The sequence below is a fragment of the Anolis sagrei genome, chromosome Y (genome assembly GCF_037176765.1).
Source record: "Anolis sagrei isolate rAnoSag1 chromosome Y, rAnoSag1.mat, whole genome shotgun sequence".
In the NCBI taxonomy this organism is placed as follows: Eukaryota; Metazoa; Chordata; class Lepidosauria; order Squamata; family Dactyloidae; genus Anolis; species Anolis sagrei.
Window position 1 is genome coordinate 21,240,021 of NC_090035.1, and position 72,089 is coordinate 21,312,109.

A 72,089-nucleotide genomic window follows, 5' to 3' on the forward strand; every position below is an offset into this window, starting at 1 on the left:
TTTTTGGGATATATGCGTTTCCTGTATAGCAATCACGTCATAATTTCCACACTTCATTTGTGTGAAAAACAGTTTTCTTTTATTAGGAACATAAACGTTCCCCTTGTATTATTCCTTTGATTGTCCATTACTTTTATCTTTCTTAATAAATTTTTCATAGTATTCTGGAGAGTCTTTTCTCAGTCTCTTTTCCCCTTTTTTTCTTAACAGTCCAGCTGCTGATGCATCTTGGGCATCTTCTCCTTCTAATTCTGAAGAGGCCTCTAGTGCTTTCTCTGGCTCTACCTGATCTTTCGCTTGGTCTTTCACTGGGGTCGATTCTTCCATGAGCTTTTTATAGAAATTCTTAGCCTTATCTATGGACGTAATCCAGAACTTCTCTTCTTTATATGTTATCATTATTCCTTCAATTCATAGCCATTTGAATTTTATCTCATTTTTCTTTAACATATCCGTCAAAAAATAGTATGATCTTATTTTGTTCATCACTGCTGTCGGTATTTCTTTAAGTATCGCAACTTTTTTCCCTTTATAAATTGTAGGTTTTTCAAAATTGTATTTCAGTATGTCGTCCCTGATCCTCCTTCTGTTGAAGTGGACCACTATATCTCTGGGTGTCTTGTGCTTCCTTGCGTAATAGGTCTGCACACGATAGCATCTGTCAATGTTCAAATCCATGTCCTCTAGAGAGATATTCAAGATTCCTGCTGTTATTTCAGTTATAATGCTTTTTAGGTCAACTTGTTCTTTCTCTTCTATGTTTCTGAACCTTAGCTGGAGTTCGGTTTCCCTTGCTATTGCCAGGTCTTGTTGTTTGGTTAGTTTCTCTATGGAGGCCTCTAGTTGTTCCACCTTCTTCCTTGTCTTGTCCTGTGATTTCGTAATTCCTTCTTTTTCAAGTTTTAATTCTTTAATATCAGATTGCATTGAGTTCATCTCCCCTCTCATTGCTGTGAGTTTTTCTGTCATTTTGCTCACTTCCTCTTTGATAGTTTTTTCTAAGCTTTCATGCCTTTTCTCTTGGGCTTCTTGGATTTTAAGAAATTTGGCCATCAGTTCTTTTAAGGATGGGTCCCCTGGAAGAGACTGCTTTCTGGGTTGTTGAGTTTGTTGAGATTTTGTTTGTTTCGGCATTTGATTTTTATCAATGTTTTTATCCATGTTCCGTGAAGTCAGCTTGGTTAATTTAAGTTATCTGTTTCTATTACTTTAGTTTTATTTTCTATTCTCTTGTTTTATTTTTATTTTACAGTTTAAAATTTTCCCTGGCTTTCTTGAGTTATGTTGATGTATAGTTATGTAATTGTCAATAATTCAGCTATGACTCTGCTTAGGTATTGCCAAGTTATTTCTTCTTAAAGCACAATTCTATTTTAAGCCACCGGTTTGGGCTCCCTTACTAGGAGTTATGGTTTGGAATATCTACAGCCCCTCCACATATATCACTTAAGGAGTTACATTACATTAAAATACTACAATTGCTATATTCACAGTTGCTGCCTCCTTGTACCATTAACTGGCTTGTATGTTGCTGCTATCAGCTTATAATATCTGTCCCAGTGAGTAGAGGAAGAAGCTAACATGACTTAAATCTTAAATCTCTAATTTTAAATACATTAAATACACTAATTACATTAAATATCCTAAATACCTTAAATACTCTACATGCAAAAAATTCAAACCCAACTGCTAACAGCCTTTCATCAATTACCAGCTGTATTAATCACATTAAATATACTATTTACATTAAATACCTTAAATACATTAAATACTCAACACGCAAAATTTTAAAATTTAAACCCAACTGCTAACAGCCTTTGATCAATTATCAGTTGCGTTTAATCACCACTACACTGAAGCTTTTAATCTCCACTTTGTTAGGTTTGATCAGTTAAGGAAATTAAGTCAGATAGATCAATTAGGTCAGTTAGGCTGAAACAATCTAAGGCTGTATTATATTATATTATTTGCTATATTTTCAGTGCCCATCATATTTATGACCAGATATTTAATTAATATGAATTGTTGTAATTTAATAAATGTTGTAGTACTTTAATTGTAACAACCACAAAGTTACTCAAAATTACATACTTAAAGTGAACTTAATTAGCTTCTTTTTGCTCACCCTTTTTGATGGGGAAGTTTAACTCTTATTCATTCCTTTGCCCACATTCGGAGCTACTTCTCTTCACTCTTTCTGTCTTTTACTGTAATTCCCTTTAATTGTCCTTAATTGTCCTGTTCTTCTTAGATGTTAATATGGATATTCATCACTGCTTTCCTTCTGCCGTGTTGATTATATTGTTGACGATGGCTTTTGCCCCTTTTGTTGAGGTTCTATTGAGGTTCGTTCCCTCTGTACTTTCTTAAGTCTGTCTTTTTCTCTCTCGTCTTTTTACACCTATTTGCATCTCTTTACGGTTTCCATCTGCTTTACGGCAAGGTGCAAAGATCTATTCTTTTGTTTGGCGTTCCTGCCGCTTTCACTGGCCCTCGCCTCTCCAGCTGGATAAAGGTTGGTTAGCATTGATTTATTGCTTAGTTGCTTACTTAATGTTCCATTAGTTTATTTCCCTTCTGGGTTCCTTTCTTCTCCCTGCTTCACTTATTTTCTTATCTTCTTAAATTCTTCTGTGGTCTGTGTAGTCTTGAGTAGAAAATAATGAAGGCGGTCGGCTCTCTGCGCGGCGTTTCGTTGCGCTCCTTTCGGTTTAGGTTGCTGCCTCCTCGAGGGTCTCTCGCGCTGGCGAGTGGGCTCCCCTCCGAAAAGCCCCGCCAGGAGTTGCCCTCCTGAGATTCGCTGCCAAACCGAACTCAATCCTGTCGGTTTGGGGAGATTTGGCTTTCTCCAAACCTTAAACCCAAAGATCCTGGTCTTTGTGCTTGCAGAGCTTCAAAGACCCGGTGTTGCCGCCATCTTGCCTTCACCCAGAAGTCATAAATTTAATTTACTTTTGTAATGCACTGAAGCAAAAGACTCTTCATTTCATTGTTTCTGTTTCTGCAGTGAGGCAGTTTGGGAGAACATGGCCCGCATGTGTGTGAAGACCCAAAGGCTGGATGTGGGCCGATTCTGTCTGGGGAACATGGGCCATGCCCAAGGAGCCAAGGCATTGCGAGAGGCTGAACAAGAGCCAGAGCAAGAAGCCAGGGTTGCCATGTTGGCGATCCATCTGGGCATGCTGGTCAGTAGAGTGCTTCTCTTCAGATCAAACTTCTCTAGTTTCTTTTAAGTTGTTTGGGCATCTGCAAACAAAGGCTACTCCCTAGCAGTACTGAACAGCAAAAGCATTTGCAAGTATGAAGCTTTGTGGTTATCCTTAACCTGCGCCTTGGAGGCAGGCAGGTGAAAAGGGAGAGTCGCATCTTCGTTGAATTGGCTTTATTGCTGTACTTTGCATTTTTTCCATATTTCACAAATAACCCATTCATGTATTGTCAAAGGCTTTCATGACCGGAATCACTGGAGTGTTGTGTGGTTTCTGGGCTGAATGACCATGTTCTAGCAGCATTTTCTCCTGACGTTTTGCCTGCATCTGTGGTTGGCATCTTCAGACGATGGTAGTCAAGCAAATGGAATATCCAAGGTGGGAGAAAATAATAATTGTCTATTAAACAGGTGTAAATGGTGCAGTTAGCAAGTTCGATTTGTATATTTTGAGTGGTATCTATTCATTAGCATGTGAGTAATCATGAAGATAGCATAGCCAATGATGTGAGGGGATCTGCCTAGAAGTAGCCTGGGCTCTATTCCCTTTGAACAGCTTGCTGCCTGGAGACATTCTTTGCCTGGATGGTGTTCACTAGCCCTTTATTCTTACTATCTGGTCACATCCTGTGTTTGGGTGGTGTTCATTAGTCACTGTCTTGATTCTAGTGTTTTTCAATACTGGTAGCCAATTTTTGTTCATTTCCATGGACAATTTCAACAGAAAGGAAGAAAACCACAAAAATGAACAGATTTTGGCTACAAGTATTGAAAAACACCAGAATCAAGATATTGACTGTGCCACCCAGGCACAGGAGGTCTCCAGGCAATTATTCTTTTCTTCCACTCTAGACAATCCATGGGTATATATACTCAACTTGCTTGACAATAATCAGAACCTCTGATGATGCCAGCCACAGATGCAAGTAAAACAACTGTTAGAACACGGCCATACAGCCTGGAAACCACACAGCATCCCAATCCATTCATTACTCATATGGCACCTTACTATGGTAGGCAGCACAGTGATATCAACTTCACTTGTGCAATTAAACAGGCTGGATATACAAGACTGGGCAGTTGATTTAGGATTCTTTGGTTAGAAGACCCATGTCAGGTTTGGGAGGTTCTTCACAATGATGATGATGATAATGAAAATGATACTAATAATAAATTTATTACCTACCTCTCCCTGTGGCTCAAGGTCGTTGTTCATCCGTTCAGTCGTCTCCGACTCTTCGTGACCTCATGGACCAGCCCACGCCAGAGCTCCCTGTCGGCCGTCACCACCCCCAGCTCCTTCAAGGTCAGTCCAGTCACTTCAAGGATGCCATCCATCCATCTTGCCCTTGGTCGGCCCCTCTTCCTTTTACCTTCCACTTTCCCCAGCATAATTGTCTTCTCTAAGCTTTGCTGTCTCCTCATGATGTGGCCAAAGTACTTCAACTTTGTCTCTAGTATCCTTTCCTCCAATGAGCAGCCGGGCTTTATTTCCTGGAGGCTGGACTGGTTGGATCTTCTCGCAGTCCAAGGCACTCTCAGAACTTTCCTCCAACTCCACAGTTCAAAAGCATCTATCTTCCTTCGCTCAGCCTTCCCTAAGGTCCAGCTCTCACATCCGTAAGTTACTAAAGGGAATACCATTGCTTTGACTATGCGGATCTTTGTTGCCAGTGTGATGTCTCTACTCTTTACTATTTTATCGAGGTTGGACATTGCTCTCCTCCCAAGAAGTAGGCGTCTTTTGATTTCCTGGCCACAGTCTGCATCTGCAGTAATCTTTGCACCTAGAAATTCAAAGTCTGTCATGGCCTCCACATTTTCTTCCTCTATTTCCCAGTTGTCAGTCATTCTTGTTGCCATAATCTTGTTTTTTTTTATGTTTAGCTGCAGCCTAGCTTTTGCACTTTCTTCTTTCATCTTGATTAGAAGGCTCCTCAGCTCCTCCTCGCTTTCGGCTCGAGGTAGGGTACAACAAAATCATTAAAACGAGATAAAACACTGAGGTGTTTTGTGGCTGTATGGACATGTTCTAGCAGGATCCTCTGAAGATGTACCAGCCACAGATGCACAACCATAGAGGCGAAATGTCAGGATAAAATGCTGCTAGAACACATAGACCATAAACATAGGCCACAACACCACAAAGTGATTGCAGTCATCAAAGCCTTTGACAATACAGATAAAACACTATTAAAACACTTACAACAAGATACACAAAGTTAAAATACAAGATAAAATCTACTTAAGATCTACTGATGAAATACAGATTATATTCCTTACTTTAAATTTACTGGATAGGAATTCATTCAGCAAAGAATTAATGGTCAAAGGCTCAGGAGAATATATATATAGAGAGAGAGAGGGAGGGAGAGAGAGAGAGTTAGGATTGGTATAAGTCTTCCTTAAGGCCCTGGGTGAAGATACTAACTTGCTTTTGAAGAAGAAGCTGGTATGGATGGGTGAATAAAAAAATGGGAGACCCCCATGAGGGTCACCTGGGAACATTGGATGATACTCTGTACGGAAACTAAATGGAAGTCTTATGTTTTTAATATGTATAAGTATGTGTGTTGATGTGTGCTTTATATTCTTTCCCTCTGTAAGTAGGGGACACATTTTATGTGCTCTTATATGTATGCTTGTAATTACATATATGTAATGTACCCCCCCTCCTCACTTCTCCCCCATTTACCCTCCCCATCCCTTCCCCCCTGACTCCTCTCCCCCCTAGTCCCCGCCTATCCCTCCCCCTCGTTGTAATTTATAATAAATCTAATAAAGATCATTTTTTAAAAAAAGAAGAAGCTGTAACTGACATATCAATGTGGACCCTGCAACTCCCTCTCAACACTTGGTGTGTCCTTTCTCTTGCTTTATTTTGGGCCGGTAGTTTAAATACTTTTGATCCGACATCCATATCTACATAGCTTTCAAGCTGTGTTAAAAGTTCAAAGCCTGTGATAGAGGGACAGCTTTTCCCAAGCTTCATTCGCCTTTGGGAAAGAGATGTTTCCAAGATAGAAGTGGCCCTTTCCAGCTTGTGGAGTGGAGCCGGTTCCTAGAACAGCCCCCTGCCCTGCGGGAGGATGCCGCCTCCCCCATGAAATGACCTGGAGGTCAGGTTGCCTTAGTACTTTCCTTATTTTTATTTAAACATCCGGTCTCACTTATAATGCTTCTATTCTGGGCTGCGTCAACCCCAGTGATTTTTCAAATTTCTTGTTGTTTGGCGATCTCAAAATGCGCAGTTCCTGCTCTTGAAATGAAAGACAAAATAACCATTTCTTTATTTTGTCATTGTGTACTACCCCGGTTCATATTACTAAATGGCGTTTATATCTAATCATGACACTAATTTGCAGAATTAATTGCCAGAAGTTTGAAACACAAAATACATTTGTTTTATTTATTTATTTATTTATTTCGGGTACTTCTACCCTGCCCTTCTCAACCCCCTAAGGGAGAGTCAGGGCGGCTTCCAACCGGCATACATTGATGCCTACAATTCACACAATAAGATACATAGTAACAATAATTATAACAATAAAAACATTACATGAATACAATAAAAATACAATAAACAGCCAGCCTGGTGGCCATCGTTTTGCCAAGTCCGTAATTAATTAATTCATTCTGCTTATCATAGTCTGTTTCCAAAGCTTACAGTATTTATATTCTGCCCCCCTCACCCCAAAGGGGATTCAGGGCGGATCACAGAACATATATATACAGCAAACATTCAAGGCTATTTTATACACAAACAAGACAATTGTACATAGTTAGATCTATCTATCTATCTATCTATCATCTATCAGTTTTTCCCACCTTTGGCAGCTTGGAAGCTTTGTGCTCGATTTTGGCCATGGGGTGATGGTGCTGTCACTCTATCTCCCTGCCGAAGAGCTTTGTTTGTAAACTTCCTCCTTTTGATGAAATCGCTGACTTTCCTTATGGGTGCCTCAGAATACCTCCCCGCTTTTAAGCAGTACCTATTTATTTACTCACATTTGCTTCTGCTAGGTATGCGGAAGCTGGGCCAAAGGCCAGGAACTCACCCTGATCCAGGCTTCGAACTGGCAGACTTTCGACTAACAAGATTTATTGCAGCTGGTGCTTTAACCTGCTGTGCTAAAGCCCAGCCCAAGTAATATTATTAGTCCCTTTCAAGTGACACCATTAGCTTAGTATTTGTCACTTCTTAGGGTAGCAGTACAAAATATCCTAATGCAAAGCAATTTGGTAACATCGCTACAACTGGACCACAGGGATTTCTTTCCTTATATGTGACAGGCTTTTAGGATGGAATGAGAAGAAAGAGGTTTGTTTACAACTCTGGCAAGTTATCTCTTAGAAACAATATTTGCATGTGTCTACAAGTAAAATAAACCTCTATTAAATTAATAGCTGCTGATATGCTATAGAGGAGGCATGGGCAAACTTTGGCCCTCCAGGTGTTTTGGACTTCAAGTCCCACAATTCCTAACAGCCTCAGCCCCCTTCCTTTTCCTCCTCAGCCGCTTAAGCAGATGAGGGGGAAAGGAAGGGGGCTGAGGCTGTTAGAAATTGTGGGAGATAAAGTCCAAAAAACCTGGAGGGTGATTCTTAGAGGCATAAAAATAGGGGATCACTTTCTTAATTTCCTTCTGATATAGTTTAGAGTGATATTTGAAGGCTGCATATTTGGATAATGCACTTGAGCATTCTGACTATGCTGACTTCTTCTTCTTGTAGCATATTTGTCCTTTGTAATCCTGTCTTCTGTGATGCCTATGTATGCTGTAGAGCAGGGGTCCTCAAACTACGGCCTGCAGGCCACTTCCGGTCCACCAAGGGCACTTATCCGGCCCGCGGAGGAGGAGCGCCCCCCCCCCCCAAACACACAGTGCCCCTCCCTAAGCTGGCTCATGCTATCCATCAGGCCCGATGGGCAGTGTGAGCCAGCCAAGGACAGCTGCTCTGTGTGGCCTACTCGTGCGTAAAGCACCTCGCGAGGTGCTTTATGCGTGAGTAGGCTGCGCTGGGCTGCTCCTCCCTTGGCAGGCTCACGCTGCCCATTAGGACCAATGGGCAGCGTGAGCCAGCCAAGGGAGCTGCCCCAGCGCTCCATGCAGTCATGCCAGCCAGATGACCTTGGAGGTGTCTATGGACAATGCTGGCTCTTCGACTTAGAAATGCAGATGAGCACCACACCCCAGAGTTAGACATGACTGGACTTCATGTTAGAGGAAAACCTTTTTCCTGTCGTAGTCCCTGTGAATCGTACATTTGGTATTCCAGAGCATGCGCAGTGCAACTTCCGGAACCTTCTAGAAAGTAAAAGAACATCTTAGCCCCAGCTAGACCCGCCCCCTCCTCCCAAGTATATATAGCCCATGGGCGGGGCTAGCCAGCAGTTCTCTTTATCCGCTCGCGTGTGCACAGCTTAGAGAACCTTCTCTTTGATTCTTCAATCTCTTTGACTGACTGATTTAGGATTTGACTTTGGACTAGTTTTTTCTGATGATTCTTCTGCTTAGCCTCTATTGATTCGACACTTCTTTGGATTGATTCACGATATTTTGACCCCAGGACCGGCTTAGACCATCCCTTTCTGTCGCTGCCGATTATGGCCACCACTTTTTTCAAGAAGTGCACCAAGAGTCTGAATATTCTACTGGACACTGATGGGCACTCCCTTTGCCTCACTTGCTTGGGGGAGGCCCATTTGATCCAGGCCTGCGCTATCTGCTCCTCGTTCACACCTCAAATGAAGAAGAACAGGGTCTCAAGACTTAGAGCGGCCCTTTATGAAAGGGCCCGCTGCCGCCCGCCACCCTGGTACAGGCCATGGAGCGTCCAAACTTACCCCTTCTGACCGCGGCTGCGGCAAAGAAGAAGGCCAAGAAGCCTAAGAATAAGGCCACGCAAGATGGCCGCCAAGCCCCTCTTCAGGGGAAGAGCCCAGTGGAAAGGGCGGGAAGGCCTCTGGGCACCGGCCGCGAGGCCGCGCTGCCCGCGACTCCTGGCAGCCAATCAGAAGGGAGGCAACCTTCGCAGCAGGCCCCGCTCTCCTTTACGGCAGTCTTGACGTCGACTCCCCGGGCCACGCATGCGCCAGCCTCGGAGCTGGTCTCCCAAACGCCGCCCTCCTCGGGGTTGCCGCTCCTCTCGCCCCTGCTCTTGACTTGGGCTCAGGAGCCTCTGCCGCAGCCGATCACGGCTGAGATCAGGCCGATGCCAGTGGCCCTGCCGATGCCGGCCTGACTGCAGCCAGAAGCCCCGGACGGCCCGGTCCTTTTGGGTATCGAAGATGCGGCTAACGGCGCCACGGACTCCGCTCCGGAGGGCCTCTGTGGGGGAGAGAAAACTGCTTCCGATGCTGCACCGATACAGGCGCTTCCTACTTCTGCGCTGAGGCCCTGGCCGCAACGCCAGCCGCATCGCCGAAGTCGGAGACCAAGGCAATCCAGATCTCCTTCTCGGAGGAGTGAGAGATCACGCCGCCGCCGCCGGCGGTCGACATCGAGGCGCACTCGCTCCTCCTCGACCTTCTCATCTTCCTCCTTGTCGTCTTCTTCCTCCGGGTGGTCGAGGCGGAGCAGATGATCCAGATCTTCCAGGATCTCACATTGGGGATGCCCAGGCATGGCTCCCCTGCCATGCCCTGGTTTTTGGCAGATGGGCCCATCAGGCCAGATGGTCTTCATCCAAGGTCCCTTGCCTGCTGTACCAGTACCAACTGCTCCAGCCCCACCATCCACAGGGACTATAAGCATCCCGATGGCCCAGCCCTCGACATCGACGGAGGCACCCTCTACCTCCCAAGCTGCCCAGGATAGGGCTCCTCTGTATGGACCTTCGGTGCCTTTGAACACTAATGACATGAACCCATGCAATATTACTGCTGTGTTAGCCTCATCCCTACCCCGCCCCTCCCCAGACAGGTTTGATTGGGACTGATTCTATGGTCCTGAGCATGCCTTTGCATCATTCACAAGGTTACTCTACTCCTTTGGTTCCAACGGGGATTGCCCCATCTGGTGAACTTGGGCAAGGGGCGGTTGGTGTGGATAGTTCTGATTCAGAACAAGAACCTCCTGACCCGATAGAACAAGGGGAAGGTGAAAGCACCTTATTCATACATCCTGCTGATGCTAATCGATTCGCTGCGCTGATAGACAGGATGATAAAGGCCTTCGATATTTCTGCCCAAAGCCTCCTGAACACGTGGAGGACCCAATGTTTCCATCCGTAGAACAGGTCATAACTCCTGCTTCCCCATTACCCGTGTTACCATACCTATTGAAGTTAGTGAAGGTAGCCGACATGTCCCCCTCCTTGGTTCCTGCCATCCCAAGAAGGCTGGACTTACTTTATAAGACTGACGTCTCCTCAGCGAGATGGGTTATGGCCCCACCACGGCCGAACACTGTGGTGGCCAAAGTGGCGAAAACTAAACACCCCAAAAATTCACTGACCACCCCACCCGATAGGGAGGACAATAAAATAGATACTTTAGGGAAGAAGGTGCATTTTGCCGCGGGGTTATTCACCCAGATGGCGCATTATGCGACATATGCCAGTGGTTACCAGACCTTTCTGTGGGGTAAAATTTTACCATATATCGAGCTGCTGCCAAGTGATCAACAATGGTTCCCCAAGGCACTTCAAGCCAAGGCCTTCGCATTGTCGAAGATGCAAAAAGATTTTGTGAAGCATATGGCCGAGGCGGCGGGCAGCCTTTTCTCCACCGCCACCTCAATCAGGAGGCATGCATGGCTTCGTGCCTCCAACCTCTCCGAGGAAGGGAAAGCTCTCGCAGAGGACCTTCCACGAGGAGGGACTCTTTAATCCCCAAAAGGATGACAGACTAAAACAAAAGCAAGATGTGAGGCAGGCTGCGGGTAAGTTCGGCTACGTCTGGCAGCCTTATACCCAACAACGTCAAAGATGGAACCTGCCCTCCTCCTCTAATTTCCATAGGAGCTATGGAAATTCCTATGGGGAACCCTTTAGGAACAGGAATAATAACTCCTCTAGGTTCCAAGGTGGGAGAAGAAACCCCTACTTCAATAGACCCCGCAACCAGCCTTTCGGCAACAAAGCCAAAGCTCAGACTGGCCCCAAAAAGCGTTTTTGACGCATTGGCCCATGATGAGGTCTCTGAGCCTGTTGGGATACTCCTGCCTGTTGCAGCACAATCAGTTCCCATCGTCCAGACCGGATCATCCCCTGTTATTCACCGGTTTGAAGATAGGTTGTCCCCGTTTTATCAAGCATGGTCAAGTATTACAGCGGATAGATGGGTACTCTCTATTATCGCTCAAGGTTATAAGATTGAGTTTATTGACCAGCCAAGGGTCGGCCACGTTCGGCGTACCGGGACCTTGGCCCCCCTGCTGGACGAAGGTAAGATGCTGTTAGATAAGGGTGCAATTTCACCTTTAAGTTCTTCGTGTTCCCATACTGTTTCTTTTCTTGATATTTTTTGGTAACGAAATGCGGCGGTGGGCTGCGTCCCATCCTTGACCTCAGAAACCTGAATAAACATATCCGGCCTAAAAAATTCCGGATGGTCACGCTTGCCTCCATTTTGCCTTTATCATCTGGGGGTGTATGGTTCGCCACCATCGACTTGAAGGATGCGTATTTCCATTCATCAATTGCCCGACACCACCGTAGGTTCTTAGCCTTTATGGTGGGTAACCAGGCTTATTGTTTCAACGTCCTCCCTTTTGGTTATCCACAGCCCCCCGGGTTTTTACAAAATGTATGTCGGTGGTGGTGGCCTACTTGCGCACAAAAGGGGTTACGGTGTATCCGTACATTGACGATTGGTTGATCGTTTTGGGATCACGGGATACACTTCAAACCCAACTCTCTTTTGTTCTATCCCTTCTCCAGTCCCTGGGCCTTGTCGTCAACTTCGAGAAGTCATCTCTGTCCCCTTCGCAACGAATCATCTTCATCGGCTCGATGCTGGACTCGGTCGCTCTGAGGGTCTTCCTTCCACAGGACCGTTTCGTCAATTTGAAGGATCTTGCAGAGCAGATTATACGCTCTCCCTTTGTGGCAGCCAAGCAGTTACAGATACTGTTGGGCCACATGGCCTCCACCACCTCTGTCACACCGTATGCCAGACTGCGAATGCGATCCCTCCAGTCATGGTTTATCTCAACATTCAACCCTTTTATGCGGCTCACGCTGCCTGCCTCGGTTCGCCAGTCTCTCCAATGCTGGTGGGATGCACTATGGGCGGGGCTCCCCTTCCACCCACCCCCCTCTGGCCACCATAGTGGTTACTACAGACTCCTCTCTCATGGGATGGGGGCCCATACCCAAGGTCTCGTCGCCCAAGGCATTTGGGTAGGAGGAGAAAACACACTACACATAAACGCCCTAGAACTCCTCACGGTGGAGAGGGCGCTTATGTCGTTTGAGAGGGTCAGATGGGGTCAGGTAGTACAAATTCTCACTGACAACACCACGGTGATGTACTACCTCAACAAACGGGGGCATGCACTCTCTCCCACTGTTACATCTGACCATCCGAATTTGGGACTGGTGCCTAGATCGAGGCATACATCTTCTGGTGACGCGCCTCCCCAGGAAACAGAACCTGCTGGCAGATGCACTCAGCAGGAGTCCGTTGACACACCACGAGTGGTCTCTCAACCAGTGGGAGGTCCTCAGACTCTTTCGAGCGTGGGGTGCCCCAGAGGTGGATCTGTTTGCGACTCGGGCCAATGCAAAGTGCGCTCTATTCTGCGCTCGGACTCAGGCCTCACCAGAGACGGGTTGCCTGGGAGATGCTTTTCTCCACGACTGGTCGAGTCACACTCTGTATGCGTTTCCGCCCTCTTCTCTCCTCCTGAGAGTGGTGGCCAAGATCCAAAGAGAGGGTGCTCGGTGCATTTTGATAACCCCGTGGTGGCCCCGGCAGCTGTGGTTCTCCCCCTTGCACCAGATGGCGAAGGGCACCTTCTTCTGCTTCCTGGACAGAGTGGATCTTCTGACGTCGCAGGGTGACAGGGTCCTGTACCCAGAGGTCCACAAGTTGAGACTCACGGCTTGGAGAATCAGGCCAACTCCTTGACCTCATTTGAGACACTTTCGGCGCCCGTGTTAACAATTATTGAGGCTGCCCACAGGGCCTCTACAAAGCGATCTTATGTTTATAAATGGTCGAGGTTTAGCTCCTTTGCCCACTCTAAGGGTTTCGATCCTGTTACTGTTCCTATACCTGTTGTTCTGGATTTTTTAGTGTCATTGTCGGAAGCGGGCTTATCCCACTCCTCTTTGAAATGCTATGTTGCAGCAATTTCGTGGTTTAGGCAAAAGTCAGGTTTACTGTCATGTTTTACGGACCCACTGGTTAAAACCTTCCTTAGGGGATTTGCAAACATTAGGCCTCCGGTGGCCCCGATTGCTCCAGCGTGGAGTTTGGAGATTGTATTGTCCTCTCTTTCAAGACCCCCCTTCGAAACCCTAGCCAAAGCTGACCTTTCCTTCTTGTCATGGAAGACCGCCTTTCTTGTGGCGATAATGTCGGCCAGATGTTCGAGTGAACTATGTGCCCTACGGGTGGACCCCCCATACCTCAGGTTTCACAGGAATAGGGCGGTTTTACAGACAGATGTGGCCTTTCTGCCTAAGGTCTCCACAAGGTTTCACATGTCCCAGGAGCTGGTGTTGCCAGGTTTCTTTCAGAATCCGTCCACCTCTGTTGAACGCTCCTTACATTTGCTTGACGTACGCAGGGCACTGGCCTTTTATGTAGGACGGCTGCCATTAGAAGGACGACTATGCTGTTTGTAAAATATCGTAGGGATGCGTTGGGCTTACCCGTGTCATCCCAAAGGTTTTCATCTTGGATAGTTTCTGTTATCCGTTTGTGTTATCGCATGGCAGGTTAGGGGTCATTCCACGAGGGCTGTTGCTACGTCTACGGCTTTCTTAAAAGGAGTGTCTCTAGATGCCATTTGCTGGGCGGCTGTATGGTCGTCCCCCTTGACGTTTGTATCCCATTATAAGATTGATGCGGCATCTGAGAGAGATTTAGAATTTGGTAGAGCGGTGCTATCCTTAGTGGTGGCATGATCCCGCCAGCCATGTTGATGGCTCGTTAATCTACCAAATGTATGATTCACAGGGACTACGACAGGAAATTATAAGTTGCTTACCTGTAACTGTAGTTTCCTGAGTAGTCACCTGTGAATTCGTACATACTCGCCCTTCCTCCTCTTGAGTATCATGCCATGCCTTCTAGCTGTATTTGCGGCTGAAGAGAACTGCTGGCTAGCCCCGCCCATGGGCTATATATACTCGGGAGGAGGGGGCGGGTCTAGCTGGGGCTAAGATGTTCTTTTACTTTCTAGAAGGTTCCGGAAGTTGCACTGCCCAAGCGCAGGAATACCAAATGTACGAATTCACAGGAGACTACTCAGGAAACTTCAGTTACAGGTAAGCAATTTAAAATTACTAGGAAAATTGTGGAAGATCCAGGGTGGGAGAAAGAACTCTTGTCTGTTGGAGGTAGGTATGAATGTTTCAATTGGCCACCTTGATTACCATTTCATAGCCTGACAGTTTTTAGGGATAATCCTTTGTTGAGAGGTGATTAGCTGGTCCTGATTGTTTCTTGTCTGGAGTTCCCCTGTGTTTGAGTGTTGTTCTTTATTTACAGTTATAATTTTAGAGTTTTTTTTAATACTGGTAGCCAGATTTTGTTCAGACTAGAAATAGGAAGATTTCTCATTCTCTGCTCCTGGGATTACTGCCTAAAGAGGGCTAGAAAGAACCCCCTCTATGGGCCCTTCCTCACAGCAAAATAAGATATGTGCAATGTGCATAGGAATTTTTTTAGTGATTTTTTTTAAAAAAAAACTATAGTCCAGCCCTCCAACGGTCTGAGGGACAGTGAACTGGTCCCTGGTTTAAAAAGTTGCTGTAGAAGGTTATTATTTATAGGGAAACTCTCTGTTTTTAAAAGTGTTATTCAGACAAGTCTCCTTATACCCATCACTCTGGTTTCTCTTCCAGGAAGATGCGAAGCGACTGTACAAGCAGTGCAAGCGCTATGACCTCTTAAACAAGGCCTCCAACCAGTGGCAGAAAGCCATGGAAGTCGCCGAGGCGCATGACCGTGTCCACTTGCGCACCACCTATTACAATTACGCCAAGCATTTGGAAGCTACCGCTGACCTCAGTCTTGTGCTCACCTAGTAAATGTTAACATTTAATCCAAACCTAATTGCACTGATGTCTGTCAAAGAGTGCTGTTGCTGCACTCTGCTGTGTTTCTGGGAGGGGAAAATATCTACCATTGCATCTAATAGCAGCTTTTAAAACGAATACACTAGTTTAGTGGTCCTGCTGTTGAGCCAGTAAGATTGTGTGCATTATGGAACACTGTGTGATAGTTTCCCTTTTGCCCTTCAACTCTCTCTCTCTGTCCCCATACCTGACGAGTCCAAAGCAAGGGACAGTATAGTGCACCAAACAAAAGCAGAATAGCCATTTCAGCCTAGTAATACCAGATGGCTACCAACAAATACATTCATGGTCTGCTGGTCGTAGCAATTTTACAATTCCAGGAAATGGTTTGTAAAATAGGATTTTTTTCATGTCAGAAGCAACTTGAGAAACTGCAAGTCACTTCTGGTGTGAGAGACATTGCCCAAGAAATGCCTCGATGTTTTACCATTCTATGGGAGGCTTCCCTTATGTCCCTACATGAGAAGCTGGAGCTGTCAGACAGGAGCTCACCCCGCTCCCTGGATTTGAACTGCTGACCTTTCTGCCAGCAGTCCTGCTGGCACAAGGGTTTAACCCATTGCAACACCAGTGGCTCCCTATAAAATAGAATGAATGATTTCAAAAAATTGCTGTTTGATTTTGATTTTGCCTTCAAGTTATTTCCAGTTTAACCTATCACAAGGTTTTCTTGGAAAGATTTGTTCAGAGGGGTTTTTGCTGTTGGCTTCCTATGACGCAAAGAGAGTGTGATTCACTCATGACAAAGCAGGGAGTTGAATCCTGGTCTGATTCCCAAAACCACTACCCCATGCTGGCTTTTAAGGCTACTATACAAATGTGAAATATATTTACTATTTTTCTTACTTCTAAGTATAACTAGAATACAGAATCTGTCCTTGGCTTGTCTTTCTAATATACCTTTCCTTGCTGGCAGTTATGAAAAGTCAGACACACACAAATTTGAGGTCCCATGGATGATTCTGAAGATTTACAGGCCTTGGAGTCTTATGTCAACAAGATGAAAGATAAGTGAGTATTTCCCAGTGCCTGAATGAATGCATTCTGCTCCATCTGCTGGGAATGCTCCTGTTAGGGCCAGGGCGGACTATGTTAGTTTTTAAACTCTTCTTTGGGTTTTCAATCCAAAGTCTTTCCAGCGCAATCCCTGGAGAGGAGATATTGATATAGTAACTGTTCCATCAGGACTCAGGTTACATTAGAAATGTTCAAAAAGAAGAAGTTAATGAAGATTGAGGGTTTTTACAGGTGAGATGTTGAAAGCACAGTTGGGGTTCATGGGTGGGGGATAGAGGGTTATGTAATGTTAAGGTATAAATAATTGTACAACCAAATCTGATTGTACATATGTTTAATGAGCACTGAATATTGACTCTTTTGTAATTTTTTTGCATATGTTTTCTCTGTTTATTCTTTTCCTTTTGTTCATTTGTTTTGTTTTCTACATACACTATGAAACAATAAAACATTATTTAAAAAAAAGAAAAGAAAGCACACTTGCAAATAGTTCCAATGAGAAATAAAAGTCAGCCAAGTCGAAGAGAAACTGGAAGTATAAAGTACTTATAAGTGAACTGAGGTTTAAAAAAGACATGTAGAAGAAATTGAAGAAAAGGGGAAATCAGTAAATAGGAATTTGTGTCTACTATTTTGTGTACATTCCATTTTTCTCCTTACATAGTATCTCATAAGCACAAAAATTATAAAAGGAAGAGGGCTCGCTGTGATTCTGTTTCAGTTTATATTATAATGAAATGCAATATAATACTACTGCTAATAATATGATATTATAATTATATATTTATATTACATGTAATATTACTAATAATTTTACAATATAATGGCATAATACAATGTAGTTATATTGAATACTGATATTGTACTATGCTAATAATATAGTATATTGTATATATATATATATATATATATATATATATATTAGGGCTGGGCGGTTTCGTTTCGTTAATTCGTAATTCGTTAATAATTCGTTAATTTTTTCAATTTCAAAAGATAACGAACCATTCTGGAGCAATTATTAAAAAAAACGAATTTTCAAAAATGTTTTGTAAATGCTTCGTATTTTGATATTGTATTCGTTTTGTTATTGTTTTGAGGTCGTTTCGTTATTATTTCCGCATGTCTGGGCCAGTTTTATGGTTTAATTAGTGAAAAAATATATAATATCACACCAACTGTCAACAACAGAGGGAGAGGGAAGCTTCAGAAGGTTTTGGAGGTTTTTTAGCGTATTTCGCGGTCGCGTCCACCATTAACGAATCGATTTGTTATTGTTTCGGAAATCGATTCGTTAATTTTTTTACCATTTACGAAATTTCGTAAATATCGAACTTTTTAAAAGGAAAATTTTGTAATTATTTTAAATATCGAAACAAAAAACCCCCCAAATACAAATCGATTTTAGAAACAAATTTTTCCGTTGTTACCCAGGCCTAATATATATATATATCTTGTAAGCCGCTCTGAGTCCCTTTCGGGGTGAGAAGGTGGCATATAAATGTTGTTAATAAATAAATAAATAAATAATGTGGAGCGAAGGAGTTCTGTCCTGGGCCCAGTCTTCTTTGAACTCTTTGTGAATCTTTGTGACTCAGGCTGCAATAGATGCTGTGCTTCTTTGCGGTCATTCTGATTCTTAATTGACAGTGATTGCTCATTACAACGTACAGCTTTGCTATTTATTTTCTTGTTAATAGCAATTTGGCTAGTATTTTCTCAGTCATCTTGGAGATTTTAATTAAATTGATATAAGAAGATATCAATTAACTTTCCACGGGCTTGTGGAAGTGGTGGGCACAGTACCTGGAAGGTCAGGTAGACATGGAAGCAGCTTTGAAATATTACGAGCTGGCTCAAGACTACTTGACTCCATGGTCTGGATTAACTGTTTCCTGGGCAACATCCAGAAGGTAATCTATTTTCCTACAAGTTTCCTTAAGAAAAGGCACTCGTCTGATGGCTTCATCCAGGGAAAGCATGTTTTTCTCTCTGATTCCCTTTCAGGCGCGCAGCATCAGACAGTCTCGAGACTCCAAAGAACCGTTAGCTAAGCCACACCCACCTCCGACCACATAAATAGCCCTCAATGAAGCTAACGGTCAGTTCTTCCGCCGCAATCTGCAGACAGAAGTCCTGAGGCATGACGCTGTGGGGAGGATGGGCGGGCTGTGTAAATCCACAGGTGGTCACTCGGGAAACCATATTTACAGGTAAGCAACCTACACTTTCCCCTTGTTACCACCTGTGATTTGCACCTATGGTAATAGACTAGCGAGCTGCTAACCTGGATGGAGGGCGTCATGCCACTGCCGAAAAAAGGACTGCTCTCCCGAAGGCGGCATCTCTCTTAGATATCAGGTCAAGCTTATAATGCGTCACGAAGGTCAAAGGTGTAGACCAGGTCGCCGCCCTACACACTGCATCAATCGGGATCTCTCTCATGAAGGCTGTGGACGTCGCCACCGCTCTTGTAGAATGCCCCTTTACCTGTGAAGGTAAAACTCTGCCAGACACATGGTAAGCTGTACGAATAGCCGACACAATCCACTTCAAAATCCGTTGTGACGACACTGGCAAACCTATAGCATCACTTCTATAAGTTACAAATAATCTCGGCGTCTTTCGATATTTTGCTGTTCTATCTACATAGTAAGCTACCGCTCTTCGAACATCTAACATATGTAGAGACTTTTCTAAAGATGTCGTAGGATTTTGGAAAAATGCCGGTAAAACAATCTCCTGGGACATATGGAAAGAACTAGCTACTTTCGGTAAAAAAAGCTACATCAGTCCTAAGTACTAATTTGTCCTTATGTATCCTCATATAAGGTTCATCGCATCTAAGCGCACAAAGTTCACCTGCTCTCCGGGCAGAGGTTATCGCCACCAAAAAGGCCGTTTTCCATGACAAAAAAGAGATTTCTACAGTCGCTAGCGGTTCGAAAGGGTGCCTTGTTAGAGCAGTGAGTACCACCTCCAAGCTCCATGGCGGTGCCACTGGTGTTATAACTGGTCTCATATTCCTTGCCCCTTTCAAGAATAAAGATATTAAAGGATCTTTAAAACAAGATGTTAAACCAGCTTTCCTTCTGTACCAAGACAAAGCTGCAAGGTAACACTTTAGCGAGGATATGGAAAGACTCGAGTCCATCAAGGACACCAAAAGATCTAATATCACAGATGTAGATGCTCCTAGGGGATTGACACCTTTCTCCTGAGTAAACTTAGTGAATCTCGCCCACTTATAAGTGTAAGATCTCTTTGTTGATCGCCTATGAGCAGCCTCCAAAACTGCTTGCACCGGTCTAGACAAAGCAGAAACAGATGTAATTGGCTCGGAAATATCCTCCAAGCCGTAAGTTTTAGGGCTTGAACATCTGGATAAAGGACCAAATTGTTCTGTGTTGCCAGAAGGTCCTTCCTGTTCGGCAGGTGTATGAATACCCTTCGTGACATCTGTAGCAGCAGAGAAAACCATGGTTGCCGAGGCCACCATGGAGCAATCAGGATTCCCTTGGCTCAGTTTCGACACTACCTGTAACAAGAGGGGGAATGGGGGAAAGGCGTAGACTGCAGTCTCTCCCCCCCCCCCCCCAGTCCTGTAGGAATGCATCTCCCAGACAATTGTGTAGGACATTTTGGCTTAGACGAGCACAAAACACTTGGCATTGTTTGTTCTCCGGTGAAGCAAACAGGTCTAATTTTGGCCATCCCCATATCTGAAACAGATGCGATGTAACCTCTCTGTTCAGCATCCATTCATGGTGTGTTAATGGTGATCTGCTCAAGTAGTCCGCTAGTACATTCTGCTCTCCCGGCAGGTGGACTGCTATCAAATGTATGCCCCTTTCTACGCACCAATGCCATATCTTCAGTGTTAACATAAGTAATGTTAGAGAATGAGTCGCTCCCTGTTTGTTTATGTAAAACATTAATGTGGTGTTGTCTGTGACTAGTTGAACAGTATGATTTGTAAGAAGCAACTGGAAAGCTTTCAAGGCTTTTTCTACAGCCAGTAGTTCCAATAGATTTATGTGGAACTCTGTTTCTTGCATAGTCCACACGCCCTGGGCAGTTAGACCTTCCACGTGAGTAACCCAGCCCCTGAGTGAGGAGTCTGTCATCAGAACTATTGTTGGTTTTGGCATTTGAAAGGGTTGGCCAGCACAAACATTGTGTCATTCCGACCACCACAGCAGAGTTCTGCGTAAATCCCCCGGAAGGGAAAAATGGGTGTTGGGCCCATGATGTAAAGGCTGGAAAACTGACAGGAACCATGATTGTAAAGGTCTGAGGTGTAACCTCGCATGTGGTGTTACCCCTGTGGTTGATGCCATGTGACCTAGTAACCTTTGAACCTGTTTTACTCATTTTTGCCATAATGTTCGAAAAATTAGAGTTTGTAGGTTCTGGAATCGGTCGCTGGGCAGGAACGCCTTCTGCTCTTCCGAATCCAACATAGCTCCGATGAATTGAATTCTCCTCATCGGGTTGAGATTGGATTTTTCCCAGTTCACTATCAGACCTAGGGACTGGAGAAAACACAATGTTTTGCTAATGTCAGCTTTTAATTTTTCCTTAGAATTAGCAACCAATATACGGGTAAATAGTCATCAATATACGGGTAAATTGTTACCCCAGCTGTGCGAAGGTATGCTGCAATTACGGCCATACACTTTGTGAAGACTCGTGGCGCTGTTGCCAGCCCGAAGGGAAGCACCCTAAACTGATATGCCTGGTTGTCAATCATAAAAGTCAGATATCTATGATGTCCTTCATTAATTGAGATATGGAAATAAGCGTCCTTCAAAATCCATCGTTGCAAACCAAACATTTTTATTTAGTAAAGGCAAAATTATTTTAAGTGAAACCATTCTAAACTTCTTTGGTATGATATTAATGTTGCGCAAATCAAGAATGGGCCGTTGACCCCCGCCCTTCTTGGACACTAAGAAGTATCTTGAAAAGAAGCATTGACTATGTGCCGATGGATGTACACATATAATTGCCCCTTTTTCTAACAACTTGTTAATCTCTTCTAACAAGGGACCGGAGGAAGGTGTGGACCTCACATGACCCACTGGAGGTAAATTCTTAAACTCAATACAATAACCATTTCTAACTATTTCCAAAACCCAGGCATCAGTTGTAATACTGGCCCAGACATCATAAAAAGAGGTCAAACGTGACCCAAAACAGGGAAAACTCAGGCAACCTATATCTAAGACTTGTTCAAAATAACATTCAACATTTGACAATATACTTGACGGCAAACAAACATTAGACAAAGATGCAACTCTCTCTGGAGATGCGGCCACTCTTATAGTTTGCGATTGAATGTCAAAAACGTTGTTTGTTGCCTCCCGTACGGTTTGGCTTATTCTGATACGGTTGGAAGCGATTTTTTGCTCCAAAGTTTTGCCTTCCTTGAGTGAAAGACTTGTTGTTTTGGAAGTTGCGTTGGCGTGGTTGCCCATTAAAGTAGTTATCAGGATATCTCTTGTAGTAAGGCAGTTGCCATCCTCTGACAATGAAGACGCTCGCAGCCAAGCATGGCGCCTAACTGCTGTTGCAGTTGCAAATATTTTCCCTGAAGTTTCTGCCAAATGTTTAGCAAAGTCCTTCTGCAATTTTGCCAGCAATAACACTTCTGATTGGAAAGCTTTAGGTAAACGTTGTTCGTTTTGTGGCAGTAAGTCAATATAGGGACACATTTTGTTCCATAAGAATGTTTGATAAGCAGACATATATGTGGCATAATGTGCCATCCGTGTAATAAATCCTGCGGCTATATGAGCCTTCTTTCCCATGTTATCTATCTTTCTCCCTTCCTTATCAGAAGGTTCTATCTTCTTTGATTTCTTTCTACTCTTCTAGGTATGGCTGGAGCTGATGCCAGAGAAGCTTCTGGCATTTTAGTAAGTTTCAAAAGATATGGTAAAACAGGTAGCGTGGTGTTATTTGATGCCTCTTGCTGTTTTGCCGGAAACATAGGGTCTTCTACTGGTTCCGGTGGTTTTGGGGTAGGTAGGTCTAGTGCTTTAATCAGTCTAGCCAGTAATGCTGTAAACTTCATTCGCAGTATTAACAGGGCTTTTCTTCCCTGATTGTTCATATATAGCTGCTTCATCATCTGATGAATCTGATATGTCTATTTGCTCCGATATTGGTGCATCAGAGTTAATATATTGTTCTGCTACAGAGTCATCTGGCTATGTCCCTTGATGTAGATGGCAAATTTCTGCCTGTTCTCTGTGAAATGGGCTCATGGGACATTATGCCATAATTGTGTGGGTTATTGGTAGTCTGCCAATGATATGGTGGGGGTCCACCATAAAAAATGGGCCTTTGTGGAGTCATCTGCCAGAATCCCCCTTGGGGGAGTCCTTCTCCACTGTCTCTCCATGACCTGGTTGATGAGAGAGAATAACCTCTAAATCCTCTGTCTCCTTTTGGCAGGCTTCTCTTAATTGTCCTGCTTCTCCCCCTTCAGCATTGCTTCTTTGCCCTAGAAGGGGAAGAGTCAGAGGAGGAGCTTGAGGAGGAGCCTGAGCTGCTCGTCGACGCCGAGCACTCCCGACGCCGATGTCTTCCAGACTTTGCTTCATTATCAGTGCGGTGCAAAGGGGCTTTTCCCCAGCTTCGCACGGAGCGATCTCCTTCCCTTGCCGAAGAGGGGCCCCGCACCTGGGAGGAGTCTTTTGAAGGAGCTTGAGTAGGCTCCTCCCTTGAAGTTGTTGCATAAGCAATGGGAGGAACCGGCACCAATAACGTCGGCATCAGGGGAGTGGTTTGGCCCTCCTTAGAGTCTTGCGCATGTGCTGTGCGCTGTTTAACCGAGCTTGGCTCCATTTCTCTTTGGGAAGCTTGCGAAGGTATTGAGCCTTCTCCCGTTCCCATTCCTTTAAAATCTGCTGGCTGTTTAGGCTCAGCTTGTGTTGCTGGCTTTTTGCCTGGATCACCAAGCAAGCCAGTGGTTTTATCTTTAATCTTTTTTACCTTCTTGGGTCGTGCCTTCGCTGGAGCAGAAAATGACGCCTCAGGTAAGTTAATTTCCATTGATGCACTTGTGTCGCCATCTTGTTGCTTCGTGGGCATTGGGGGAAGAAGCGCTTGCTCATAAAGAGTGGCTTTAAGGCGAATCTTTCTCTTCCTCGTTTGAGGAGTGAAGAGCTGACATATATTGCATTGTTGGAGCATATGTCCTTCTCCAAGACATACGATGCAGAGCGAGTGTGCATCATTGTCTGGAAAATTAGCCTGGCAAGCCGTACAACACTTAAAGCCCGTGGTGTGAGACATTATTCAAATTGGAGATCTCACAATTAGGCTCTATTGCGTAGATCGTTGTATGATATTGAATGTAACGGGTCTCAAGCATTCAGCTGCAGTGGTTTAAAGAACTGACCGTTAGCTTCATTGAGGGCTATTTATGTGGTCGGAGGTGGGCGTGGCTTAGCTAACGGTTCTTTGGAGTCCTGAGACTGTTTGATGCTGCCTGCGCACGCGCGCAGAATTACCATAGGTGCAAATCACAGGTGGTCATGAGGGAAACCATGTTTACAGGTAAGCAACCTATACTTCTCCATGGTCCGGATTCACTGTTTCCTGGGAAACATCCAGAAGGTAATCTACTTTCCTCCAAGTTTCCTTAAGAAAAGGCACTCGTCTGATGGCTTCATCCAGGGAAAGCATGTTTTTCTCTCTGATTCCCTTTCAGGCAGCTGATATTGCAAATGCTACAGGGAACTGGGTAGCCTCCTATCATGTTGCCCGCCAGTACGAGAGCCATGATGACATCAAACAAGCTGCACACTTCTATACCAGAGCCCAAGCTTTTAACAACGCTATCCGACTGTGCAAGGTATTGTCGACTCACCCGTCATCCCATCTCGGAGCATTGTGCTTTAACTAAGAGCAGTGGCGGATACATTTGGCCACAACACCTCTCATAATACCTGTAATACTTCCAGAAAATGAAGATTTGCAGGGCTGAAGATTTGAAAGTAACCAGATTTATTGCCAGATTTGTGGGGAAGAGGGACAGAACACTCTTCCACTAGTGTTGGAAATAGCAACCTTCCAAGCCTTCACTATTTGTTAGTGTGTGTGTGTATATATATATATATATATATAGTATATATTGATTTGCCAGTTTGACTGGACTCTTTGGTGTGGGAGAGGCTACAGACATGTGATTGTACTGAGCATGTTCAGACTCCATTTTGTTATCAGTATGCTATTACAACAATACAACAATACAATAAGCCTTTATTGGCATAACATGGCAGAGAGTATAAAAAATAGTACACATAATAAAAAAGGGCTTCTCGTTTGCTACACATTCAGTTTGCAGACTTCATTCAGGAATCTTGCCACTGAAAGGCAGCAGCTAAAGTCCTGGCAATTTAAAAGCAAAATCACTTTGTCAGAATCGCTGCGGTTCTTCAGTGAGTCTAAAACTTGTGTTAGCAGACTGGATCTTAGCTCCTGGTAGAGTGGACAGTGCAGGAGAATATGCGGTATGGAGTCTAGCTGACCTGTGCTGCAGAGGCAGACCCTCTTGTTGCTCAGGAGGCCATTGAGTCTTCCTCTATGGAGCGGCGATGGCATGATGTTAAATCTAGCCAGCATGTAGGCTCTTCTGTAAGAGGGGTTGGTGAGCTCTGTGATGTAAAAGGCTGGATTTCCCTGTGTGTATGGAATTGCCAAGTTAATAGGTGAGCAGGATTTGTTTGCCAAGCTCAACAATTGGTTGTGGTCCCTATCTAGCAGCCTCCTTTTGATGAGGGTAAAAATCTCGGGAAAAGATAGTAGGGTCAGGAAATCGCTGTCGTAGCCCAATTCCCCGATCTTTGCTAGGACAGTTGAGCACCATTTGGAGTGGTGGAGTTCGCTCAAGGTGAGTTGAGTCAGAGAGTCTCTGGGACTTTGATAGTGTATAGATAGCCAAAATTTAATGACGATTAGCCAGATAGTAGCCTCAATAGAATATTGCCCAGATTCAAGACAAAGAACTGCATACGGGACACAGTTGGGGGCACCATATAGTTTGTGGAGGAATTTCGAATGAAAAGATCTGATGGCGCTGTTATTGGGGGTTAACCAGATGGGTGCTCCATAGAGAAGTTGTGACATCGCCTTTGCTTTGAAGACTTGCAGAGCTAGGGGGATATATTGATTACCCCTGGAGTGGAAGAACCTCCTGGTCGCACAGCCACTCGATTTGGCCCGGGCCAGTGTATATTTTAAGTGGGTGGACCATGACAAGTTGTTGCTAAACCAGAGACCTAGGTATTTGAAATGTTTTACTTGCTCAATATAGTGGCCCTTTATCTTCCAGACTTGTCTTTTGTTGCTTTTCCCAAACGCCAAGATTTTGGTTTTGTCGTAGTTCACCTGCAGTTCGTTCGCCTTGCAAAAGTCAACAAATTTATGCAGGAGTCTTTTTAGGCCCACATGAGAGAGGGATAATAGGGCTGCGTCATCCGCAAATAGCAAGAGGGGGACATGCTTTGGGCCAATCTTGGGGCTATGCCCGTCAACTTGAGCCAGGGCAGTAGGGAGATCGTGCAAAAAGATGTTGAAGAGGAGTGGGGCTAGTACACACCCTTGTTTGACTCCCTTTTGGACCAGGATCGGGTTTGACAGGCATCCCCTGTGGTCTTTCACCTGGCAGAGGTTTTGGTTGTGCAATTTCTTAATCAAGAAGAGGAGTCTTGGGTCTATGTTGAGGCTGCTAGTTTTTCCCACAACTTTTCTCTGTTCACAGAGTCAAATGCCCCCTTCAGGTCCAAGAAGGCCACGTTTAGCTTATTAGGGCAATTTTTTGAGTATTTGTTGGCTAGGTGGGCCAAGATGTGAGTCTGGTCTAATGTTGATTTCCCCTTAGCGAATCCTGCTTGTTCTGGGCCAATTATGTTGTTTTGGTTGACCCATGATTCTAGCTTAGTTTTCAGGAGCTTGGCATACATCTTCCCTATTATGGAGAGCAGGCTAATGGGCCGATAGTTCGTTGGATCGTTTTGGTCTCCTTTTTTGAATATTGGGACCATTATAGAGGAGGTCCATGTGTTTGGCATGTACCCCGTTCCGTTGATCCTTGTGAAGAGGATTGCTAGTAGATTTGCCCACCACAGTGGGTTTGCCTTCAATATTTCAGGGATAATGGCATCGCTACCTGGGGCCTTATTTGTCTTTAGATTGTGTATCAAGTCGATGATTTCCTGAGATGTAACCGGCTCCCAGCTTGGACCCACTAGCTCTCCACTGTCCTCGTTTTCTTGGGGAGGGTTTATTCCAGCGAACACTTTCGAGAAGTGCTCGGCCCATCTCTCTAGGGAGATATCTGCTCTGGGTGGTTCCTGGGGGTAGTTTGTTTTGTTTACTATTGACCAGAATTTCTTGGTGTCAGTATGCTATTGAACTTCAATAGAAGCAGATGTCATTTGGACTTATGCAGGAATGGTTTACTCTATGTTTGCTTTGAGAAGTAGAGAGTATTATTATACATTTTGGACTTTCATAAGATTTATACTTAAAGATTTTGGACTATGGACTATTGATTAAGAATGATTCCCTGTGTTCTCAACACAGAGAAACTACATCTATCTATAAATGTGCCTGTATGCTTCAACCAGAGAAGTCAGCCATAGCAGAGCACCTGATGAACCAGCCTGGACACAGCATATTATTTGAGAACACAGAAATGCTGGACCACACCAACAACCACCACGTCAGACTACACAGAGAAGCCATTGAAATCCACAAGCATGTGGACAATTTCAACAGAAAGGAAGAGACCATGAAAATGAACAAAATCTGGCTACCAGTATTAAAAAAAACTCTAAAATTACAACAGTAAAACAGCAGAGAGGAAACAACCAAGCACATCTTAACACCTCTCAACAAAAGATTTTCCCAGGCTCAGCCAGGCCTTCAAATGCTAATGAAGGTGGTCAGTTGAAACATTCACACCTAGCTCCAGCAAAGAAGAGCTCTTTGCCCCACCCCAGCCATTCCACAGATATATAAACCCATTGTCCTAATTCCAACAGACTTCACTACCTCTGAGGATGCTTGCCATAGATGCAGGTGAAACATCAGGAGAAATGCCTCTAGAACATGGCCCTATAGCCCGAAAAAACCCACAAGAACCTATATTGATTTTTTTTTGTGCAGTGGCATGTCTTTGTTCTTGGCAGTTTGAAGACATGGTTTATCAGTTTAACAGCTGAGTTACCCGTGCGCCATTGCATGAATGCTTGTGAACATTACTTTTTTCTAACAAGGCCATGCCTTTCTTTGACTCCTGGTTTTCAAAAAGTGGACTCCAGATGTTCATGGAGATTCACATTTGCCAAAAGGATGTGACATCATTTTTCTTTTTCAAAAAAGGTTATGAGTGGCATTTTCCCTAAAAAACATGCACAGAGAAATTAAGCCAATGCCCTATCCTTTGCCTCGGAAGGGTATTGTCACTTCTTGAAGCTTCCAAGAGTAGCATTTTCCATTTAAAATTTTTAGCTGGAAGGGGAATCCTGCAAAAAGGGGCATTGTAATGTAATAACAGAACATTAAGAGGAAAAAATGGAGAAGACTTTGCGTTTCTCTCATCCATCCGATTGCTTTGGTTTTTCGACTTGGACTGTGTATTTGATGATTCTTTGCTTAGCCCTCTTGCTTTGATTCGATCTGGACTGATTTTGAGGTATTTTGACTCTGGACTGATTTTGACCACCCTTATTCTACATCCCTTGACTCTGGCTACCACATCCTTTAAAAAGTGCTCCAAGTGCCCTAATATCCTCCCGGACACCGATGGGCACTCCCTTTGCCTCACTTGCCTTGGAGAGGCCCACCTGACCCAATCCTGTGCCATATGCCTTTCATTTACGCCACAGACTAGAAAAAATCGGGTCTCCAGGCTCCGAGCGGCGCTCTATGAGAGGGCCCTCCTGCCGCCCCCCACCCCAGGGCTACCCACGGAGCGCCCAAGCTTACCTCTCTCGGCCTCCTCCATCGTCCCAGCCAAAAAGAAGGCCAAAAAGTCTAAAAATTGCGAGACGCAAGATGGCCGCCAAGCCTCTACTCAGAAGAAAACTCCTGAGGAAAGAGCTGGAGGAGCTCTTGACAGCCATCACGCCAATGTATCCCTGGCGGCTCCGAACATCCAGGCTGCGGCGATGCTGCCCCTGCAGGAAGATAGATCGTTGGCAGCCCCTCAACTTCCACCCCCCTGCCCGCGAGTTCCTGCCTGATGTCGCCCACTGCGGCGTTGCCTCTTTTCTTGCCCCCGCCCCTGCAGTGGGTTCGGGACTCTCCGAAGCCACTGATCGTGGCAAGTGCGGCGCCCCTGCCTGCCGATGCATCCCTCGCCGATGCCGATCCTCCCAAATGAGGGAGCAACCGCCACCCCGCCTCCATCGGGGGACGGTAACGCGGAAGTTGGCGATGCTGCGGGCGCGCCGCAGGAGGGAGACGGCCACGAAGGAGGAGTGCTCGTGACTGGAGGAGCTCCCCCCGCCTTGGTACCGGCCTCTCCGGCCCAACCCTGGCCGCAGTGCCCTCTGAATCAGCGCAGCAGGAGGCCGAGGCGCTCAAGGTGGCCCTTCTGAAGGAGTGGAAGATCGCATCACCGCCGACGCCGGCCGGCATCGAGACGCACCCGATCCTCCTCCTCCGCTTTCTCCTCCTCCTCATCCTCCTCCTCCTCAACCTTGGGATGGAGCAGGCGTTCTAGGACAACAAGATCCTCCCGGCGGCTCCGCGTGCCTCTGGCTCCCCCTCCCTGCCCAGGCTTTTGACAGATGGGCCCTTCGGGCCAGTTGCTCTTTGTGCAGGCCCCGCTACCGACCGTGCCCTTAACTGCTTTTCCAGCGACATCAACAACAGGGACCCTAGCTGTTCCTCCTGCCTCTCCCCCAACTTTGAGTGACAGGCCCTCCACATCTTCTCAGAATGCCCCAGGAGGGGGGTCCTTGTGTGGCCCTCCATGTGCGCTGAACTCTACTGCTATGAACATGGGTAACCCTACCTCTGTGTTGACCTCGGTTGGTCCCTCAATGACTCAGGCTGCCTGCATTCGAAGTAACCTGTCTGGGGACAATCCCACCATACTGACTACTTCTAGCACCTAATTGCAAGGTGACTCTACCCCTATGGGACCGTCAGGGGGCCTTTTGCCTGAGGGTTCTGTACAGGGCACTGCGGGGGGGGGGGGAGAGCTCTGATTCTGATCAGGAACCCCCTGATGCTGCTCAAAAGGGAGAGGGCGAGAACACCACGTTCATCCATCCCGCTGATATTAATAAATTTGGGGCATTAATCGACAGAATGATTAAGGCCTTAGAGATCCGTATTTGTCCGAACGGATCTCTCTCTACGTCCCACCTCGAAGCTTAAGATCTTCTGGGGAGGCCCTGCTCTCGACCCCGCCACTGTCACAAGTGAGGCTGGCGGGGACGAGGAGCCCTGCTCCTTGTCCCCGCCAGCCTCACTTGTGACACTGGCGGGGTCGAGAACAGGGCCTCCCCAGAAGATCTTAAGCTTCGAGGTGGGACGTAGAGAGAGATCCGTTCGGACAAATACGGATCTCTAAGGCCTTAATCATTCTGTCGATTAATGCCCCAAATTTATTAATATCAGCGGGATGGATGAACGTGGTGTTCTCGCCCTCTCCCTTTTGAGCAGCATCAGGGGGTTCCTGATCAGAATCAGAGCTCTCCCCCCCCCCCCCCCCCCCGCAGTGCCCTGTACAGAACCCTCAGGCAAAAGGCCCCCTGACGGTCCCATAGGGGTAGAGTCACCTTGCAATTAGGTGCTAGAAGTAGTCAGTATGGTGGGATTGTCCCCAGACAGGTTACTTCGAATGCAGGCAGCCTGAGTCATTGAGGGACCAGTGGCCCCTCACCTGTGGAACTCACTCCCCGGGGAGATCAGATCGGCATCTTCCCTCTTGGTGTTTAGGAAAAGACTCAAGACCTGGATCTGGGATCAAGCCTTTGGTAATTCTGAAAGCTGACTGAATGATCTGATGATAGACAAGGACTAATGGAATGGATGGATATATGGACTCTGAACCTGAGCATGAGATTGTTTATGATTTTATTATGTATTGATGTTTTTAATTAATTGTTGTAATTGTTTTTATCTGTATTGCTGTGAATTGTCTTGGGCATCTAATTGTGCCCCCACTGTAAGCCGCCCTGAGTCCCCCCCCGGGGTGAGAAGGGCGGGGTATAAGTAAATGAAATAAATAAATAAATATTCCCGCCCCCAAACCCCCTGAGCACGTGGAGGACCCCATGTTCCCTTCGGAGGAGCAGGTCATAACCCCAGCCTCTCCTTTACTTGTGCTGCCATACCTGTTAAAGCTAGCCAAGGTGTCTGATATGTCCCCCTCCCTGGTCCCTGCAATCCCACATCGTCTAGATTTGCTATATAAAATTGATGTATCATCTGTAAAGTGGGTTGTGGTGCCACCCAAACCAAACACCGTGGTGGCAGAGGTGGCAAAGACCAAACGCCCCAAAAATTCGCTGACCGCCCCTCCTGATAGAGAGGACAAGAAAATCAACACCTTTGGGGAAAAGACCCATTTTGCTGCTGGGTTATTCACGAGGATGGCTCACTATGCCAGTGGATACCAGACTTTCCTCTGGGGAAAAATCCTGCCATACATTGATATTTTGCTGCCTGACCATCAGCGGTTCCCTAGGGCACTGCAGGCAGAGGCACTGGCTCTATCTAAGATGCAGAAAGATTTTGCCAAGCACCTGGCCGAGGCCGCTGGCAACTTATTCTCCACCGCGACCTCTATTAGGAGGCATGCATGGCTGCGTGCTTCCAACTTATCTGAGGAAGGGAAGGCCATTGCAGAGGACCTACCCTTTCATGAGGAGGGACCCCTTAAACCGCAGACAGATGAAAGGCTGAAACAAAAGCAGGACGTGAGGCAGGCAGTGGGTAAATTTGGTTATGCATGGCAGCCATGCCCCCAACAGCGCCAAAGATGGAACCTTCCCTCTTCGGGATTCCGCAGAAACTATGGGAACTCTTATGGAGGTCCTTTTAGGAATAGAAATAATAACTCCTCAAGGTTCCAAGGGGGACGAAGGAGCCCTTATTTCCCGAAGCCCCATAATCAGGCCTTTGGGAATAAATCCAAGACCCGGGGGGGGGGGGGCAAGAAGCGTCTTTGACGTGCCTACCACAGGTTTTACTCACGAGGTGTTCGAGGTATCGCTGCCTGTTGCAGCTATTTCAATTCTCGTTGCTCGAAGTTGTGTTCCTGTGGTTTTTCCTCAGTTCGGAGACAGGCTAGCCCGTTTCTACCAAGCTTGGGCCAGCATTACCACCGATAGATGGGTACTCTCCATTGTTGCCTAGGGGTATATGATTGAGTTCTGTGACCAACCAAGAGTGGACCATGTCCGACGTACGTTGCCGTCTGGACCCTTGCTGGTTGAAGTTGAGATGTTACTTAATAAAGAGGCAATGCCCCCGTTGGACCCTTCCATGTTTTCTTACTGTTTCTTTTCTCGTTACTTCCTGGTTACTAAACGTGGGGGCGGGTTACGCCCCATCCTTGATCTCCGACACCTGAATAAATATATACAACCGAAGAAGTTTAGGATGGTCACCCTTTCCTCCATTCTGCCATTGTTGTTGAGGCATCCTTGATCTCCGACACCTGAATAAATATATACGACCGAAGAAGTTTAGGATGGTCACTCTTTCCTCCATTCTGCCATTGTTGTTGAGGGCGTGTGGTTCGCCACTATTGACCTAAAAGACGCATACTTCCATTTGTCAATTGCCCATCATCACCGTAGGTTCCTCGCCTTTATGGTGGGCAACCAGACATATTGTTTCAACGTCCTTCCTTTCGGGCTGTCCACAGCCCCCCGGGTGTTTACGAAATGTATGTCCGTGGTGGCAGCCCACTTACGCACAAGGGGGGTGACGGTGTACCCTTACATTGACGATTGGTGGATCGTTTCAAGGTCATGGGACCAGCTTCAAACCCAAATTTCTTCTGTTCTGTCCCTTCTCCAGTCTCTCGGACTCATAGAGAACATCAAGTCCCCAGGGCCAGATCAACTACACCCCAGAGTATTGAAGGAACTAGCGGAAGTCATTTCAGAACCATTGGCAACCATCTTTGAGAGTTCTTGGAGAACGGGAGAAGTTCCAGCAGATTGGAGGAGGGCCAATGTGGTCCCAATCTTCAAGAAGGGAAAAAAGGATGACCCAAACAACTACCGTCCGGTCAGCCTCACGTCGATACCGGGCAAGATTCTGGAAAAGATTGTCAAGGAAGCGGTCTGCAAACACTTAGAAACAAATGCAGTCATCGCTAACAGTCAACATGGATTTATCAAAAACAAGTCATGCCAGACTAATCTGATCTCTTTCTTCGATAGAGCTACAAGCTGGGTAGATGCGGGGAATGCCGTGGATGTAGCGTACCTGGATTTCAGTAAGGCCTTCGACAAGGTCCCCCATGACCTTCTGGCAAGGAAACTAGTCCAATGTGGGCTAGGCAAAACTACGGTGAGGTGGATCTGTAATTGGTTAAGTGGACGAACACAGAGAGTGCTCACTAATGCTTCCTCTTCATCTTGGAAAGAAGTGACGAGCGGAGTGCCGCAGGGTTCCGTCCTGGGCCCGGTCCTGTTCAACATCTTTATTAATGACTTAGATGAAGGGCTAGAAGGCATGATCATCAAGTTTGCAGACGACACCAAATTGGGAGGGATAGCCAATAGTCCAGAGGACAGGAGCAGAATTCAAAACGATCTTGACAGATTAGAGAGATGGGCCAAAACTAACAAAATGAAGTTCAACAGTGACAAATGCAAGATACTCCACTTTGGCAGAAAAAATGAAATGCAAAGATACAGAATGGGGGACGCCTGGCTCGAGAGCAGTACGTGTGAAAAAGATCTTGGAGTCCTCGTGGACAACAAGTTAAACATGAGCCAACAATGTGATGTGGCGGCAAAAAAAGCCAATGGGATTTTGGCCTGCATCAATAGGAGCATAGTGTCTAGATCTAAGGAAGTAATGCTACCCCTCTATTCTGCTTTGGTTAGACCACATCTGGAATATTGTGTCCAATTCTGGGCACCACAATTCAAGAGAGATATTGACAAGCTGGAATGTGTCCAGAGGAGGGCGACTAAAATGATCAAGGGTCTGGAGAACAAGCCCTATGAGGAGCGGCTTAGGGAACTGGGCATGTTTAGCCTGAAGAAGAGAAGGCTGAGAGGAGATATGATAGCCATGTATAAATATGTGAGAGGAAGCCACAGGGAGGAGGGAGCAAGCTTGTTTTCTGCTTCCTTGGAGACTAGGACGCGGAACAATGGCTTCAAACTACAAGAGAGGAGATTCCATCTGAACATTAGGAAGAACTTCCTGACTGTGAGAGCCGTTCAGCAGTGGAACTCTCTGCCCCGGAGTGTGGTGGAGGCTCCTTCTTTGGAAGCTTTTAAGCAGAGGCTGGATGGCCATTTGTCAGGGGTGATTTGAATGCAATATTCCTGCTTCTTGGCAGGGGGTTGGACTGGATGGCCCATGAGGTCTCTTCCAACTCTTTGATTCTATGATTCTATGATCGACAAGTCATCCCTGTCCCCTTCTCAGAGGATCTGCTTCATTGGTACAATGCTGGATTCTGTCGCTCAGAGAGCATTCCTCCCGGCGGACCGTTTCACCAACCTGAGAGAGCTGGTGCTTCAGACCATAGCCTCCCCCTTTGTGACAGCCAAGCAGGTGCAGGTCCTGCTGGGGCACAACGGCTGTAACACCATATGCCAGGTTACGCATGCGGCCACTCCAATCGTGGTTTGTCTCAACATTCAACCCTATTATGGACAACCCTTCTGTCCGGCTCACACTACCTCCAGATGTTCGCTGGTCCCTCCGGTGTTGGCAGGATGCACTATGGGTGAAGGCGGGACTCCCCTTTCATCCGCCCCTCCCTGCTCGAGTGATTACTACAGATTCCTCTCTTATGGGCGGGGGGGCTCATACACAAGGTCTCGTCGCCCAAGGCATTTGGGTAGGAGAAGAAAACACTTCACATAAATCTGCTGGAGCTACTCGCAGTGCAAAAAGCTCTCATGTCATTCGAGATTAGGAACCCCCCATCCCAAGTCCTAGAAGCACTTTAGCACAACCAATGTTGCTGCACACCGCACTTTTAATCCTACGTTCCTCCTGCCATCTCAGCACTTTTAACCCTGTACCCCATTGCGCCGGCCGAACCAGTTTTAATAGTGTCTTGATGTATTGATGTATTATCATTGTTGTTATTTTGCTTAATTGTTTTGATTTGCTTTGTTTATTGTTGTGTTATGTTTTCTATTGTATTGTGTTTTGAGGCTTCGGCCCATGTAAGCCGCATCGAGTCCTTCGGGAGATGCTAGCGGGGTACAAATAAAGTTAATAATAAATAATAGTAATAATTCGAAAGGGTCGTAAGAGGACAAATAGTGCAAATTCTCACCGACAACACCACGGTGATGTACTATCTCAACAAGCAGGGAGGCACTCACTCCCTTCCTCTACTGAACCTGACCATTCAAATTTGGGACTGGTGTCTGGACTGGGGCATACATCTCCTGGTAACACATCTCCCAGGGGAACAGAACCTACTGGCAGATTCCCTCAGCAGGAGCCCGTTGACGCACCACGAATGGTTGCTCAACCAGTGGGAGACCTTACGGCTCTTCCGGGCATGGGGCACTCCAGAGGTGGATCCGTTTGCGACTCAGGCCAATGCAAAGTGTGCCCTGTTTTGCGCTCGAGCTCGAGCCTCGACCGAGACAGGCTGTCTGGGGACGCCTTCTTACAGGACTGGTCGATCCACCCCTCGTACGCCTTCCCATTCTTCCCCCTCCTGAGGGTGGTGGCCAAGATCCAAAGAGAGGGTGCATGGTGCATTTTGATAACGCCATGGTGGCCTCGACTGCAGCTGATGGCGAAGGGGGTGTTCGTTCGACTCCCGGACAGAGTGGATCTTCTAACGTCACAGGGGGACCAGGTTTTATACCCGGAAGTGTACAAGCTGAGACTGACAGAATGGAGAATCAATCCTCTTCGCTAGTTCCGTTTAATACTCTGTCCTCTCCTGTGCGAGCGATCATTGAAGCTGCACATAGACCTTCGACAAGACGCTCTTACCTATACAAATGGTCGAAGTTCAACTCATTCACCCGTCTCAGAAGACTTGACCCAGTTAATGCTCCGACTCCTGTTGTTTTAGACTTCTCGGTGTCTCTGTCGGACTCAGGGTTATCGTATTCTTCATTGAAGTGCTACTTAGCTGCCATTTCATGGTTTAGGCGGAAGTCCGGACTGCCGTCATGTTTTACCAACCCATTGGTTAAAACGTTCTTGAGAGGTTTTGCTAATATTAGACCTTCAGTGGCCCCTATTGCCCCGCAGTGGAGTTTAGAATTAGTGTTATCGTGTCTTTCTAAACCTCCTTTCGAGCCTTTAGCTAGGATTGATCTGTCCTTCTTATCATGGAAAACTGCCTTTCTGGTGGCAATAACATCAGCCAGGCGTTCTAGTGAGCTTTGCGCTCTACGAGTGGATCCCCCCTATCTTAAGTTTCATAGGGATAGGGCAGTTTTACGAACCGACCTAGCCTTTTTACCTAAGGTCTCCTCTCGGTTCCACATGTCTCAGGAACTTGTGTTACCTGGGTTTTTTCAGAATCCATCTACACCTGTTGAGCGCTCTCTGCACTTATTGGATATGCGCAGGGCGCTTGCATTCTATGTAGACAGGACAGCATCGGTTAGGAAGACTCCTAGATTGTTCATCAATTATCGAAAGGATATGTTAGGCCTCCCTGTTTCGTTCCAGAGGTTTTCCTCTTGGATAATTTCTGTTATCCGTTTATGTTACCGCCTGGTGGGTAAGGAATTACCATCACAGATCAGAGGCCACTCTACTAGATCGATAGCTACGTCAACGGCCTTTTTAAAAGGCATGTCGCTCGAGGCTATTTGCCGGGCGGCTATTTGGACATCCCTGCTGACTTTTGTGTCACATTATAAAGTGGATGCAGCTTCTGATAGGGATATGGAGTTTGGTAGAGCGGTGCTTTCCTCGGCGGTGACATGATCCCGCCAGCCGTTGTGTATAGCTCGCTAATCTATCAAATGTACAATTCACAGTGACTACGACAGGAAATTATAAGTTGCTTACCTGTAACTGTAGTTTCCTGAGTAGTCACCTGTGAATTTGTACATGCCCGCCCGTCCTCCCCTCGAGTATCATGCCACGCCTTCCAGCTGCTTTGCGGCAGAAGAGAACTGTTGGCTAGTCCTGCCCATGGGCTATTTATACTCGGGGGGGGGGGGGGAATGGGCGGGCCTAGCTGAGGGCTTAAGTATTCTTTTACTTCTAGAAGGTTCCGTAAGTTGTACTGTGCAGGCGCAGAGATATCAAATGTACGAATTCACAGGTGACTACTCAGGAAACTTCAGTTACAGGTAAGCAACTTATAATTTTCCTGCTGCTCTGCTTCATTCAGGTGTTAGTACACATCATACATTGTTTCTGAAAATGTTAAATTTGGTAGCATCCCTGGGATGGAAGGGCAGAGAGGGAGATTACTCATAATCTCTGTGTACATTATGCTCACCTGAAAGCTATTCTTGTCCCTTTCTCATTGACTCTTGAGTCCTTTGGTGCCTTCTTTGTGTTTTGGAACAAAATGAAGCTCATATTGGCTTGAAAGCAAGGCTCCTCTTCTGCCTCCTAGTTTGTTCCTAAGCAGTAATTCAGGACACACGACAGATAAGATCGGCTTCAATGATAGAAAGAGCCCTTTCACAATAAATTGTGCTTCCATGCTTCCATGCTTCTTCCTACTTCTCCCTACTCCAGCAGGGTCAAATGTGTGGCCCTCCAGGTGTTTTCAGCTCCCAGAATTCCTTGTTATTGGACTAGCTTGTCTAAGGCTTCTGGGAGTTGGAGGCCCAAACATCTAGAGGGACACAAGTTTGACCCATCTGCAGCCCATTCCATCAATATGAAGACTGTTTCGCTCATTGGAATTTACTTGTTCTCTATCCCCTCCCCCCTCCCCATAGTACCAGGATGCTTTGCAGCTTTGCCTGGCACAGAACCTGACCATCACAGAGGAAATGGCTGAAAAAAATGACTATTTCAAAGGATTCCAAGGAGATTCCCGAAGATTCCTGGTGGGCGCTCCTGGAGCAGATTGTCGACTGCTGTATGTGGCAGGGCAATTACCACATGGCCACCAAGAAATATACCCAGGCACGAAACAAGTTGAAAGTAAGTTTCACGTGGCGAGCATTGCCCCCAAAAAAAGATCTACATGATAAGGCGTGGACACCATTTATTAGCTTCGCAGATTCAAACCACCAAGTGAGCAGGAAAGATGATGGAAGAATAATAAGTATATTATAATAATTATATGCAATGGATGAAATTAGAATAAGTACAAGCAATACTAAGAGGGCTGTATTTTATAATACTATGAATGATGTTGGGCTGATGTTGAGGATCTCTTCAAATTCTAGGCCTTGTGCCATTGGCTAGACTGCCTTTGGGGATACAATGAGTTAGTGAAGAGCTCTTGAAACTCTGTTGATAGTTAAAGCAAATGAGAAAATGAAGAGCTCTTCTGAATCAAACATAGCAGGCCATATGATTGTTACTCTTGCAGTGATTATCTCTGTATTTCTGAATAACTTACAAGAGGGACATATGAGCTGAATGTGTTTCTGATTCCTTAGCGGCAAACAGTGGATATACCCCTATAGTCCATGTGGTCATATATTTTCTGGAATGCAGTCTAGACAGAGTTGTCATTGAGGCAAGCTTGGAAGGTGCAAGCAGTACAGGATGCTATAACTTGTCAACTTCTAGGATTGGGATGCAGGGCATATGTCATTGCTCCTCCTGTGGGTTTTTAAACTTGTTCAGCCAATTAGTGATCAAAAATGAAGCTCTCAATATCCTGCATAGTGTTTGTCAGCAGCTTTAAAGTTTGGTGACTGGAAACTTTCTTTTTTTGGAAGAGGGACTGAAGCAATTTGCATGAAACTGCCATTTTCTCTCTTTCTTCTCCATCTCTTTCTGGTTTTCCACTGTTTTTCTTGCTCTGTAGTGACCAGCTCTCTTCCTTTGTTTCCAGGCAATGAGAGCTCTCTTAAAATCGGGTGACACAGAAAAAATTGTATTCTTTGCCGGCGTCTCCAGGCAGAGGGAGATTTACATCATGGCTGCAAACTACCTCCAGTCATTGGACTGGCGCAAGGACCCAGAGATTATGAGGAACATCATCAGTTTTTATACCAAAGGGAGAGCTCTTGACCTCCTGGCTGGTTTTTATGATGCTTATGCTCAGGTAGGCAGATGCTCCTTAGGTCGAGGATTGTAGATGAGCATGGGATCACACAAGCAGAACACACCTTCTTTCCCTCCAGGTGGAAGTGGATGAGTACCAAAATTACGAGAAGGCCCTGGGAGCTCTGACGGAAGCATACAAGTGCCTGTCGAAGGCAAAGACGCGCAGCCCAGTTGAGCAGGAGAGCAAGCTTGCCTTCTTACACAGCAAGATGGCCCTGGTGAAAAAGTTCATTCAGGCCCGGAGGTGAGAGAAAGCAGGGAAGACTTGGATATATTGAGGCATATATTTCTGCCCTTCCTGGAAGCATCCTGGGATTTAAGAGGCCTCTCTTTGAAAGAGGTTGCAACTCCAGTGAGACAACACTGCTATTGTACCACAACTTGCACCTCCCTGATCATCATTAAATATTCTTTGTGGTCGGGGGAGTCAGAGCTATTCAGATTTCTTCAAAGAATAAAATGGAGCCCCTGTTCTTGTTGGATTAGAATTGGGGTCCTCAAACGTTTTAAACAGAGGGCCAGGTACAGTCCCTCAAACTGTTGGAGGGCCAGATTATAATTTGGAAAAAAAATGAATGAATTCCTATGCACACAGCACATATTCATCTTAAAAAAAACACACAAAAACAATAAAATAATTAAAATGAAGAGCAATTTTAACAAATATAAACTTATTTGTATTTCAATAGGAAGTGTGGGCCTGCTTTTGGCTGATGAGATAGAATTATTGTTGTGTGCTTTCAATTATTGTTGTTGTGTTTCAGACTTAGGTTGACCCTGAGTGAGGGCCGGGTAAATGACCTTGGAGAGCCGTATCCGGCCCCCGGGCCATAGTTTGAGGACCCCTGGATTAGAAGATCTGATATGGTTTCCTTTTATAGGCTTTACTCTGAAGACCCCAAGGAGGCAGCAAGGCAGTGCGAGCTTCTCTTGGATGATCCAGGGCTCGACAGCCCCATCCGCCTGGGGGATATCTTAGGCTTCCTAGTGGAGCATCACCTGCAGGCCCAAGAATTCCAGACAGTGAGTGATCCTGTATTGTCGAAGGCTTTCATGGCTGGAATCACTAGGTTCTTGTAGGGTTTTTTTCGGGCTATAGGGCCATGTTCCAGAGGCATTTCTCCTGACGTTTCACCTGCATCTATGGCAAGCATCCTCAGAGATAGTGAGGTCTGTTGGAATTAGGACAATGGGTTTATATATCTGTGGAATGGCTGGGGTGGGGCAAAGAGCTCTGCTGGAGCTAGGTGTGAATGTTTCAACTGACCACCTTCATTAGCATTTGAAGGCCTGGCTGAGCCTGGGAAAATCTTTTGTTGAGAGGTGTTAAGATGTGCTTGGTTGTTTCCTCTCTGCTGTTTTGCTGTTGTAATTTTAGAGTTTTTTTTAATACTGGTAGCCAGATTTTGTTCATTTTCATGGTCTCTTCCTTTCTGTTGAAATTGTCCACATGCTTGTGGATTTCAATGGCTTCTCTGTGTAGTCTGACATGGTGGTTGTTGGTGTGGTCCAGCATTTCTGTGTTCTCAAATAATATGCTGTGTCCAGGCTGGTTCATCAGGTGCTCTGCTATGGCTGACTTCTCTGGTTGAAGCATACAGGCACATTTATAGATAGATCTACTGATCTACTCATATTGCATGCTTTCAAACTGCTAGGTTGGCAGAAGCAAGGGCTAACAGCAGGAGCTAATCCCGACTTGCAGCTTCAAACTGCTAACCCTGCAGTCAGCAGATTTCTTGCAGCTAGAGGTTTAACCCACTGCGCTACTGTGACCAATTAATAATAATAAGTGCCTGATGGCAGAAGTATGTTAATTGAAATAGGCTCTCTCTCATTGCCATCAAGTGGGTTTGACTGAGTGGTGGGATTGAGAGAAGTCCCTTTGCAGATGATCAAGGTGCTCTAACACGCTCATAAAAAGATAGACCCCTTCAAATAACCTAGGCCAAAGCCATATAAATGAGTTGCATTAGGACAAGAAATAACATCTGTATGTTTTGACTTAAGATTGTTGGGATCCACCTTGAATCCCAATTGGGAGCAAAGCAAAATATAAAACAAACAAACACATGCTATGTTGCCTTTCTACCAACATTTCCCAATTGTTACAGCTCTTGGGCAATTTTATGTGGTAGTCATCCACTTTGAAATACTCAGAAAAGACAAGCAAATTTAACCATTGGTTTTAAAGGGCACTCACGTTTTCTTCCGTGCACACATCCTTTCCCTAGCACCTGGGACACAAAGGAGATTGAGCAATCCAAGCCATCTAAAATGAAAGAACAACATGCACTAACAAAACAGTCAGAGCAACATGTTTTGCAGGAATGTTCCATATTGAAAATTCCGACTATGTTGCCAGCTAAAAGCTAAACAAGGCATAAAATTGAGATCCTTGGTGTGACAGAGATGTTTCTGCACAAAGCAGAATAATTTGAATTTCTTTTCAAGGCTCGAAAAGCAAAGCCATTGATGTGAGGTGTTGAATGAACACGAAACCAATTGATGAAATTGCAAGCTACAGGATCTATTAATTCTGCTCTCTGAAGCCCTGGAAAGTTATTCGTAGTAGTAGTAGTAGTAGTAGTAGTAGTAGTACCTTTACTTACAACAAAAAGTGCCATTTGTCAGTGTAGCATAGACATGGGCACACTTGGGCCCTCCCTCCAGGTGTTTTGGACTTCAACTCCCACAATTCCTAACAGCCTATCGGGCTCAAGTTTGTCCAGGTGTAGCACACCAATGTTCTTTAAGCTCACCTCGCAGTGAATCAAAAATCCTCTCCATCACCTGGACCAATGCCACGCCAAGCAGCGGAAAGTAGTTCTGGGGAAAAAGATGGGTCGGTTTTCTCCTTGGAGCTTGTTAGCTAAATGATCTGGCAGGCACACGATCCTGCCCAGAATGGCTACCTGCAACACCGGACTCCCAATCTGTGTCTGCCGCTTGCAGACCTCCCACATCAAAGCCGACAGCCTGTCTCTACGAAGAAACTGGTCCAAAATGTCCACGAGTTTGTTCAGACAAAAAGTGGATCTGCATTGAACAGTATTTTTTTGCCTTTATTTTGACTAATCAGGAAGAAGCAATTCAATATGATTAATCTTTACGTGACCATCCAGGTCTTTTCAAATATAGTGCCTCACTACAATCACCATCATCCCTGTTCACTGAATATGCTGAACAATATAGGGAGTTGTACTATAAAAATCAGGTGGTATTTAATAATAATAATAATAATAATAATAATACCCTGCTTTTTCTCTCCACAAGGAGACTCAAAGCAGCATTATAAAAATATTTATTATTTTTATGTTTATTTATTTATTTTATTTACCACATTTGTACTCCACTCTTCTCACCTGGATGGGACTCGGGGCAGCCTTACAAAAGGCAGCAATTTGATGCCATACACATATATATCCATAAAATAAACAAATACAATTAAAATCCAAACATTTAAAACATCAATTAAAATCACACAATCCAAATCATAATCCAGGGCTGTTACTTTTGTCAATCCCATAAATCTGTGGTCATTTATTGCACTGCTCCATTTATTGGTCAAAGGCTTGGTCCCAAAGCCACATCTTAAGCTTTTTCCTGAAGGTCAGGAGAGAGGGGGCTGAATTGATTTCACTGGGAAGGGAGTTCCACAGACAAAGGGCCACCACTGAGAAGACCCTGTCTCTCGTCCCCACCAGTCATGCTTGTGAGGAGGGTGGGACCGAGAGCAGGGCCTCCCTGTATGATCTTAACCTCTGAGGTGGATCATAGACTGAGATACTTTCAGACAGGTAAGCTGGGTCGGAACCATTAAGGGCTTTATAGGCTAAACCAACACTTTGAATTGTGCCCGGTAGCAGACTGGCAGCCAGTGGAGCTGACGTAACGGGGGTTATGTGCTCCCTGTACACCACCCCATGTAGAGCATGTTGCAGTAGTCTATTCGGGATGTAACAAGAGCGTGGACTACCACGGCCAAGTCTGACTTCCCAAGGTATGGGCATCAGTTCCACTGGCTGCCAGTCTGCTTACTTCGTTAATCAGAAAATGTGGTGCCAGAGCCAGAAATAACGCAGACAACCTTTACTGACTTGCGCCAGAGTCTATTATTATTATTATTATTATTATTATTATTATTACTATTATATCCGACTTTTTTTCTCCCCACAAGGACACTCAAAGCATCTAGGTTTTTCTTTCTTTCATTAGCCTCTGCCTTTCATAGGAATTTTATCTTGATGGTGACATTTACAGACTTGTGCCTTTTTAACACATTGGGGTAACTCATACGTCTGGCTAATAATAATAATAATAATAATACTAATAACAATATAGCCTCCCCCTTCCTTTCTGATTTACCTGTTTACACATACACAGTACGGGATTCTGGAAGCACCTTGCCTGCTGTAGGTGACGCAAGTTGACTCCATGAACACTGACGAGCAAAACAGGTAAGACTCTTGCCCTTTTACAGCTTTTATTGCACTGTTTACTGCAAACATCCTTCTGCAAATATACTTCTGCAACCCAGCAATGAAAATCTGTGCTTCTCCAGTCCTCCTTCACCCTCCTCCCAATACAGATGCTGCTTAAAAACTTGCAGCTAGTAAGAGGAAAAGGAGAAAAAGTAGGAGGAGCTGAGTGAATGCAAAAGGTCTTTGAGAGAAGGAGTTCCACTGACAGAGGCTTGTGTCCTTTTTTATTCTAGAAACGGAAATCACAGTGACGAAGCCATGCTTACCTTATAGAAATTATGGCATCCATAAGAACCATAAAAGACTGGTCTGCATCCATAAGAACCATAAAAGACTGGTCTTCTAGGAAAAAGCTGGCCCACAGTTCCTTCCCTTCATCTGACTGGAACTTCTCCAACCAATCGGGGCTCAAGCTATTCATCAGACACCGCAAAAAGGTGGTAAAATGTCGGCCGTTAAATTCTTCCTGCTCTTTTACAGAAGCAGGATTTTCAGTTTTGCCGATAAATCTCTTAATGGTCTGCAATGCCTGAGAGATCTGGCTGGAATCTCGAGAAGAAGAGAGAGTTTCAATGGCTTCTTGAACCGTATGATGAACTGGAAGCAGTTCCAAATCCATTCTCCTGGGTCACTTCTGCAAAACAAGAAGAACATTCCTAGAATTTGAGGAGCCAAACATGGCAGCGCACATACTGATCACTTCAACCTGAGACTGAGTTGAAGTCCAAAATACCTGGAGGTCTGACATTACCCACGCCTGTGATAGAGTCTCAATGAATTCAACAAAAGTGAAGTCTCTAGAGTAGAACAATGGCTTTCAAAGCCAGGGCCACTCAATTAATCAGGAAATAACACTTTCAAACCAGGAACAGAAATCTTGTTATATTGTTTTATCATCATCATCATCATCAGGTTGAGGCAGGAGAGTAAGATCTGCTCTTTACCAGCAAAGAATTGAAATCTTGGGTTGTTGTAGGTTTTTTCGGGCCATATGGCCATGTTCTAGAGGCATTCAACAAATGCTACATTCAGCAAAAGACAAGAGGGATCCTCTCACTTCTGCAGGAGTCTACCAGATACCATGCAGTTGTGGACAAGTCTACATAGGGACCACCAAATGCAGCAAGGCCCAAACATGAATCAAGGAATATGAAAGGCACTGCAGACTACTCCAACCAGAGAAGTCAGTTATAGCAGAGCACCTGATGAACCAGCCTGGACACAGCATATTATTTGAGAACACAGAAATGCTGGACCACTCTAACAACCACTATGTCCGACTACATAGAGAAACCATTGAAATCCACAAGCATGTGGACAATTTCAACAGAAAGGAGAAAACCATGAAAATGAACAAAATCTGGCTACCAGTGTTAAAAACCTCTGAAATTACAACAGCAAAACAACAGAGAAGAAACAATCAAGGACATCTAATCACCTCTCAACAAAAGATTGCCCCAGGCACTGCCAGGCCATCAAAGGCTAATCAAGTTGGTCAGTTGAAACATTCACACCTAGCTCCAGCAGACAAGAGTCCTTTGTTCCACCCTGGTCATTCCACAGATATATAAACCCATTTTCCTAGTTCCAACAGACCTCGCTACCTCTGAGTATGCTTGCCATAGATGCAGGTGAAACGTCAGGAGAGAATGCCTCTAGAACATGGCCATATAGCCCGAAACAACCTACAGCAACCCAGTGATTCTGGCCATGAAAGCCTTCGACACTATACTAATCAAGGTGGTCAGTTGAAACATTTACATCTAGCTCCAGCAGACAAGAGTTCTTTGTCCCACCCTGGTCATTCCACAGATATATAAACTACGGCTGGGCAACCACGGAAAAATTTGTTTCTAAACTCGATTCTTTATTAGGGTGCGCCAGCGTTTCGAAATTCTTTAGACTTCCGAAATTTGAGATTTCAAAATTTCGATATTTACGAAATTTCGTTATTAATTACGAATCAATTCGTTAAAATGGCGGACGCGGTTGCGCATGCGCAAAGTACTTCCGAAACTTCGTTATTCAATACGAATCGATTCATTAATGAATTACAATTCGATTCGTTAATGGCGGACGCGATTTATTTAAAGATAATATATATATTATATAATATATTTTTAATTTAATTTAATTTAATAATAAATAAATAATTTATAATGTAATAATTTAAATAATAAATAAATAAATAATAAATAATTAACAAATATAAATAATTAATAAATGAAATAATTAATAATAAAATGTGATATATTTAAAAATAATATATTTACTTAATTTAATAATAATTTAATAATTTAAATAATTTAATAATAAATAATTTAATAATAAATAATAAATAATTTAATAATAAATATTCATTTAAATAAATAAATAAATAATAAAATCAAATGTGATATATATTTAAAAATAATATATTTATTTTAAATAATTAATAATAAAATGAGATATATTTATATTTACAAATAATATATATTTTAAGTAATTAATAAAATAATAATGTAGCAGCTGTTCTCTAATAAATATTAAAATAAAAATATACATGCAAGTCCCTTCATTTTTAATGGGTTTTTCATTAGGTTTTTTGTGTGTTTTTTTTGTGTTTTTTTTTATGAGGTAGGTAGTTTATGTAAGTTGCTTTGAAGGTATTTCTGGGTGGGTATTTCATTGACCACTCCTTTGTATGAAGGCTAAGAGCAGTTGTGGGGGTGACAGAAGTATTGAGAGGTGGTGCACCATCCCTCATGAAGTATCATACTTTTTCTCCATTTCCAAAAGGAAACGACTTGGTCTTGAGGAAGCCTTCATCACCCCTGAGTTTATGTCTGTAGTGGCCCCAAAGGGCCACTGAGGCCGCAGTCACTGGTTGTAAGTAACTACTTTGAGTTAACACAAAAGCAAAGAACACTGGATTTTCAAAAAGGGCTGGACCAAAATGGGCCACAGAGCCCACAGGAACTACTTTGAGTTAACAGAAAAGCAAAGAACGCTGGATTTTCAAAATGCACTGATTGCCAGGGAGAAATCCCCTTGGCAACAAAAAAAAAAAAAGGAACAGCAACACTACTGGCAAAAGTAATTCAAAATAATGAAATAAAAATATTTTTTAAATTACTAATAAATAAATACTAATAAAAGAAAATAATAAAAAAAGAACAATTTAAGAAATGCTTGCCTTCTGTCCACCCTTGCTTCAAAAAAAATAACGAAATACAAAATTCATGAAGGAAACTGCCCAGCGCTACTGAATAATATGCCAACTCTAACGGGCACCTCAGAGAAGTTGCCCGACAGGTTGAAAGGGGAACTTCTGGCTCTCCCCAAAGATACAGGGAACAAATCGGGCATAAGGGGCGGTCGGGAACGACTGGGGAAAGGGTGTATGAAAGGGAGTTGGGAGTTGGGGAGTTGGGGGGAAGCGTACACAGGAGTAGAGGAATGCCTCTTTTCCAGGCACTCCAGAGGCAATGCCCAACAGGCTGAAAGGGGACCGGCTGGGAATGACTGGGGAAAGGGTGTATGAAAGGGAGTTGGGTGTTGGGAGTTGGGGGGAAGCGTACAGGAGTGCTTTGGCCACATCATGAGGAAAGGGGAAGTCAAGTTCGCGTTCGAGAAGGAGCGCCCGCCCTCCAGCAGCATGCAGTCCTCTGGATCACTAATTCCTGTGGTGGAAGCAGATTCCATGTTGTCTTCCTCCCATCCCTCAGACACATCCCCCTCCTCACCCTCCTCTTCATAACCAGTAGTATCTGAGGTTCATCTTCAGTCCCCTGCCTTTCTTATTTGTTCATGATATCACTGGGCCCTTGCGTCCCGAAAAGAAGCGCCTGCCCTCGGTGCAACTACTTCTAGTTAACAGAAAAGCAATGAACGCTGGATTTTCTAAATGCACTGATTGCCAGGGAGAACGACTGGGGAAAGGGTGTATGAAAGGGAGTTGGGGGGAAGTGTACACAGGAGTAGAGGAGTGCCTCTTTTCCAGGCACTCCAGAGGTGATGCCCAACAGGCTGAAAGGGGACCGGCTGGGAACGACTGGGGAAAGGGTGTATGAAAGGGAGTTGGGGGGAAGCGTACACAGGAGTAGAGGAGTGCCTCTTTTCCGGGCACCCCAGAGGCGATGCCCCACAGGCTGAAAAGGGACCGTCCGGGAACGACTGGGGAAAGGGTGTATGAAAGGGAGTTGGGGGAAAGCGTACACAGGAGTAGAGGAGTGCCTCTTTTCCGAGCACTCCAGAGGCGATGCCCAAGAGGCTGAAAGGGGACCGGCCGGGAATGACTGGGGAAAGGGTGTATGAAAGGGAGTTGGGGGAAGCGTACACAGGAGTAGAAGAGTGCCTCTTTTCCGAGCGCCCCAGAGGTTGTAACTGCTAGTTGTAACTACTTTGAGTTAACACAAAAGAAATGAGCACTGTATTTTGAAAAGGAGTGGTGCCAAAAGAGCCACGGGGCCCACAAACACTGGTTGTAACTACTTTGAGTTAACCGAACAGAAATCAGCACTGTATTTTCAGAAGGACTGGTCCCCAAAGGGCCACGGGGCACGCAAACACTGGTTGTAACTGCTTTGAGTTAACACAAAAGAAATGAGCACTGTATTTTCAAAAAGACAGGTCAGCGGAAACCTTCCCGTTCCACCATACGGAAGGGCTGGTGGTCTAGAGCCATCATCTCCCCCAGTGTTATTTCCTTCAATGATGGAGGCTATGGCAAGCACCCTCAGAGGTAGTGAGGTCTGTTGGAATTAGGACAATGGGTTTATATATCTGTGGAATGGCTGGGGTGGGGCAAGGAGCTCTTCCCTGCTGAAGCTAGGTGTGAATGTTTCAACTGATCACCTTCATTAGCAAAGTAAACTTGATTTTCAATAAGGGCAGGACCACAGTGGAGCAATGTTCCCGCAGATAGCAGGCAATAGTAATTTTAGGCAACACAAAGCAAAGTAAACTTGATTTTCAATAAGGGCAGGACCACAGTGGGGCAATGTTCGCGCAGACAGCAGGCAATAGTAATTTTAGGCAACACAAAGCAAACTAAACTTGATTTTCAATAAGGGCAGGACCACAGTGGGGCAATGTTCCGGTAGACAGCAGGCAATAGTTATTTTTTGGCAACACAAAGCAAAGTAAACTTGATTTTTAATGTTCCAATGTTCCCGCAGACAGCAGGCAATAGTAATTTTAGGCAACACAAAAGCAAAGAACACTGTATTTTCAATAAGGGAAGTCCCCAGTGGGGCAATGTTCCTGCAGACAGCAGGCAATAGTAATTTTAGGCAACACAAAAGCAAAGAACACTGTATTTTCAATAAGGGCAGGACCCCAGTGGGCCAATGTTCCCGCAGACAGCAGGCAATAGTTATTTTTTGGCAACACAAAGCAAAGTAAACTCTAAAAATCAATCTCTGGATAGCCCAAAAGTGGCAAGTTGGCCTTCAAGAAGACCAGCTTTTCCACCGCAAGGAGGTCGAGCGAGTTACGTTGGAGGGTGACGACATCTCCTGCCAGGCTGAAGACCCTCTCACTCTGCACGCTAGTTGGTGGACAGCTGAGATACTTGAGAGGTCAGGCGATGTCTTGCTTCGGGAGGACCAGTACGTCAATTGATCGGTGGATAAACTCTCCTGAGGCTCCTCAAAGTAACGATTAACAGAGTACTCGGCCAAGTCTATCTTTGCCACCTGGGCCAACAAAGATGTTCTTTCCTCTGCAAGAAAAGCGATACTGTCGTTTATGAAATTCTCCTCATTCCTCTTTTTCAGCCGCACTTCCCTTCCATCGTCCCTTGTAGGTGGCAAGGTGGGACTACTGGTATCGGTGCTGCCGTAACCGCTGGTGTTTCGGGGAGTAACGGCAGCGACAATTTGTTCTGAGTGCTCCCCCACCCTCCAAGAGTATTCTTCTCTCACGAGCGAGAGAAGTTCGGCCTTCCACTTCGGCAATTCTTTGGGACAGACAGAGTCCTTGATGCAAGGGTTGCAGAGTGCTGCCAAAACATAAGTCTTACTCTCCGTCAATGGTAGAAGACGTTTACGGAGGGCGAAAGTCAATTTTCTGACCACCTCCTGGGCTTGTGGAGTCAGGGGCCCAGCCATAGAATGCAATGTACTGTGTCCACCCAGCGACTCCAAATGCCTCTTCAAACGCAAGATGACAGGGAGCACCTGACTGAATAGTGCTTTCTGTGCTGAAAGTTTTTCGGTGGCTATTTTGAATGGTTGTAGGATCTCGACCAGCTGAGTGATGGTCATCCACTCCTGGTTGTTGGGGACCAGCTTGTTTATCGGAGCCGCAATTGATAGTGAGACAGAGTGGGCTGCCCTCTCTTGCTCCACCATGCGCTCCAACATCATGTAGGTGGTGTTCCAGCGGGTGGAGACATCCTGCAATAACCGGTGTTGTGGGAGGCACTCCAGGGTCTGCCTGTCACGCAGCAGTTTTGCAGACTTAGAGCTACGGTGGAAGAAACCCACGATTCTGCGGCAGCAGTCAATGAGTTGAGTGACGGCGGTGGTGCTGTTGTCATCGGGCCCCTTGAAGCCATCTTTTACACAGTTATGCAGCAAGTGCGCCATGCATGTTACGTTTGAGAAGCCGGCATTTTCGACCGCCCAGATCATGTTCCTTCCTGCGTCTGTGACCATGAATCCTAAGTTACCACCGGAATGAGTATGCCGCATCCAGTCTCTCATCATCTCTCGCAAGTACTCAGAAATGGTGTTGGCCCTGTGATCTGTATCTATCACCTCCAGGGACAGGAGTGCCCAACGATGACCCGAGTCGAGGCAACCCTCCGTCTCCCACCAGTGAGCGGTCAGGGACAGATAGGAATGCCCTCCTCCCGTGCTCGTCCAAATGTCTGAGGTGAAATGTACATGGACGGGTTGTGATTTGTTCAACAGGGTTCTGAGACATTACTTGCATCCCTCGAACAAAGCTGGAATGACTGTTTGAGAGAAAGTTTTGCGATTCAGGATATTGTATCAGGAGGTGAACAAATCAGCGGAAACCTTCCCGTTCCACCATACAGAAGGGCTGGTGGTCCAGAGCCATCATCTCTCCCAGGCAACATGTTATTTCCTTCGCTGATGGCAGCTTCAATCCAGATTTCACCCTTGTAACTTGCACGCCCCAAGCATCGATGGTTTTCTGCATGGGGCCTGTTGGTGAGGTTGGAGTGTTCTGTGTACTGCTGCATGTGCTGCCGACTTCAACTGCGTCCAACTTTACATTTGGGTGGTGTCTCTTCATGTGCATCCTTAGCCCTGTTGTGGCAAGATGCCTCATATCTTTTCCTCTGCTGACGTTCACACCGCAATGCCTGCAAAATGCCAAAGTGGCCCTCTGAGCATGGACGTCGTAATGATCCCATAGGAGCGATCTCGGCCTACCCCTACCCACATGCACTTCAGGTGTAATCATGCTTGTGTTTGGAATGTCGGTGTTTGTGGAAGGGAGTGTAATTGTTGGTCGTTTCTGTACCTCGCCCTCCAGCAGCATGCAGTCCTCTGGATCACTAATTCCTGTGGTGGAAGGAGATTCCATATTGTCTTCCACCCATCCCTCAGACGTCCCCCTCCTCACCCTCCTCTTCATAACGAGTAGTATCTGAGGTACTTGGAAGGACATCATGAGCTGAATGTTGAGTGTTTCGAAATGATGAAGAAGGTTCTGCCATCTCACAGCTGGTTGAAGCATCTGTGTGTGTTTCAGTAACCATCTCGTTGGTTGAATGTTCCCTTCTTGTCGATGTGTTCATCTTCAGTCCCCTGCCTTTCTTAGATGTTCGTGATAACACTGGGCCCTTGTGTCCCAAAAAAATCTGGGAAGGAAACGTTTCATCACACTGGTTGAAACTACTTTGAGTTAACCGAACAGAAATGAGCACTGTTTTTTCAAAAGGAGTGGTGGCAAAAGGGCCACAGGGCCCATAAACACTGGTTGAAACTACTTTGAGTTAACAGAACACAAATGAGCACTGTATTTTCAAAAGGAGTGGTGGCAAAAGGGCCACGGGGCCCACAAACACTGGTTGAAACTGCTTTGAGTTAACCAAAAAGAAATGAGCACTGTATTTCCAAAATTAGTGGTGGCAAAAGGGCCACGGGGCCCACAAACACTGGTTGAAACTACTTTGAGTTAACCAAACAAAAATGAGCACTGTATTTTCAAAAGTAGTGGTGGCAAAAGGGCCACAGGGCCCACAAACACTGGTTGAAACTGCTTTGAGTTAACCGAACAGAAATGAGCACTGTATTTTCAAAAGGAGTGTTGCCAAAAGGGCCACGGGGCCCACAAACACTGGTTGAAACTGCTTTGAGTTAACCAAACAGAAATGAGCACTGTATTTTCAAAAGGAGTGGTGGCAAAAGGGCCACAGGGACAACAAACACTGGTTGAAATTACTTTGAGTTAACCAAACACAAATGAGCACTGTATTTCCAAAATTAGTGGTGGCAAAAGGGCCACGGGGCCCACAAACACTGGTTGAAACTGCTTTGAGTTAACCAAACACAAATGAGCACTGTATTTTCAAAAGGAGTGGTGGCAAAAGGGCCACGGGGCCCACAAACACTGGTTGAAACTGCTTTGAGTTAACCGAATAGAAATGAGCACTGTATTTTCTAAAGGAGTGGTGGCAAAAGGGCCATGGGGCCCACAAACACTGGTTGAAACTGCTTTGAGTTAACCGAACAGAAAAGAGCACTATATTTTCAAAAGGAGTGGTGGCAAAAGGGCCACGGGGCCCACAAACATTGGTTGAAACTGCTTTGAGTTAACCGAACAGAAATGAGCACTGTATTTTCTAAAGGAGTGGTGGCAAAAGGGCCACGGGGCCCACAAACCCTGGTTGAAACTGCTTTGAGTTAACTGAACAGAAATGAGCACTGTATTTTCAAAATTAGTGGTGGCAAAAGAGTCACGGGGCTCACAAACACTGGTTGAAACTGCTTTGAGTTAACCGAACAGAAATGAGCACTGTATTTTCAAAAGAAGTGGTGGCAAAAGGGCCACGGGGCCCACAAACACTGGTTGAACTGCTTTGAGTTAACCGAACAGAAATGAGCACTGTATTTTCAAAATTAGTGGTGGCAAAAGGGCCACAGGGCCCACAAACACTGGTTGAAACTGCTTTGAGTTAACCCAACAGAAATGAGCACTGTATTTTCAAAAGGAGTGGTGGCAAAAGGGCCACAGGGACAACAAACACTGGTTGAAACTACTTTGAGTTAACCAAACACAAATGAGCACTGTATTTCCAAAATTAGTGGTGGCAAAAGGGCCACGGGGCCCACAAACACTGGTTGAAACTGCTTTGAGTTAACCAAACACAAATGAGCACTGTATTTTCAAAAGTAGTGGTGGCAAAAAGGCCACGGGGCCCACAAACACTGGTTGAAACTGCTTTGAGTTAACCGAACAGAAATGAGCACTGTATTTTCAAAAGGAGTGGTGGCAAAAGGGCCACGGGGCCCACAAACACTGGTTGAAACTGCTTTGAGTTAACCGAACAGAAAAGAGCACTATATTTTCAAAAGGAGTGGTGGCAAAAGGGCCACGGGGCCCACAAACATTGATTGAAACTGCTTTGAGTTAACCGAACAGAAATGAGCACTGTATTTTCGAAAGGAGTGGTGTCAAAAGGGCCACAGGGCCCACAAACACTGGTTGAAACTGCTTTGAGTTAACCCAACAGAAATGAGCACTGTATTTTCAAAAGGAGTGGTGGCAAAAGAGCCACAGGGCCCACAAACACTGGTTGAAACTACTTTGAGTTAACCAAACACAAATGATCACTGTATTTCCAAAATTAGTTGTGGCAAAAGGGCCACGGGGCCCACAAACACTGGTTGAAACTACTTTGAGCTAACCGAACACAAATGAGCACTGTATTTTCAAAAGGAGTGGTGGCAAAAGGGCCACAGGCCCACAAACACTGTTTGAAACTGCTTTGAGTTAACCGAACAGAAATGAGCACTGTATTTTCAAAATTAGTGGTGCCAAAAGGGCCACAGGGCCCACAAACACTGTTTGAAACTACTTTGAGTTAACCAAACACAAATGAGCACTGTATTTTCAAAAGGAGTGGTGGCAAAAGAGCCACGGGGCCCACAAACACTGGTTGAAACTGCTTTGAGTTAACCGAACAGAAAGGAGCACCATATTTTTAAAATTAGTGGTGGCAAAAGGGCCACGGGGCCCAGAAACACTGGTTGAAACTGCTTTGAGTTAACCGAACAGAAATGAGCACTGTATTTTCAAAAGGAGTGGTGGCAAAAGGGCCACGGGGCCCACAAACACTGGTTGAAACTACTTTGAGTTAACCAAACAGAAATGAGCACTGTATTTTCTAAAGGAGTGGTGGCAAAAGAGCCACGGGGCCCAGAAACACTGGTTGAAACTGCTTTGAGTTAACTGAACAGAAATGAGCACTGTATTTTCAAAAGGAGTTTCCAAAAAGCACTGATTGCCAGGGAGAAATCCCCTTGGCAACCAAAACAAAGGAACAGCAACAGCAACACTACAAATTATTTTTTTAGTATTTTTAAAAAATAATTAAATAAAAAATTATTTAACGATAAAATTGTTGAAAATAAAAATTAACTAAATGCTTGCCCTCCCAAAATTCAGGAAGGCAAGCAACAGCCACAGCCAGGGACTGGGACTTCTCCCTGTCCCCAGCCCCAAGCAACCACCAGTTGAAAAAGGCAAAAGGCAATCAAGCAAACCACCAGAGTTTTGCAACCACCAAGCAAAGGCCAACTCCCTGCAGCTCTGTCCACCCTCACTGTCCCCAGAGCAATGCGGCCACGCGGAGCACGCAGCCGCTTTTAAAGGGCAGCCCGCCCAATCAGAAGAAGACACGGGACAATCAGCCCCGTGTCTTCTTCTGATTGGCTCCCGGCGCTCCCAGCAAGCATCCTGCCATCTTTGACGTCATTTCCGAAACGGGCGGAGGTCGTTTCAAAGATGGTGGATGCTGCTTCATTTTTTAAAAAAACACTTCCGTGTTTGAAAAAAATATCAAAATCATTTCGTTAACAAAAAATAACGAAAAATTAATGAATTACAAAATTAACGAACGAAACCGCCCATAGGCTAATATAAACCCATTTTCCTACTTCCAACAGACCTCGCTACCTCTGAGGATGCTTGCCATAGATGTAGGCAAAACATCAGGAGAGAATGCCTCTAGAACATGACCATATAGCCTGAAAAAACCTACAACCCAGTGATTCCAGCCATGAAAGCCTTCAACAATAAAATAGAAATCTTCTTCTGCAGAGGTCATGCCAAAGTGGCATCAATGTCATTTCATAATTGGTTCTATCATAAAAACATGGGAAAGGTTTCTCAAACTATTACATGCTGTCTTAACAACTATTATTTTCCCTATAAGATATTTGGAGGGATATAATATTGAATGCCAAATAGGCTTATATATTTCAAAAATGTTCGAGTTGTCAGGATAAGGAAGTTTTTTCCCTTTTAATATGTGGTGGATTTACAATATGCAGAAAAATTATTAGTCCAATGTTGCATTGTTAGTCCAATGTTGCAATACCCTGATTAATAATAATAATATTTCCTGCTTTTTTCTCTAGACCCAGATTCCCAGAGGCTCTAATGAATATGCTTATGTATATTTCAAATCCATGATTTACAATAAGCAGAAAAACTATTAGTCTAATGTTGCATTATTGTATTAGTATTATATTGTATTACATTATAATATTATCAATATTATATGTATATACAATATATTATTAACATAACACAATATTAACACAATATGAAGAGATCAAGAGAAGGTGGTGAGACTATACAGAAGATCTGTATAGGAAGGATAATAATATCGAGGATAGTTTTGATGGTGTGGTGAAAGAATTAGAACTAGACATCCTGAGGAGTGAGGTTGAATGGGCCTTAAGAAGCATTGCTAACAACAGGGGTCCTCAAACTTTTTGAACAGGGGGCCAGTTCTCTGTCCCTCAGACTGTTGGAGGGCCGGACTATAGTTTACATGGGAATATTGTGTTTTATATATTGTGAAACATTTATTTCTAATTACAAATAAATGAAAATTTGACTTCAAGCATGTCGTAGCATGGGTAACAGGTTTACTATAACAGCAGGAACTCATGAATATGTTTACTGATCAGCCTATTGGCCAAACTTTTTGGCCAATAGTTTGTGGCAGCCACAGTTTCTGGATGAGAACTACTACTTTCAAAGTAAGGGCTGAACAATTAAACAGAAAATAACACTTTCAAACCAGGAACAGATTTCTGTTCTACAATTTAATATTATGTTTATTTATACACCACTTTTTGTCTCCACAAGGATACTGTGGGCCCTTCCAGATGCCCTATATCTCAGGATCTGATCCCAGGTTTTCTGCTTTAAACTGGATTATATGAGTCTACACTGCCAGATAATCCGGGATAAACAGAAAACCTAGGATCAGATCCTGGGATATAGGGCCTGTCTGAAAGGGCCCTTCCAAACAGCCATATAACTCAGAATATCAAGGCAGATAATCCACAATATCTGCTTTGAACTGCATTATCAGAGTCCATGTAAGCCAGTTAAGTGTGGATTTTATACAGCTGTGTGGAAGGGGCCAAAACAGCTTACATTTCAATACAATTTTAAATCTACAAATATATGAAACATTACAATAGAATTAAACATCATTACTATTCTTTAAAGCAGGCATGGGCCAGCTTGGGCCCTCCTTGTGTTTTGGACTTCCCACAATTCCTAACAGCCAGTAGTGGGAGCTGAAGTCCAAAACACAAGGAGGGCCCAAGCTGGCCCATGCCTGCTTTAAACATTCAATAGAAAGCTATCAAAACATATTCAAAGCTGAATAGGGAAAAGAGACCCTGACATTTGGGAATTGCAGTTCTGAGGATTTATAGTTCACCAGCCATCAAAGAGCATTCTGAGCTCCTCCAAAATGGATCTGAACCAAACTTGGCATACAGAACTCCCATGACCAACAGAACATACTGGAGGGGGGGGGGACGACATTATTATTATTATTATTATTATTATTATTATTATTATTATTAAACACAGTTGGAAGGGATCCCCAAAGGTCATCTAGTCTAGCCCCTTCTTTCTGCCAGGCAGGAAGATAGCATTATTATTATTATTATTATTATTATTATTATTAGACTCCTACAATTGGAAGGGACCCCCAAAGGTCATTTAGTCCAGCCCCTTCTTTCTGCCAGGCAGGAAGATAGCATTAGATTATTTTTATTACTCATACAATTGGAAGGGACCCCCAAAGGTCATCTAGTCCAGCCCCTTCCTTCTGCCAGGCAGGAAGATAGAATTACTGCAGGAGCAATAACAACAACAACAACAACAATAGTCTCCTGAAGTAAACTGAAGGGCATTGGACTTGAGTTTTGGAGTTGTGGTTTACCTACATCCAGAGAGCACTGTGAACTCAAACAAGGGGATGGGTCTTTACCAAATTTGGCACAAAAACCTGATATGCTGCAAATGGAACACTGGCCTTTGTGTGGCCCCTTTGCCCTGCTGCTGCTGCTACGGGTGGCTGCGGAGGGCGAGGATGAGGAGGCGGAGCTTAATCTGAATGGAGGGAGGGAGTGGCCAAGTGCCGAAGGAAAGAAAGAAGAAATGGAAAAGTCAGGAAAGGGGAAGGGAGGGAAGGGATTAAGGCAGAAAGAAGGAAGGATGGAAGGAGAGAAGGATATAAGGAAGGAAGGAAAGGGGAAAGATAGGCAAAAGGAAGGATGGAAGGCAGGCAGGCAGGCAGGCAAGCAGATCGGGGCTTTCCTGCCCCCAGCCCCCGGATGCTCCATCTCCGTCTGTAGAACTCCAGGATGTTCGAGGCAGGGTGCACGATGGCTGGGGCTGCAGCGCTGGCAGGCAGTGGGAGGCGCGTCTGTCTCTCTTCTCCACACTCCTAGCCTTCAGATGCTCTCCTCTTGCTGCCCTGCTGCTGGTCTCCTGTCCGGGGGCAACAGGAGCAGCAAGAGGAGAGTGGCTGGTTAGGAGCATAGAGAAAAGAGACAGACATGCCTCCCGCTGCCTGCCAACCTTGCAGCCCCAGCCATGGTGCACCATGCCTCATACACCCTGGAGCTCTACAGGCGGAGATGGAGCATCCGGGGGCTGGAAGGGGGGCAGGAAGGCCCTGATCTGCTTGCCTGCCTTCTCTCTCCCTCCATTCAGACCCAGCACTCACAGCGCCCGCGCCTCCGCCTCCCTCTTCCTTCCCAGCCCCTGAGGGGGAGAGGAACAGCATTGGTTCTCTGCTATTGGTTCAGCCACCCCTGCCAGGGGCCGGATAAATGCCCCCGGCGGGACCCCTGGCTAACAACAAGGCAGCAGGAGACAACGGGATCCCATCATCTTAAAAGATGATGCTGTCAAGGTGATGCATGCCATATGCCAGCAAATATGGAAAACACAAGAATGGCCATCAGACTGGAAAAAATCAACTTATATCCCCATACCAAAAAGGGAAATGCGAAAGACTGCTCAAACTTCTGCACAGTGGCCCTTATTTCTCATGCCAGTAAGGTAATACTCAAGATCCTGCAAGGAAGACTCCAGCAATACATGGAGCGAGAGTTGCCAGATGTTCAAACTGGGTTTAGAAAAGGCAGAGAAATGAGAGACCAGATTGCCAATATCTGCTGGATAATGGAGAAAGGCAGGGAGTTTCAGAAAAACATCTATTTCTGCTTCATTGACTATTCTAAAGCCTTTGACTGTGTGGATCATAATAAATTGTGTCAAGTTCTGGGTGGGATGGGCATACCAAGCCACCTTGTCTCTCTCCTGAGGAATCTGTACAAGGACCAAGTAGCAACAGTCAGAACTGACCACGGAACAACAGACTGGTTCAAGATTGGGAAAGGCGTACGGCAAGGCTGCATACTCTCACCCAACCTTTTTAACTTGTATGCAGAACACATCATGCGATGTGCGGGGCTTGATGAATGCAAAGCTGGGGGTGAAAATTGCTGGAAGAAACATTAACAATCTCAGATATGCAGATAACACCACTCTGATGGCCAAAAGCAAGGAGGAGCTGAGGAGCCTTCTAATCAAGGTGAAAGAAGAAAGCGCAAAAGCTGGGTTGCAGCTAAACATAAAAAAAACCCCAAGATTATGGCAACAAGAATGATTGACAACTGGAAAATAGAGGGAGAAAATGTGGAGGCCATGACAGACTTTGTATTTCTAGGTGCAAAGATTACTGCAGATGCAGACTGTGGCCAGGAAATCAGAAGATGCTTACTTCTTGGGAGGAGAGCAATGTCCAATCTCGATAAAATAGTAAAGAGTAGAAACATTGCACTGGCAACGAAGATCCGCCTAGTCAAAGCCATAGTATTCCCTGTAGTAACCTACGGATGTGAGAGCTGGACCTTAGGGAAGGCTGAGCAAAGGAAGATCACTGCTTTTGAGCTGTGGTGTTGGAGGAAACTGCTGAGAGTGCCTTGGACTGCGAGAAGATCCAACCAGTCCATCCTCCAGGAAATAAAGCCCAACTGCTCACTGGAAGGATACTAGAGACAAAGTTGAAGTACCCTATATTCCGGCATATAAGATGACTGGGCGTATAAGACGACCCCCAACTTTTCCAGTTAAAATATAGAGTATGGTATATACTCGTCGTATAAGACCACCCCTCTTCCATCGCACACCAAATAAAAATAAAAAATAAAAACATCAGATTTGATTTCAAATCCAAGACTATCAAAGCAGTATCCAGCTCTTCGGCTTAGAAATGGAGATGAGCGCCAACCTCCAGAGTCGGACACGACTGGACTTAACGTCAGGAGAAAACCTTTACCTCACCTGTAAACTCCTGTATGTTTATTATTTATTTAACAGTTGTGGGTCCATGGAGTGTAATAAAGTTCTATAAATTGTTTCCTTACCTTACCTAGAGTGAGACCAGGGCCGGGTCCAATGCCCTTTCCCCAACAACAACAACAATAATGGAAATCTAGAATTGGAAGGGACTCCAATGGCCGTCCAGTCTAACCCTAATTCTTCCAGACAGGAACACATGTCCAAGCCCTCCTGACAGATGGCCATCCTGTTCTACTTAATAATAGCAATAACAATAATAGCAATAACAACAACAATAATAATAGAAGGGACTTCAATAACCATTCAGTCCAAACCCATTCCTGCAAGGCAGGAAGACACAATGCGATCTTGACAGATTAGAGAGATGGGCCAAAACTAACAAAATGAAGTTCAACAGTGACAAATGCAAGATACTCCACTTTGGCAGGAAAAACGAAATGCAAAGATACAGAATGGGGGATGCCTGGCTCGAGAGCAGTACGTGTGAAAAAGATCTTGGAGTCCTCATGGACAACAAGTTAAACATGAGCCAACAATGTGATGTGGCGGCAAAAAAAGCCAATGGGATTTTGGCCTGCATCAATAGGAGCATAGTGTCTAGATCTAGGGAAGTCATGCTACCCCTCTATTCTGTTTTGGTTAGACCACATCTGGAATACTGTGTCCAATTCTGGGCACCACAATTCAAGAGAGATATTGACAAGCTGGAATGTGTCCAGAGGAGAGTGACTAAAATGATAAAAGGTCTGGAGAACAAGCCCTATGAGGAGCTGCTTAAGGAGCTGGGCATGTTTAGCCTGAAGAAGAGAAGACTGAGAGGAGATATGATAGCCATGTATAAATATGTGAGAGGAAGCCACAGGGAGGAGGGAGCAAGCTTGTTTTCTGCTTCCTTGGAGACTAGGACGTGGAACAATGGCTTGGAATCTCCTCTCTTGTAGTTTGAAGCCATTGAACATGAGGAAGAACTTCCTGACTGTGAGAGCCGTTCAGCAGTGGAACTCTCTGCCCCGGAGTGTTGTGGAGGCTCCTTCTTTGGAAGCTTTTAAACAGAGGCTGGATGGCCATCTGTCAGAGGTGATTTGAATGCAATATTCCTGCTTCTTGGCAGAATGGGGTTGGACTGGATGGCCCATGAGGTCTCTTCCAACTCTTTGATTCTATTCTATGATTCTAAGCCTTCCTAACAGGTGGCCATACAACTCTGCTTAACAATAACAACAACAACAGAACGCTAGAGTTGGGACTCCAATGGCCATCCATTCCAACCCACTCACTCCTGCCAGGCAGGAAGACACAATGCAAGCCTCCCCAACAGGTGGCCATCCAGTTCTAGTTACCATATATACTCGAGTATAAGCTGACCCGATTATAAGCTGAGGCACCTAATTTTACGACCAAAAACTGGGAAAATTTATTGACTCGAGTATAAGCCAGGGGAGGGAAATGCAGCAGCTAGTGGTAAGCTGAGGGGACAGAAGTTGTCATAAAGCCATCTTGTGCAGCTTCCAAAACCCAACACGTAAGAACATTTTGCACTGCAGCCAGATATTTCCAAGGTCATGCCCAAAGGGTTTGATGAATATACCCTTTTAGAGATAGATCTAAATCAGGCATGGGCAAACTGTAGCCCTCCAGGTGTTTTGGAATTCAACTCCCACAATTCCTAACAGTCAGTATTTGAAAACACAGAAATGCTGGACCACTCTCACAACCACCATGTCAGACTCCACAGAGAAGCCATTACAATACACAAGAAGCATGTGGACAATTTCAACAGAAAGGAGGAAACCATGAATATAAACAAAATCTGGCTACCAGTATTTAAAAAAACTCCTCTAAAATCAGGACAGTAAATAAAAAACAACACTCAAAAGCAGGGGAAATCCAGACAATAAAAAATCAGGACCAACTAACACCTCCCAACAAAGGATTCCCACAGGCAGGAAGCAGCCAGGCTTTGAAGTTGCAAGGCCATTCAATGCTAATCAAGGTAGCCAATGGCAACATTCCCACTTGCCTCAAGCAGACAAGAGTTCTTTCTCCCACCCTGGACTTCCCACAGATATATAAACCCCACTTGCCATAAAGACACAAGAAATAAGAAATAAAGAGAAATAAGGAGAAAAGAAACGAATTCAACCCAAAGAGGGAGCAAACAGGAGAGATAGAAAGAGGAAGACAGAAGGAGAATTATCAAAAACCCTTCCTATTTGGGACCCATAGATATCCCCCTAGAGAAAAAACAAGAAGACAGGAGTCAGAAGGGAAAGAACTGACCTTGAAAACGCCATCCGCTGAAGGGTGCCATCTTGAGAGGAGAAGTGTGGTGAACGAGATAAGATAAGAAAATTGAGGCAAGGCCGCAAGAAGATAAACATTCTGAGGCTGGCCGCATGGGAGGGAGAAGTCTGAGGCCGCGTGTTGCGCCACGCCGCTTCTCCGCGAAAGGACGAGAATAAAAGCGAGCAAATATCGCGAGAAAGGGGGAGGAAGAGATAACGCGAGAAGAGTAGAGGAAAACAACGCGAGAAAAAACGGGAGAAGGGCAAAGTGTGGCGGAAAGAAAGCGGAAGAAGGGCAAGGCCAGAGACAACACGAGAATAAGCGCCAAGATTAGGAAACATCGCGAGGAAAGATGAGAAACGGGCAAGGAGTGGCGGAAAGATAACACAAGAAGGGCAAAGATAGAAATAACGCGAGAGCAGACAGTAGAAGTCAGGAGTTACCGCGGAAATTGAAAATTGAAAATATTAAAGAGTATCAAAGAGAGGTAAAATTAATGAACAGATAAAAGTGGAGAAAAAAAGGTGAATAGGACATTATAGTAGGGAGAGAGAAATCAGTGAAAAGTAGGAGAACCATATCATACAAATACAAGAAATCCAACGGAGACAGAGACGGGAGTTGAGAAGAACAAAGAGACGGTGGAAAAGGAGCGGAAAAGGGTAAGAAAACACCAAAAAAAACTATTTATACCAGACTGAATAAAGATTAAGAGGCTGTTAAAGGGGGACAGTAAAAGAGGAACAGAGCGATAGAAACTCAAGTAAGGCTGAACACAACGGAAAACTGTAAAATATATACCGCTCTACTTTATTCCCTACCCAATCCTCAACCCCCAACCCGCTCTTATATAGGTACTCCTTAGGACCTTGCATTGAAGGCTCATCAATTGTAGAAAATAAAAAAGAAACAAATAGACAACGCAAACCTATATAGAGACATAACAAAGCTGGTTAGAAAGGATAGACTGAAGAAATAGAGAACCTCAGAAGAGAAAAGAATATAACAGAAAGGTAATCAAAATAAAGATGACCACGCCGAAAGGTAAAGGGGAGAAAGAGAAAGAGAAAGAGATGAGAGAAATGAAGGGAATACCCAGGAAGAATTCAATGACAGAAGATACAACCCCAAAAGAGATGAACATAAAAGAAATGATGAAAAAGATATTAGCAGAAATACATACGATACAAGACAAACAGGACAAGATGCAGGAGAAGCAGGATGCGTACCAGAGTATCGCACAAGAACAGATGGCTAGCTTGAAAGAAGAACTGGGAGCGATGAAAGGAAACATATCCTCCATCCAGAAAGAACTTAAAGAACTAAAAAAAGAAAAACAAGAACTGAAGAAAGAACAGGATGAAATATCTGTGAAAGTGAAAACCATGGACCTAAAAAGTTACAGACTAGAAGAAAGGCAAGAAGCCATGGAAGCGAAGAATATGGAGTACCAGCTTCGATTAAGAAACATAGTGGAAGAGACGAAGGAAAATATACAGGAGAAAGTCACAGAAATCCTAACAGAAATGCTAAACTGGACAGAGCAAGAAGTGATAAATCATACGGACAGGATTTACCGGATAAATACAATCTATGCAAAAAAAAACAGAACTGCAAGGGATGTGATCGTAAATTTCACAAAAAAAACAGTTCGAGACGAAGTCTTAAGAATAAACAGTAACAAAAATGTTTTTTATAAAGGGAAAAAAATAGCAATCCTGAGAGAATATCCAAAAACGACCCTGAATAAAAGAAGAAAGTACAACTTTCTCACGGAGGAATTAAAGAAACAAAATATCAGATTCCGTTGGGAGAAAGGAGATGGCCTGATGGCAACGTATAAAGATCAACGGTACTGGATTCTAAACGAGGAATGCGCTAAAGACTTTTATGACAAGATAAAAAGAGAGGCAGAGAAAGGAAAAGGAAGGAAAAGACAAGGTAGAAACTCCCCGAAAAGACAGAATGATCAAGACAAACCAAGTGGACAAACAAATTGGAAGACAAGAATAACAACAGAAGAAAATATAGAAGGAGATAGGTTAAAAAGATCAGAAGAAACAAGATATGACGAAGATGAACAAACCGAGGAAGAAGAAGAAGAGGAGTACAGAGAATCGGAAAGAGAGGAGGAAGAGCAGGAGGAAGAGGCACAAAAAGAATGTATGGAGAATTAAAAATTTACTCAAATAATATTAACGGGATTAATTCACCGAATAAAAGAAATAAAATATTCAATAGATTAATAAAAGAAAAGTATCAAATTATTGCTCTCCAAGAAACCCACATAACACACAAACATGTAGCACACCTAATCAACAAAAAATTAGGCAGACCCTTTTACGCCTCAGCAAGCGAAAAAAAAAGAGGAGTTGTAACATACGTAGATACAAATATTCCGGCAACCCTAGCCTTTAAAGACGACGAAGGAAGGTTTGTAGGAGTCAATATTACGATTCAAGGGAAAATATTGTTAATTTGTAATATTTATGCCCCCAACGACTCCAAGACAGTATTTGCAACGAAACTGAAAAAACAATTAGATACCCAACTATTTGACCAATTGTTAATTCTAGGGGATTTTAATGGGGTATGTGAGAGTACATTAGATAGAAGTAAGAATATAAAAAAGAAAGGGATAAGAACATCAATTAGTGGAAACTTACCAAAATCAATCTTAAATTGGAAAAGCGAATATGGATTACAAGATATTTGGAGAGTAAAACATGAAAAAGACACTGATTATACTTTCTATTCGGACCGCTTTAGGAGCTGGTCCAGAATAGATATGATGTGGATTTCAAAATCACTAACAATAAAAGTAAAAGAAATACACATATTAACGAGGATAGAATCAGACCACTGCCCTTTAGTAATGAAACTGCAACTAACCAAATCAGCCAGAAGGTGGAGATTGGACGAAAATTTATTGAAAAAAGAAGAAGATATAGAAAATAACAGAAAAAAACTAAAAGAATACTTCGAGTTAAATGATAAAGAAGACATTCATTTATATGATATATGGGAAGCCAGTAAAGCAGTTATGCGAGGTAATCTGATCCAACAAAAAGCAAGAAAGGATAGGATGAAAAGACGAGAGTGGGAAATAATCATGGAAGAAATCAAACTGGAGGAAGAAAACTTAAAGAAGAATCCAAGGAATAACAAAAGTTTAAATAAACTCAAGATACTGCACAAACAAAGAGAACACATAGAAGTAGAAGAAAGAGTAAAAGAACTAAAGTACTTGAAGCAAAATCACTTCATGAATGCAAATAAGCCAGGGAAGTGGTTAGCTAGGAAACTAAGAAGAAGAAGAGAAGCAACCTTTATAACAAAATTGAAAGATGAAGACAAAATATATTCCCAAGAAGAAGAAATAAGAAGACAATTTAGAGGATACTACCAAAGCTTATATAAAGATGATGAGATAGATAAGGAAAAGATTGTAAAATACCTAGGAGAAAGGAAAATAGAAAGGATATCAGAACAAGAAAGGGAAGACTTAAATAAAGAATTTGAAGACCAAGAAATCAAAGAAGCAATCAAAAACTTAAAGACAGAAAAAGCCCCCGGCCCAGATGGCTTCTCCGCCATCTACTATAAAACGTATCAAAAAGAATTAACACCCTATCTGAAAAAAATTATGAATACAATTAGAGAATCCAAGACCATCCCAAATTCATGGAAACAAGCACATATCTCGGTTATACACAAGGAAAACTCGGACCCAGAAAAAGTTAAGAATTATAGACCAATATCGCTTTTAAATATAGATTATAAAATATTTAGCTTCATAATTGCGGAAAGATTAAAGAAATTACTGACGAAAAGAATTAAAGAAGAACAATCTGGCTTCCTCCCGAGTAGACAACAGAAAGAAAATGTTAGAATAATATTAGACTTAATCGAACACTATGATATTAATAACCAAAAAAAAGTAATGCTACTAGCCCTTGACGCGGAGAAAGCCTTTGATAGGGTAAATTGGGATTTTTTTAAGGCACTCCTTCAAGAAATGGATATAGGATACTATTTTCAGAATATGATTAATGCAATATACCAAAAACAAGAGGCTAAAATTTGGATAAACGGTCAGGCAACGGAAAAAATCGAAATTGAGAAAGGGACAAGGCAGGGATGCCCCTTGTCCCCTTTGATATTCATCCTGTCATTGGAAGTTCTGTTAGACAAAATTAGAGAAGATAAGGAATTGGAAGGCACCAAAATTCAAGGTCAGGAATTTAAATTAAGGGCCTATGCGGATGACATCATTTGCATAATAGAAAAACCGGAGAAAAAATTGGGAAAATGGCTACAAACAATAAATGAATTCGGAGAGGTTGCGGGATTCAAATTAAATTTGGAAAAAACAAAGGCATTGACGAAAAACATCACACAAAGAGAAATGAAAAAATTGGAAGAAACCTGGGGTATTCAAATAGTAACGAAATTAAAATACTTAGGAATAACATTAACGGCTAAAAATTCACAACTACTACAGAACAATTATATAGAAGGGTGGAAAAAAATGAAAAAAGAAATAGAAAGTTGGAAAAATATGAATTTATCGCTTTTAGGAAGAATAGCCAGTATAAAAATGAAAATATTACCAAAATTCATCTTCCTCTTCCAGAATTTACCAATAATTAGAAAGCAAACTCTATTGACAGAATGGAATAAAGAAATTATGAAATTTATCTGGCAAGGCAAAAAAGCAAGAATTAACAAAAAAAACATGATTGAAGACACAAAAAAAGGAGGTTTTGCTGTTCCTGACCTAAAGATCTACCATGAAGCTAGCGCACTAATGTGGGTGAAAGATTGGACGGAGCTGAAGAAAGAAAAATTACTCAGCTTGGAAGGAATAGAACTTCGAACCGGATGGCACCATTATTTATGGTATGGAGATCCAAAAAAGGAAAAAAAATTCGGAAACCATTTTATTAGGTCTGCAATTATGAGAAGCTGGCAAAAATACAAATTGAAAATATGTGGGAAAACCCCATTATGGATTTCGCCTTTAGAAGCTAACCATAGAAGAGAAATGGGGTGGATTAATTGGCCGAATTATAAAGCTTTACTAAAAAAAGGACAAGGAGGGATGGTACTGAAGACCCAACAAGAAATGAACATGATAGATAAAAAAATATCATGGTTCCAACATAGACAAATAAGAGAATGCTTCGAGAAAGACAGAATACTAGGCTTCCAGGAAGAAGAGTCCTTCTGGGACAAAATATTAAATACTAATAGAAAGATAATAACTAAAATTTATAAGAAACTCAGAGAATGGGACTCAGAAAAAGACGAAGAGAAAAAATACATGAAAAGATGGAATGAAAACCTAGGCAAAACAATTAGGAAAGGAGAGTGGGAAAAGATATGGAGAACGAAGATTAGATATACCTATGCGATAGAGTTGAAAGAAAACTGGCTAAAAGTGGCACACAGATGGTATCTGACACCCAAAAAATTAAATAACTCAAATAAAAATTTAAGCAGTAAGTGCTGGAAATGTGGGAGAATAGATGGCACATACTTCCATATGTGGTGGTCTTGCCAAAAAGCACAAACATATTGGAGAAAAATCCACAAAACAATACAAGAAGTTTTAAATATAAAATTACAGTTTAATCCAGAGGTATTTTTACTAGGAATAGTTGAAGAAAAAATAGAAAGAAATACAGATAAACTTCTCTTTTTAATGAACACAGCAGCAAGAATATGTTATGCGAAGATGTGGAAGAAAGAAGAAACCCCAGAGGTTAAGGACTGGCTTGAAAAAGTATTAGACATCAAGAATATGGACAGATTAACTTATCTTATAACTAGAAGCAAAGGAACCCCGATAAAAGAAACTGATTGGACAAGACTGATAAATTATACAGACCAAATAAATAAGAATACAGGACAATAAATAGAAGAGAGAATGATAAGGGACTACGAATCAAGGAAGAAAGAAGGAAAAGGAACACCCACTTAGAAGATACGAAGGAAGTCAACGAGAGAGACATTTCCATCTGTCTCCAATTTTTTTTCTTCTTTTTTTTTCTTTTCTTCTTCTTTTTTCTCTTTTATCTTTTTTCTTAACTCCGCTTCTTTTGTTAATTCTCTTTCTCTTTACCCTCCTTCTTTCCCCTTTCCTCCTCTTTCTAATCCCTTTTTCTTATCTCTACTTTACCTTCTTCTCCTAAAGCCACTCTCTTTCTCTTCACCTTTCTCACTATCATTTTCACTGTTCCTTCTTTCTTTTCTAATGCACATACATTCTCTAAACCATCTATCTAATTTTGATTTGTAATATAAAGAAAACTGCTCAATAAAGATTATTTAAAAAAAAAAAGAGTTCTTTCTCCCACCCTGGACTTCCCACAGATATATAAACCCCACTTGCCATGTTTCCAACAGACCTCACAACCTCCAAGGATGCCTGGCATAGATCTGGGCAAAACATCAGGAGAGGACACTTCTGGAACACGGCTATACAGTCTGGAAAACTCACAGTAACCCAGCCAGTAGCTGTTAGGAATTGTGAGAGTTGAAATTCAAAACAATCGGATAGAAAACTGGGACTTGTAGTTTGGTATGGTACTGGCTCTCTTAAACAGGGAAGGCTAAGGACCTTGTCAAACTACAACTCCTGTGATTCCATGGCACTGAATCTGTGGCAGTTTTTTGGGGGGGGGGGATTCCCCTTTAAGAGTAGATGGCCCTTGCACTGGGACTTTCCCTTTAAGGCTGCCTCCTTCTTGGCTGCAGAAACAAAACAAAATGGGGGAAAGAGATCTTTTTCTTCCTCCCTTTGCAGGCTATTTAAAACTTTTAAAACTTAAGAGCGGCTGTTCTTTCAGAGGGAGCTGAACACAGAGACAGGAAAGAAACCCCAAAGAGGGGAGAAGCCTGGAGAAGAAGTTTCTCCAGCAGGACTTTCTTGGAGGTGCCTTTGTTTGGACTCTCCTTGAGTAGCTTGCCTGCCCGCACTGTTTGAGGAAGGAGAGGAGAGGGAGAAAGAGGCCGGGAATGGGAGGCTTGGGGGCAGCCTCTTCTGCCCCTTTTTCCTTCAGGAGGAGGATGGGGAGGAGGAGGAGTGGCAGTGCTTCCGGGGGTGATGGCCAGCTGGGCTTGTGCAAGGGCAAGAGCAGCAGGCTGCGCTGCTTGGGGATGGCAAGGGGGGAGGAGGAGGAGGATCGGCAGGTCTGCCGGGAGTGCTGGCCAGCTGAGCTGCGATACCAGCAGGCTCCCTTTGGCCTCTGATGGCTGCTCGCGTCCCTCGCTCTCGGCATCCTCAAGTGGTGGAACTTATAGCTGGCACACAAGACGACCCCCCCACCACCACTTTTAAGATGACTTTCTTGGCTTAGCCTTAGAAAGTCGTCTAGTATGCCGGTTTTTATGGTACTTTGGCCACATCATGAGGAGACAGCAAAGCCTGGAGAAGGCAATTATGCTGGGGAAGGTGGAAGGTAAAAGGAAGAGGGGCCGACCAAGGGCAAGATGGATGGATGGCATCCTTGAAGTGACTGGACTGACCTTGAAGGAGCTGGGGGTGGTGACGGCCGACAGGGAGCTCTGGCGTGGGCTGGTCCATGAGGTCACGAAGAGTCGGAGACGACTGAACGAATGAACAACAACAAACACAATATTAGTATAATATAATACTATATTGTACTATGCCACTATACTGCAATATTATTAGTAATTTTACATGTAATATATAATATACGATTATATAGTACTATATTATTATACGACAATATATATATAATGCACTAACAGAAATCTAATAAATAATAATAGAAATAATAATACAGTATTTTTAATTTTAAATATATTTAAATAAAATAATAATTTAACAACAATAATATAATATAATAATAGAAATCTCCTTCTGCAGAGGAAAAAATGGGAAAACGTATCAAGTCGGGCCTAGTTGACAGTCTTCCTTAGGGGAGCCTGGAGGTCCCAAAGTGTTATCAAACCACATCAATTCTACAATGCAGACACTCTCAGAGAAAGCGTTATGGAACCAAATGCCCCCCAAAACGAAATAAACCCAAGGAACGCCGCCTCCCTCCAGAAGGGAAGCAAAAGGCACCTTCTTGGGCAGAGAGAGCCCTCAGAGACGCTGAAAAGAGAAGAAAACGAACCGGAAGTGCCGAAAGATGCCGGAAGTGTTGAGGAGCGCCAAAATCCTCCGCCGCCCTCTTCCTTCCCAGACGTGCCTCCCGTGAGAGCTGGACCATAAGGAAGGCTGAGCGAAGGAGAGAGACGCTTTTGAACTATGGTGTTGGAGGAAAGTTCTGAGAATGCCTTGGACAGCAGGAAGATCCAAAAGCCCACCTGCTCATTGGAGGGAAGGATAGTAGAGGCCAAGATGAAGTATTTTGGCCACATCATAAGACAGGAAAGCTTAGAGAAGACAATTATGCTAAGGAAAATGGAAGGAAAAAGGAAGAGGGGCCGACAAGGGCAGGATGGATTGATGGTATCCTTGAAGTGACTAGCTTGACCTTGAAGGAGCTGGGGGTGTTGACAACCAACAGGGAGCTCTGGCGTGGGCTGGTCCATGAGATCTAAGAGTCAGAAGTGACTGAATGAATGAACAACAACAAAGGCATGGGCCAACTTGGGCCCTCCAGGTGTTTTGGACTTCAACTCCCACAATTCCTAACAGCCTCAGGCCCTTTCCTTTTTCCCATCAGCCGCTTAAGGAAGGAGCCTGAGGCTGTTAGGAATTGTGGGAGTTGAAGTCCAAAACACCTGGAGGGACCAATTCATCGAGGGGCAATTTGGCCCATGCCTGCTTTAAAGGTGCAGACAATTGCACCTTTTTATTATAGAGGCAGCATCTCCATTAGCAGCCAGGCAGCTCTTTGCCGCCACCCTGTGGCCAGAATGGAGTATTACTCTGCTTTATTAAACTTCCTTCAGTGAAGCCCTTTGGAGAGGGAAAGAGGGGGGAAGGAACAATAAAGGAGGGGGTGTGGGAGAAATGAAGAGAGGAAAGAGGAAATAACAACAAAAAGAAATAAGGAACAATGAAGATGTGAGTCTGGATAATTAATTTGTACATTTGGAGAACTTTATTAAGGCGATCCTTTGTTGTCCGAGTAGGATAGTCTTCCAAGATCGGTGTCCTGGTGGTGGGTCCGTAGGTGACTGGAGCCCTATTCTTGACCTGCATCTTCTCCCGCAGTGAGGACACTGGTTTCAAGGTGGAAGGTGGTCCCAGTCGGGGGTTGGCTTTACACCCTTCCTCTTGGCACATTTCTCTCTTTCGTCCTCCATTCATTCCTCTTCAAATTCTACAGCACTGCTGGTCGCAGCTGACCTCCAGCTAGAGTGCTCAAGGGCCAGGGCTTCCCAGTTCTCAGTGTCTATGCCAGAGTTTTTAAAGTTGGCTTTGAGCCCATCTTTAAATCTCTTTTCCTGCCCACCAACATTCTGTTTTCCATTCTTGAGTTCGGAGTTGAGCAACTGCGTTCGGAGACGGTGGTTGGGCATCCGGACAACATGGTCACTCCAGCAAAGGAAGTTGATGGCAGAGGACCATCGCTTCAATGCTGGTGGTCTTTGCTTCTTCCAGCACGCTGACATTTGCCCGCTTGTCTTCCCAAGAGATTTGCAGGATTTTCCAGAGACAGCGCTGATGGAATCATTCTAGGAGTTGCATGTGACGTCTGTAGACTGTCCATGTCTCGCAGGTGTATAGCAGTGTTGGGAGGACAATAACTTTATAAACAAGCACCTTGGTATCCCTACGGATGTCCTGGTCCTCAAACACTCTCTGCTTCATTCGGAAAAATGCTGCACTCACAGAGCTCAGGTGGTGTTGTATTTCAGTGACAATGTTGACTTTTGTGGAGAGGTGGCTGCCAAGGTAGTGCAAATGGTCCTGGGAGCAGTAGCCAGATTGCTTACCAGAGTGGTGTACAGGGAGCATACAACCCTCTTTACATCAGCTCCACTGGCTGTCAGTCTGCTACCAAGATCAAATCAAAGTGCTGGGTTTAGCCTGTAAGGCTCTAAATGGTTCCGGCCAAGTTTACCTGTCCGAATGTATCTCCTCCTCTGAAGGATCTTGGAGATTAAGATTAAGAGAGGTCCTGCTCTCGGTCCCGCCTCCTTCACAGATGCGATTGGTGGGATTGAGGCAGGGCCTTCTCAGTGGTGGCCCCTCGGCTGTGGAACTCCCTCCCCAACGATATTAAATCAGCCCCTTCCCTCCTGACCTTCAGAAAGCGAGTGAAAATGTAGTGAATTTGGAATTATGTGCAATGACTTTCAGAACAGCCTGGACTTTGATTGCAGATAGCGTGGTTTATAGTAGTATTTGTAATGTTTAAAATGTTTTAATATTTACTAATCTTGTTTTTAAAGTTTTAATTGGAATGTTTATTTAATTGTATATTGGATGACTATTGTTTTTAAGGCACTGAGTTCCCTTCAGGGTCAAGAAAGACGGGTTATAAATATAGTAAATAAATAAATAAATTGTGTTATTATCTATATACATTCTTAATAAAAACTAATTTTGGAAATAATATTTTGATTTC

General features: G+C 44.3%; 1 pseudogene; it reads left to right on the forward strand.

The window, feature by feature from the left end:
* The first annotated feature begins 2,310 nt into the window (after positions 1-2,310).
* LOC137095302 (intraflagellar transport protein 140 homolog) lies at positions 2,311-43,268 on the forward strand (annotated as a pseudogene).
* The last annotated feature ends 28,821 nt before the right edge of the window (positions 43,269-72,089 follow it).